At 45.0% G+C, this 58,969-nt stretch overlaps 1 protein-coding gene across 1 annotated transcript; it reads left to right on the top strand.

Moving 5' to 3' along the window:
- The first annotated feature begins 43,935 nt into the window (after window positions 1-43,935).
- FOXI3 (forkhead box I3) lies at window positions 43,936-49,736 on the top strand. The gene is made up of 2 exons (XM_025354860.1): window positions 43,936-44,578; window positions 47,699-49,736. Exons 1-2 carry the CDS (start codon window positions 43,936-43,938, stop codon window positions 48,319-48,321), a joined length of 1,266 nt encoding a protein of 421 aa, XP_025210645.1. The 3' UTR covers window positions 48,322-49,736.
- Window positions 49,737-58,969: the final 9,233 nt, after the last annotated feature.

Below are 58,969 nucleotides of genomic sequence, written 5' to 3'. Positions count from 1 at the left end.
AAAAAAAAAAAAAAAAAAAAAAAAAAAAAAAAAAAAAAAAAAAAAGTTGCTACCTACTCCCATACTTAAAAAAACAAGAACCTGATGAAAGTCATGGACTTTTTCCAGAAATGTGGATATTTACATTAAAAGAAAAAAATCACACCTGTACCTTCAAGGAGTTCCCAGAGTCCCTGAGGCCCATTCATTGACCCCAGTGATAAGAAGTTCTATGGATTTACAATTGGTGAGGTTCTTTGCGAAGCAAATGTTTTTCCTTCAATTTGCATTGTGTAACTCCTGGTGCAGGAGTGCCCTCCTTCTCTCTTTCTACTTCTATAGACACAAATATGATATAGTCTCTCATGTACTGTCATCATCACCTATATTTATCATAAGAATAGATTTTCCTTTTTTATATTCTGTGTTTCAAACTAAGGTCACCACAACAAATCCTTAAGTCTTATAAAACACAAACAAAATTTTAGCTTCATCATTTCACTAAACTGATGCCTCAGCTAATGCACAGACCTTTAATTTTCAAGCCTAAACTTGCCCTTGAACTGATTTGTAGATTTCCTACAGAATATGCTCAGCATCCATGTAGTATTAGAGGCATAAAAACAGGTCCATTTAAAGGAGCAGTTGGGATAGGTTACACCCTTGCTACAAAAGCAGTTCACCTAAGAAAAACACAAATTGTTGACAATATGGTTATCTCTTCTGGTTACTCTTTGCAGGAGATTTTGGATTTAAAAATGCTTCACACACACTTTACTTACAGCATAATATCTAATTGATGGGTCAAAATTTGACCAGAAGTCACAACTCTTATGATCTCAAAAATTTGCTGGACTTGCATGTCAAATTAGAGTGCTCAGTGATGAACGACGATAGAGTATAGTCCCAAGAATTTGCCATTGTTACAAGGCCACTTAAAAAGTGCTCATGCGCTTCCCGCTCCATGTGTATGACCAATAATCCTCACAACAATCCTGCAATGTATCAGAACACAAATTTTACAGATGAGGAAACTGAGAATCAAAGAATTTAACTACCTTATCCAAGGTCACACAGCTGGGAAGTGGCCCATGACTTGTCTGGCTTAAAAACCCACACTTTTTCAGCTACGATGTTGCCTTCCTGGCTTTGGCCTGAATTTGGCTTCAGATCAGTATTTGTAGAGCGTCCCCACTGCAAATGGAAACGTTTACGTCACTTGGGAACAGGGCTGAATTTGCCACAACTCTTTATGTCCTTAAAACTTAAATCTGGCCAGGTGTAGTGGCTCATGCCTGTAATCCCAGCACTTTGGGAAGCTAAGGCAGGAGAATTGCTTGAGGCCAGGAGTTTGAGACCAGCCTGGGCAACATAATGAGACCACCATCTCTACTTGAATCGTTTTTTAAAAACTAAAAAGGTAAAAATAAAAATTAAAACCTGATAAAGAGGATGATCAAGCAGAAGTAGCAGAGAATTTTTTTTTTTTTTAAGACGGAGTCTTGCTCTGTCCCTAGGTTGGAGCGCAGTGGTGCGATCTCAGCTCACTGCAAGCTCTGCCTCCCAGGTTCACGCCATTCTCTGGCCTCAGCCTCCCAAGTAGCTGGGACTACAGGCGTCCACCACCACGCCTGGCGAATTTTTTTTTTTTTTGTATTTTTAGTAGAGACGGGGTTTCACCTTGTTAGCCAGGATGGTCTTGATCTCCTGACCTTGTGATCCACCCGCCTCAGCCTCCCAAAGTGCTGGGATTACAGGCGTGAGCCACGGCGTCTGTCCCTAGCAGTAAATTTTTTAGATTAATGTCTGCAACACAGCCACATAATCTTTTAGAGCAAGTAAGGTATTTATCAATTTAATTGTAGAACTTTATTTTAAAACCTAAGCATGCAGTTAGCATCAGATCCTAAATTGAAAGTGCTGGGCCTACATCCCATATGCCTAACAAAAATGTTTGTGCATAAAAATTATTCTAAAATGGGCAATTAATTACAAGATGCCCTGCCATTGGCTCACTTTTGCTCTGTTAGGTAACATAAACCTGTCCCGGAAAATAACCACCTGCCTATACTGACAGACAGGCAAAGTAAAACCTGGCCTTTCACATAAAGAGATAATTAAACAACTGGACGGTTTCAGTTTGTGTCAAAAGTCACGCTCTCCTTTGATCTGTACTTCAGCTAAGGTGCATCACGAACCTCAGGGGTCATGGGAGAAGAGGAGCAGGGCAAGAGAGAAATTTCAGTCCACCTTGAAGTGCGAAGTGTTTGCTTTTCTCCAGACAGCTCGTCTCACTTCCTCTCTAGTGAAAATCTACCCTCTATATTCCTTAATGAAACTATCTTGGCATTCTTCGGCTGCCTTTCCCAAAACTTCAAGAAGCTCAGAACGAAGTCATTGCTTTCTGAAAGGCTTCTGGTAATAAACACCATGAAATGTGGGAGTTCTGAGGTACACTGCGGGCTTTTTGGAGTCCCCTGTGATTTTTTTTTTCTTAATGGAGTAAAGTTTTAATCTTTTGGTAACAGCATTTAAACGCAACACCTCTACACTACTGAATCATAATAATATTAACTAAAAGTCACAGCATTTTGTTTAGCCCTTCACAATTTTCCCCTTTGTTCCCTACTCAAATGTCATCACAAATTAAAGATCCTGCAGATTACATGTATACAAAAAGAGGGCTTTTATCTGACTTGGGAGGCTGAGAGGAAAGGCTGATGGAGACAATTTCTACTACTTTTTCTAGTCTTAAAGTTTCCTTATTATCTTTTCTCTTGTTTCTCTTCCATGACTTTATATCATTGGCTGTGCACTAAAATGTGAAATTCTCTCTTTGTACATTTTTGTGTCACCCCTAACTGCAAGGCCCTGAGGCCCCATTAATTTCAAAGTGGAGATAAGCCACTGGGAGCAGGAGTCACTATTCAAGGAATCCTTACCCCACCCTTGTTGGCTTGGTTAAGTCAAAAGTACTCTTATCCTAAATCAGAAATCCTAGAAATGAACAGAGATGTCTCTAGTATCCCTTTTAAAGCAGCAGCCCATAACAGCATGGGTTCTCAAAGACTCAAGCCTTCTCACCTTGCACAACCATAAAATAAATCAAATACTTGTCATTATGATTTGAAGGTGACACTGGTTCCAGTGATTAGCTACTCATTGTAGATTTATCTAGCTGACTACGACATGGAAACATGCCCTTTGATTTGCAGATATGGTTTTTGAGGAATCTGATAATGTGATTGATATTTTCTCACGCCCTCCCATTAGCGCAGTGGTTTACTGAGAGTTGAGGCATTTCTCTTTTCAAGAGCAGAAAGGACATGTTTGAATCCTGGCTTCAACACTTACTGAGCTGCAGGGACTTTCGGAGGTTCGTGGACCTCTCTGGACCACAGCTGCCCTAAATAAATGAGGGGGATAGTATTCATGTCCAGGGTAGCTGTGGCAAGAGGTAAAAGAGTAGACAATGGACACGGTTCGCTATTCAGGAGAAGCAGGGTTCCTGGGAAGGAAACTGGCTCCCTGTCAGGCCTGCCTCTGCTGTCCAACCCCCATGGGCCAGAAGCTGGAGGGAGTCAACCTGAAGGGGCTGTGTTTGGTCATGCCCAAAGCCCTTACAACATGTAATCCAGTTATGTCTTTGAGCATTAGCCGTACATTTTTTTCCCCCTGGAAACTGAAAGAAAATATTTCTCTCCATGGTTTCCATTTATCCTCCAGACTTGGTCATTGTCCCTGTCCTTACTCAAATTCTCTGTTAACTGGTAGCTTTGCCTAATGAACGCCCTGCATTCCAGTTCTTACAAGCTTGACTCTGTGTATTCTCTCATTTTCACATTCAGTAAACCTAGAGTATGTGGTGACTGCTAAGTTACCTTGGGCTTAGTTAGCACTTGTAAGCCTCAGAGGAGGGCTCAGTAAATGCTAGCTGAGGAAATAAAAGCTGAAATCCATTTTACTCTAAGGATTTCAGATATCAAAGAATTTCTATGGGTGTATACATCAGGTCAAGAGGATTTTCACTCATTTTAAGAGTCATTCTCGTGGCCGGGCGCGGTGGCTCATGCCTGTAATCCCAGCACTTTGGGAGGCCGAGACGGGTGGATCACGAGGTCAGGAGATTGAGACCATCCTGGCTAACACGGTGAAACCCCGTCTCTACTAAAAAAATACAAAAAAAAACTAGCCAGGCAAGGTGGTGGGCGCCTGTAGTCCCAGCTACTCGGGAGGCTGAGGCCGGAGAATGGCGCGACCCCGGGAGGCGGAGCTTGCAGTGAGCTGAGATTCGGCCACTGTACTCCAGCCTGGGCGACAGAGTGAGACTCCGTCTCAAAAAAAAAAAAAAAAAGAGTCATTCTCAAGATTCCAACTGCTCCTTGACACTTTTTTTTTAAATTATTAAAAAATATATATATAGAGAGAAAGACAGGGTCTCACTGTGTTGGCCAGGCTGGTCTCAAACTCCTGGCCTCAAGTGATCTGCCCCCATCGGCCTACCAAAGTGCTGAGATTACAGGTGTGAGCCACCACACACAGCCTCCTTCATACTTTTAACAGGAATTTGTTTTCTTCTTATTTAAGAAAGATCTCAAAATAATGTGTAGAAAACAAACAAACAAAAAGCCTGAAGGGGAATCACCGAAATGCTAACAGTTGTATTAGATTGGTGGAACTATATAAGTTATTTCTATAATATACACATATTCATTTATACTAGTTTATTGTATAAACTTGATTTTAAAAGAAACACTTCACTAATGATCTGTATCAATGTTAATTAAGTATATAAAATATTCAAGCCTCGGCCAGATGCCATGGCTCACATCTGTAATCCCAGCAGTTTGGGAGGCTAAGGCGGTGGATCACCTGAGGTCAGGGGTTTGAGACCAGCCTAGCCAAAGTGTGAAACCCTGTCTCTACTAAAACTAGAAAAATTAGCTCGGCATGGTGGCACACGCCTATAATCCCAGCTACTTAGAAGGCTGAGGCAGGAGAATCGCTTGAACCTGGGAGGCAGAGGTGGTAGTAAGCCAAGATAGTGCCACTGCACTCCAGCCTGGGCAAAAGAGACTCTCTAAAAAAAAAAAAAAAAAAAAAAAAAAAAAAGCTGGGTGCAGTGGCTCACGCCTGTAATCCCAGCACTTTAGGAGGCCAAGATGGGCAGATCACCTGAGGTCAGGAGTTCGAGACCAGCCTGACCAACATGGAGAAAACTCATCTCTACTAAAAATACAAGATTAGCTGGGTATAGTGACACATGACTGTAGTCCCAGCTACTTGAGAGGCTAAGGCAGGAGGATTGCTTGAACCCAGGAGGCGGAGGTTGTGGTGAGCTGAGATCGTACCATTATACTACAGCCTAGGCAACAAGAGCAAAACTGTCTCAAAAAAAAAAAAACAAGCCTCTGTTCTGTCCAGTTCTTTCTTCCATAGTCTTTCTCATTTTATATTTCGATGAGGAGTATCCTAACATCAGCTGTAGTTTTAAATAACCACCATGAGAAGCCTGATTTTATTGAACATTGAGTGTCTATTCTATTTGTGAGATATACTGAGTTACAAGAGGACTTGCGCATAGTTCTGAACAACAGGCAGAGATGCTACATAGAGGCACACACCAGAAACTCTGATATCCCTATTTCTCTTTCTGGGTTTGTTCCTGGATTTTAAAAGGCCTGGGTTATATTTGGTAGCGCCCAAACATCTGCCCGAAGTGATACCTTGAAATGATCTCTGCATCTGTGTCATTCACACAGAAAACTGAGCAGTTCCAGAGCTGCAGAAACACAAGGAAAAGAACAGATCAGGTTGAGAGAGTTAAGAGAAGCATTGTGATGTGACTGTTGCCTGTTCTACCTGACATTTTACCTGCGTCTCCTTTTCCATCACTGCAAGTTGTCAAGGTGTTTGTGGATAAACAGAGCCCCTTCTCTTAATGATCCATCTTCTCACACTGCTTGATTTATGCACGGATCACTGCCTACCCTTGGTGAAATGGCCAAGAAACCTCAACAGGCTTTAAAAAAAATGAATCAGATGCTGACTGAACTGCTGTGCAATGGAAGATATTGTCTCTGTGTCTCCATATGGCTCCCATAGACCTTGGATGAGTTGACGGAGTCCCACCGCCAACCAGAACGACCCTGGCTCCTTACAACTTTTAGGCCTTCCTAAACTCCTCACCCAACCTCCCACTTTTGCAGCCTCAGCTACCACTCCCATCCCTACAAAAATTTCTTTTTTCTCACTGGCAGTTATCCCTTTTTACCTCCATGCTCTTCATTCTGTTGGAAACTTCCACCCTTCCTTCTTTAGAGGCCACACAGCTCAAATGCTATCTTCCCCAGAAACCTTCTCCAATTGTCCCAGATTTTCAATGCAGAGTCTGCATTCAGGACTGACTAGTGCCCCAAATAGGCTGAGACTATGTTAGAGACCTGCTGGAATGGGAGATGTTGAATGATTCCCTGCTGCTACGATGTTGTATAAAAGCTTATTGAAATTATTTACATATATGTTTAATAGCACAAAGAAATTGAAAAGAAAATCTTCAGTGCTTCTGCATCGGCAGTACTCTTTCCTCATACCTGCTTCACTTTCTCAGTACCTGCTTTGGTAGGTGAGATTTCTCACCCAACCCAGCAGCCAGGGAACCAACACTTGAGAACTGTTTTCCCCTTTATGGTCCCAGGATGTCATTTCTTCTGCTTATTTGACTGACATCTGGCTTCCACGGTTGATTTGTTGTAGTATCATGGAGCCAGCTGGCCAATGGGCTGAAAATCAATTCACCGAATGACCAATTTGCTGGATCAACTCTAACTCCATAGTAAGTCTGAAAAGGTAGGCTGTGGAAAAGGGGGATATTTAGGCTAAGTCTCAAAGAATGGGCAGGATTTGGGTGAACTTTTACAAGAGAGAGGCAGGAAGGGGCATTCCAGGAGAGACAACCAGCAATGGTAAAAAAACAAACAAACAAAAAAGAATTCCTTTTGCTTGGGATTTCTAACACCTCCCCCTCCAAAGAAAGAGAAGTAGTTTCAAAATAAATGATTTGCAAATACAGGATCCTTTTCTGGAGTTACATATGCTCTTACTGCTGCAATTGTATACATTTTGAGAAGATTTTGTCTTCATTTGATTCAGACTTTGGTTGAGTAGCTGCCTTCCTTCTCCCACTTCTTGGTAATATAGGCTCTGCTAAAGAATGGAGATCTAGGCCAGGTGCTGTGCCTCATGCCTGTAATCCCAGCACTTTGGGAGGCCAAAGCAGGTGGATCATCTGAGGTCAGGAGTTGGAGACCAGCCTGGTCAACATGGTGAAGCCCCATCTCTACTAAAAATAAAAAATTAGCCGGGTGTGGTGGCACGCACCTGTAATCCCAGCTACTTGGGAGGCTGAGGCAGGAGAATAGCTTGAACCCAGGAGGTGGAGGCTGCAGTGAGCTGAGACTATGCCACTGCACTCCAGTGTAGGTGACAGAGTGAGATTCCATCCCCCCACCAAAAAAAAAGGAATGGAGATCTAGCCTTGGAGAATACATTTGCCTCCCTAAAGTACCCAATTTATGTCAATGCAAATTGGCTTGAGTTTAACGGAAATTAACTCATGCTGTCAAGCATGTCAAATGGAAGGCAAACTCCAGTATATTCCTTCAGTAATTTTGGTAACCTAAAAATGTTTTTTTAAAAAAAGAAAAGATGACAGTACATCCAGTGGGTCTGCTACTTTCCACCAGTTAGGAAACACCCGTGTTCCTGCTGCTATGATCTTAGAACTTTCTATAGGTGGTGTGACTATGGTGATGATGGAGGGAAGAGTGTGTGTCACAAAACACAGGTTCCAAAACCAGACCTATGAGCACACCTGGAGACCCAGCTACTTGGGAGGCTAAGGCGGGAGCGTCACTTGAGCCCAGGAGTTCAAGGCTGCAGTGAGCCCTATCATGCCACTGCACTCCAGCCTGGGCAACAGAGTGAGCTCATGTCTCTAAAAAGAGAAAAAAGTCTTAAATTAGAATTGTTAGACTTCACATAAAAATACAAGATACCAGCCAGGCATGGTGGCACTCTCCTGTAATCCCAGCATTTTGGGAGGCTGAGGCAGGTGGATCACGAGGTCAGGAGTTTGAGATCAGCCTGGCCAACATGGAAAAACCCCATCTCTACTAAAATAAAAACTGTACATGGTGGCGTGTGCCTGTAATCCCAGCTACACAGGAGGTTGAGGCAGGAGGATCGTTTGAACCCGGGAGGCAGAGGTTGCAGTGAGCTGAGATCGTGCCATTGCACTCCAGCCTGGGCAACATGGCGAGACTCCATCTCAAAAAAAAAAATAAATAAATAAAATACAGGATACCCAGCTGGATTTGAATTTCAGGTAAAATATGATTTTTTAAAGTATGTCTCATGAAATATTTGGGATATACTTATACTAAAAATCATTGTTTTATCTGAAATTAAAATTTAACTAAGCATCCTATATTCTATCAATTTATCTACTACATCAGTGATCGCATCTTCTATCTAAAGAAACTTAAGGCCGGGCACAGTGGCTCACACCTGTAATTGCAACACTTTGGGAGGCCGAAGTGGGTGGATCACCTGAGATCACGAGTTCAAGACCAGCCTGGCCAACATGGTGAAACCCCGTCTCTACTAAAAAAAATACAAAAATTAGCCGGGTGTCATGGCATGTGCCTGTAATCCCAGCCACTCAGCAGGCTGAAGCAGGAGAATCACTTGAACCTGGGAGGCAGAGGTTGCAGTGAGCCGAGATCACACCACTGCATTCCAGCTGGGGCAGCAGAACGAGACTCTGTCTCAAAAAAAAAAAAAAAAAAAAAAAACAGAATAGCATCAAAAAACATCAAATACTTGGGAGGCCAAGGCGGGCAGATCACCTGGGGTCAGGACATCAAAATCAGCGTGGCCAAACATGGCAAAACCCTAAACTACTAAAAATACAAAAATTAGCCAGGCATGGTGGCATGAGCCTGTAATCCCAGCTACTAGGGAGGCTGAGGCAGGAGAATGAACTTGAACCCAGGAGGCGGAGGTTGCAGTGAGCCAGGGTCGCGCCACTGCACTCCAGCCTGGGCAACAAAGCAAGAGTTCATCTCAAAAAAAATAAATAAATAAACAAAAAAAAATCAAATACTTAGAAAAAAATTTTAACAAAAATACATGCAATGTCTGCATGCTGAAAACCACAAAACTCTGATGAAAGAAAACCAGAAAGACCTAAATAAATGGAGATAAACACTGTGTTCATGCATTAGAAGACTTAATATTGTTTGTTTTTGAGACAGGGGCTCACTCTGTCACCCAGGCTGGAGTACAGTGGCATACTCTTGGCTTACTGCAACATCTGCCTCCCAGGCTCAAGCCATCCTCCCACCTTAGCCTCCCAAGTAGCTGGGACTACAGGCATGTGCCCCTCCCCTCCAACACATCAGGCTAATTTTTGTATTTTTTTGTAGAGTTAGGGTTTCGCCATGTTATCCACAATGGTATTAAACTCCTGAGCTCAAGCAGTCTACCTGCCTCAGCCTCCCAAAGTGCTGAGATTACAGGTGTGAGCCACCATGCGTGGCCAACTCAATATTGTTCAGACGCCAATTATCTCTAAATTGACTTATAGCTTTATTGCCACGTCAATCAAAATTGCAGCAAGAGTTTTTGTAAAACTCAATACGCTGATTCTAAAATTTATATGGAAAGGCAAATAAACTAAAATAATCAAAACAATTTTTTAAAATAACAAAATTGAAAGACTCACACTACTTGAGTCTCATTATAAAGCTACAGTAATCAAGACAAATCAATGGAACAAAATAGCAAGTAGAAAAGTAGAGATACATATATACAACTCATTGATTTTCTACAAAGTTGCAAAAGCAATTTAATGAAGAAAAGACATTCCAACAAATGATGCTGAAAGAATTGTACATCTTAATGCAAAAAAAAAGAGAGAGAGAGAAATGAATCTCAATTTATACCTCACATCCTATGCAAAAATTAACTAAGCATGGATCATAAAATCTAACACTATAAAAGTTATAGGAAAAAATGTTTGTGACTTTGGAATAGAAAATGATTTCCTAGATATGACACAAAAGCATGTTCCTTGAAAGAATTTTTTTTTTTTTTTTTGAGATGGAGTCTCACTCTGTCACCCAGGCTGGAGTGCAATGGCGTAATCTCAGCTCACTGCAACCTCCACCTCCCGGGTTGAAGCGATTCTCATGCCTCTTGAGTAGTTGGGATTATAGGCACCTGCCACCATGCCCAGCTAATTTTTTTAGTAGAGATGGTGCTTTACCATGTTGGCCAAGATGGTCTGAAACTCCTGACCTCAAGTGTTCCAACCACCTTGGCCTCCCAAAGTGCTGGGATTACAAGCATGAGCCACCACGCTGGGCATTTTTTTTGTTTTTTTTTTTTTTGAAACAGGGTCTCGCTCTGTCACCAAGGCTGGAGTGCAATGATCACAGCTCATTGCCACTTCAACTTCCCAGGCTCAAGTGATCCTCCCACCTCAGCCTCCCAAGTAGCTGGGACTGCAGGCACATGCCACCACGCCCGGCTAATTTTTGTAGTGTTTGTAGAAACGAAGTCTCACTATGTTGTCTAGGCTGGTCTTGAACTTCTGGGCTCCTTTGCCTGGGCCTCCCAAAGGGCTGGGATTACAGCTTGAGCCACCGCATCCAGCCTATTTTGTATCTTAACCATGACAGTGGTTATACATGTGCTTGTAAAAACTCACGGAAGTGAACATTAAAATGGTGAATTTAATGTATGTAACTTAATATAACTTATTTAATTTTTTTTTTTTTTTGAGATGGAGCTTCACTCTCGTCACCTAGGCTGGAGTGCAGTGGCGCAATGTCGGCTTACTGCAACCTCTGCCCCCACACTCAAGCAATTCTCCTGCTTCAGCCTCCTGAGTAGCTGGGATTACAGGTGCCCACCACCACATCCAGCTAATTTTTTGTATTTTTAGTAGAGAAATGGTTTCACCATGTTGACCACGGCTGGTCTTGAACTCCCGACCTCAGGTGATACACCCGCCTCGGCCTCCCAAAGTGTGATTACGTGCGCCACCACACCCAGCCAATTTATTAAAATTTTTAAAAAGAAGTGAGACATGTAAATACCAGAGCTGTGTAAATGCAAAATTTATTAGATACCGATCATCCGATGGGTGACAAATGGAGTGACAGTGGCTGGGTTTGGAAGCACAGACAACCAGGGAACTGCTGAGAAAAGGTGAAAATAAGGAATCGGCAAGAGACTATTTGGACGAACATCTGGTTGTGAGAAACAGGAAAGAGTCACAGACTTGAGGTGAGAAACTGTGGGGCTGGCCACACCTGGGCCTGAATTGCTCATTGATCAGCATTACAGAACGAGTGCTTTGGTTGGTGGTGATGGTGGAGGACCCGGCCTGAATTGCTCATTGTTCAGCATTACAGAACGAGTGCTTTGGTTGGTGGTGATGGTGGAGGACCCGGCCTGAATTGCTCATTGATCAGCATTACAGAACGAGTGCTTTGGTTGGTGGTGATGGTGGAGGACCCGGGGCAGACCTCAGGAGAGAAGCCCAGTGAATGGCTCATTGTGTGCTGTGTCTAATGCGTTATCCTTATGTAGGGGTGCGACGGAAAGAATGCAGAACCAGGAATCAGGGTATCTGAGTTCCAGGCACAGCCCAGCCAGTGACAAACTGTGTGACCTGTGAAATAAGATGAGCCTCAGAGGCCACATCTGACCCAGAGAGTTTAGAAAGGTGGAATCTCAGCAAGGTGCGGTGGCTCACACCTGTAATACCAGCACTTTGGGAGGCCAAGGTGGGTGGATCACTTGAGGCCAAGAGTTCAAGACCAGCCTGGCCAACATGGTGAGACGCCGTCTCTACTAAAAATACAAAAATTAGCCAGGCGTGGTGGCACACACCTGTAATCTCAATACTTGGGAGGCTGAGGCAGGAGAATCGCTTGAACCTGGGAGGTGGACGTTGCAGTGAGCCAAGATTGCACCACTGCACTCCAGCTGGGGTGACAGAGTGCGACTCTGTCTCAAAAAAGAAAAAAGAAAGAAAGAAAGTTGGGGTCTCAAGAGCCTTCTACTGTGAGCCATCTCTTGGTTACATAATTTATACCCTAAAATGAGTTCACTAGAATATACATTCGCACAGTCCTTTACAGTTTATTAAGCACTCTTAGCACCAACCTTATTCACCCCTGGTGGCAGTGAGGAGTGTGCTATTCCTCTTTTCCATGTGAGGAAGCTGCTCCTCGGAGAGGTTAATTCGTCTTGTGTAAAGTCACTCCACGTCCAGTGCTCTTTCAGTCATCCCACACCAAGGAGCAGGGCAGTGCCTGCATTTTCTAAGACCAGGCTGAGGGATGGCCCACTGGGGAGAAGGCTTTGGGCCCAGAGCCAGACAGGAGAACTAATTCCTGGAAAGAGCTACAGTGAGAACGCTCCAGGTGTGTAAACACTTCCACTGTATCTCAGCCATTGCCTGGTGGCGGCCCCACTTCCAGTTCACAGGTTTTAAATACTTGTGTTAGTAGGCGTGGTAGTTTGAACCATGACCCCTCCAAGATGCTTTCCTCCTAATTCCAGAAGCTATGAATATGCTACCTCTCCATGGTAAAGGGGATTTTGCAGATGGGATAAAGTTAAGGATCTTGCAATGGGAGATTATCCTGGATTATCCGGGTGTGTCCAATGTAATCACAAGGGTCATTCTAAGAGGGAGGGAGGAGGATTAGTTAGGAAAAGCTGAAGACAGAAGAGGTTGGCGTGGTGCACTTTCAAGATGGAGGGAGGGGCCACAAACCTGGAAATGGAGGCAAGGAAATTGATTCTCCCCTGAAACTTCTGAAAGGAATGCAGCACTACTGACACCCTTATTTTAGACTGTTGGCCTCCAGCACTGTAAAAGAGTAAATTTATGTTGCTGAAGCTACCAAATTTGTGGTAACTTATTACAACAGAACTGGGAAACCAACACAGTAGGGAAGAAGAAACATTGACCCTATGGAATTAGGTACATTCAGAAAAGTTAAAGCCAAAGATTCTTTTAATTATTTTCCCACATTTAAAACAAAGCAAAATGTATACACACGCATACACACACACACACACGCATCTATCCTATGACAAAATGGTCATAATTTTGCTGTGTTTAGGAGATACTGTTTAACACTTCAGAACCCCAAGTAAATTGGGAACAAAGACACTTAGAATTCTTTTTTACCCAGAACTGTGCTGAAACTAATGAACTGCAGGGTAGGAGAGTAACTTTTATGAATGCAAATGCATTTCAGGGGAGAAGGCATTGAATTGAGAAAAATACATGATTTAAAATTCAACGGGAAATTTGGATGATTTTGTTCATGATTTCTGACCCAATTTCAAATTTGCCACCCTTATCTCTATAAATATACTTAGACTTTTCACGTGCAGATTTTCATTCAGAAAATCCACTCTTGGTTCTCTGAAAACAAGTATTGAAGTATCTTAGAGCTTTACCAAAAAAAAAAAGTGTATGGGAATCAAGCTTCCTTTTCCTTTTCAAAATGCATATGATATTTGTTTTAACCCAGCTCTGGCTTTGAGAGTGATCTACTGCTCTGTCGCCCTAAGCGTGAGTTTAGTGGTCATTCCAGTATGTGTTAACAGACAGTGACATCATCTGGAAGCAGGAAATGGCTCTCAGGTTACCGTATAAATTGACTTAAGCTTCAGAGAGGATTACAGGGCAGACCTCTGCTAAGTGTGGAGATGCCATTACAGCTAAATCAAAGGTAACTGCGAGGTCTGGCAGGCACCTGTCAACAGGTAAGGGAAGGAGAAGCCCAGAAGGAGCCTTGACTTAGGATTACATTCTCCAAGCTTTATTTTTATTTCAGGTTAAAGGGTCAGACAGAGAAGCCATTCGCAGTGGTCTTTATTTATGGTTCTCAGAGGCCTGGCTGGTGAAGCGTCATGAGGAAGAGGGATGGTCCAGGTGGGATCCCCATCTCCTGGCCCAGCTGATGACAGACGGAGGGCCCTGAGCTTTGTGAAAACCTAGCTCTTTATCCATGTGCGTTAATGTTTGCAGGCAAACATGAGAGCTCATCCTTTGTTACCTTTCTTATGGGGAGAGGCATGTGTTTTCCAAGCCTCCTTAGTCCTTGGCCACCTGAAAAGATTTGTTTCCACTAGCTGTTGTTGGCCTTTGAAGGACAGGTGAGGAGGAAGCTACATCACTGACTGGCAAGCTTGGCTGGAGAGAGTCTCACAGACTATCAGCCAGCTGATCCCTAGCAAGGGATTCTCTGATAACTGATGTGTTAGCAATAAAGTATACCCATTCCAAAAGACATTTCCATTGAGTCAGATGACTCCTGAAAACAAGAGATTTTAGCATCCAAAACAACAAAGCTATAACGGCCAAATGATTCGAAGTAATATTTTGGAACAGTAAACGGATGGTAGAATCCAGTTAAAAACATTGTCATCACACCAAAAAGAAATTCCATGCCCACTGGCAGTCACTAGCCATTTCTTCCTCTGCCCAGTAATCACTAATCCCTTCCAGCAACAACTAATCCATTTTCTGTCTCTATGCATTTGCCCATCCTCAATGTTACATATAAGTTGAATCCTACAGTATGTGATCTTTAGCATCATGTTTACTTTTTCTTTTTTTTTTAAGATGGAGTCTCACTCCGTCGTCCAGGCTAGAGTACAGTGGCCTGATCTCGGCTCACTGCAACCTCTTCCTCCCGGGTTCATGCCATTCTCCTGCCTCAGCCTCCCGAATACGTGGGACTACAGGCACCTGCCACCACGCCCGGCTAATTTTTTTTTTTTTTTGTATTTTAGTAGAGATGGGGTTTCACCATGTTAACCAGGATGATGTCAATTTCCTGACCTCATGATCCACCTGCCTCAGCCTCCCAAAGTGCTGATATTACAGGCATGAGCCACTGCATCTGGCCAGCATCATGTTTTCAAGGTTCATTCATGCTATAGCATGTATCAGCACTTCATTCCCATTTATTGTCAAATAATATTCCTTTGTATAGCTATACCACTTTTATTTATCCAGTCACCAGTTAGTGAACACTTGGGTTATTTTCCTTGGCCAGACATGGTGTCTCACGCCTGTAATCCCAGCACTTTGGGAGGCCGAGGCAGGCAGACTGCTTGAGCCCAGGAGTTTGAGACCAGCCGGGCCAACATACTGAGACCCTGTCTCTAAAACAATACAAAAATCAGCCTGGCATGGCAGTGCACGCCTATAGTCCCAGCTACTCAGGAGCCTAAGGTGGGAGGACTGCTTGAGCCCAGGAAGTCGAGGCTGCAGTGAGCCAAGACTGCCCCACTGAACTCCAGCCCGGGCATTGGAGTAAGACCTGTCTCACCGGGCGCGGTGGCTCACGCCAGTAATCCCAGCACTTTGGGAGGCCAAGGCGGGCGGATCACAAGGTCAGGAGATCGAGATCATCCTGGCTAACACGGTAAAACGCCATCTCTACTAGAAATACAAAAAAATTAGCCAGGCGTGGTGGCGGGTGCCTGTAGTCCCAGCTACTCGGGAGGCTGAGGCAGGAGAATGGCGGGAACCTGGGAGGTGGAGCTTGCAGTGAGCCAAGATCGTGCCACTGTACTCCAGCATGGGCGACAGAGCCGGACTCCGTCTCAAAAAAAAAAAAAAAAAAAAGGCCTGTCTCAAAAAATAAATAAATAAATAAAATTTAAAAACAAAAAAATAAATGAACACTAGAGTTATTTTTCCTTTTGGGCGATCCGTCTGAACTTTAAAGATGCTTCTGTGTTTCTCTGCCTACTATCCATGGTTCTTATTTTAGTCTTCTGTCGTCTTTGATGTGTGACTTTTATTTATTTATTTTTGAGACAGGGTCTCACTCTGTCACCCAGGCTTGAGTGTAGTGGCGCGATCTCAGCTCACTGCAGTCTGGACCCCCCCAGGCTGAAGCCACTTCCCACCTCCACCTCCTGAGTAGCTGGAACCACAGGTATAGTCCATGATTCTGGCTAATTTTTGTAGAAAAGGAATCTCACTATGTTGGCCAGGCTGGTCTCAAACTCCTAGGCTTAAGTGATATGCCCACCTCAGCCTCCCAAAGTGCTGGGATCACAGGCACGAGCCACCATGCCCAACCATAATTACATTAAACTTTTAAAATGTAAGTTTGCATGTGCACAGAAAAAAAAAAGTGATCAACAAAAAAACAGGAGTCAACATTATTAGTCATCAGAGAAATGCAAATTAAAACCACAATGAGATATCCTTACATACGTATTTACAATGGTTAAAATTAACAAGATTGTCCACATCAAATACTGGTGAAGATGTGGAAGAACGAGAACTTACAAATACCCCTGCTAGGAACGTAGACGGCACAATCACTCTGGAAAAAAGTCTGGTAGTGTCTCAAATTTAAGCATATGCCTGCCATTCCATTCCTAGGCATTTACCCAAGAGGAAGGAAAGCATATGTCTATACAAACACCCGTACGCAAATACTCATGGCAGCTTTGTACGCACAGGTTGAGTATTGCTTATCCAAAATCCTTGGGACAAAAAGTGTTTCAGATTTTGACTGTTTCTAATTTTGGAATATTTGCATATACACAATGAGATATCTTGAGGATGGGACCCAAGTCTAAAACATTCATTTCCATTTCATGTACACCTCATACACATAGCCCGAAGGTAATTTTATAAAATATTTTTTAGCAATTTTGTGCATGAGGCCAGGTGTGGTGGCTCACGCCTGTAATCCTAGCACTTTGGGAGGCCGAGGTGGGCGGATCACTTGAGATCAGGAGTTCAAGACCAGCCTAGCCAACGTGGTGAAACCCCATCTCTACTAGAAATACGAAAATTAGTCGGGTGTGTTTGTTCATGCCTGTAATCCCAGCTACTCGGGAGGCTGAGGCAGGAGAATCGCTTGAACCCGGGAGGCAGAGGTTGCAGTGAGCTGAGATCATGCCACTGTACTCCAGCGTGGGCAACAGAGCGAGACTCCTCAGAAAAGGAAAGAAAGAAAACAGGAAAGAAGGAAAGAAAGAAGGAAGGAAGGAAGGAGAAAGAAAAAGAAAGAAAGAAAGAAAGAAAGAAAGAAAGAAAGAAGGAAAGAAAGAAAGAAGGAAAGAAAGAAAGAAAGAAAGAAAGAAAGAAAGAAAGAAAGAAAGAAAGAAAGAAAGAAAGAAAGAAAGAAAGAAAGGGAAAGAAAGAAAGAGGGAGGAAAGAGTCAAAGGATAGAGAGGAACAATGGAAGGCAATGCACCAGAAGCAAGAAAAAAAAAAGCAGATGCAGCATAAACCTCGAGACATCCAAAATCTAGAGTCTAGCCATAAAACAAGAATAAAATCACTTCCTTTCCAGAAACATGGATGCAGCTGGAAGCCATTATCCTAAGAGAATTAATACAGGAACCGAAAACCAAATACTGCAAGTTATCTCTTACAAATGGGAGCTAAACATGAGTACACATGGGAACAACAGACTCTGGGGAGTACTAGAAGAGGAAGGGAGGGAGAGGGGCAACGGTTTGGCAACTGTTGGGTACTATACTCAGTACCTGGGTGAGGGGATCATTTGTACCCCAAACCTCAGCGTCACACAATATACCCAGGTAACAAATCTGCACATTTCCCCTGAATCTAAAAAAAAAAATTTTTTTTTTTTTTTTGAGACAGGGTCTCATTGTAGCCCAGGCTAGAGTGCAGTGGCGTGATCAGGGCTCACTGTAGCCTCAACTTCCTGGGCTGAGGCGATCGTCCTGCCTCAGCCCCCTGAGTAGCTAGGACTACAGGCAATACTGACTAATTTTAGATATTTTTAGTAGAGATGGAGTTTCATCGTGTTGCCCAGGCTGGTCTCGAACTCCTGGACTTAAGCGATCTGCACATCTCAGCCTCCCAAAGTGCTGGGACTACAGGCATGAGCCACTATACCCAGCCAGAAAAAAAGTATCTTTTAAAAAATAAATAAAAATAAATGCAATTCTTTTTTTTTGAAATAAATAAATAAATAAAATCTAGAGTATCCTCTAGGCACAATCCCACTGGTCCTGGCATTGGAAGACGTCATTGTAAGGCTCAGCTCTGCCAGTCACTGGCTCTGATTTTTTAGGCAAATCTCTTCAGAGGTTCTAATGGGATAAATTTTCCTCTTCATGAAACCCCATACAAATGTTTGCAGCAGCAATAAGAACAACAGTGGATACTGTTGACATTTTACTATTGTTGATATTATAATTATGCTCATCAGTGGATTCAAGCTTTCCCCACAGAGCTCTGTGATGACTGAGGATGGGTGTTACCTAGAGTCCCTGTCACCATCTCCATGGAGATCCTGCATGGGCACTTTGCAGAAAACAAACTATTTCCACTTTCTCAGGGCTGCACTGCTGCAATAAGAATCAAGTCATGTTTGGCCAGGTGCAGTGGCTCATGCCTGTAATCCCAGCACTTTGGGAGTCCAGAGTCCAAGGCAGGCAGATCATCTGAGGTGAGGTGTTCGAGACCAGCCTGGCCAACATGGTGAAATCCCGTCTCTACTAAAAATACAAAAACTAGTTGGCATTGTGGCAGTCGCCTGTAATCCCAGCTACTCAGGAGGCTGAGGCAGGAGAATCACTTGAACCCAGGAGGTGGAGGTTGTGGTGAGCTGAGATCAGGCCACTGCACTCCAGCCTAGGTGACAGAGCAAGACTGTATCTCCAAATAAATAAATAAATAAATAAACAAGAATCAAGCCATGTTTTAGCTGGCACCACATGGAAGTGGATCTACTATTGTTTCAGGAGACTTCGTGATACCCTTTTGCCACAAGGTCTCATGGGTGGAAAAAAAAGAAGTAAGTAAAATATGTTTTAGTATTTGACATCCTCCACTCCTGAGATGAGATCAGCACAAAAGTACCAGTTATATTTTTTCATGTTCTGAATTTTGCCTGTAACCCTGCTAGTTTGGTTTACTTTCTGTCATTATTATCTGTAACCTCATAATGAAAGACAAGCCCTTCATCAAGCTTGAGTCTCCTCTCTGTCTATTAACACAGCCCATGAAAACACCATACTCAAATATTGGCTGCATAATTCCTATAGCCTGCTGCAGAAAATATTCCTGTGACCCTTATAAGAGACTTCTCATCAGCATATGTAAGAGATGAATATTTCTACCTAAGGATGATGGCACCTACAACTGTTTCTGCATTATTTTGAATTTTTTTTAGCATTTTCCTGCTGAGGTACCCTCTTGGATATCATCATATCTTAGCTAGTCAAATGCCGTTAATCTCTTTTTGGAAAATAGAGATGGTGCTTCATAAAGTCAATTGCTTTTTAAGATGCCTCTAAAGAAATGCTGTTCTCCTATATTAGTCTGTTCTCACATTGCTAATAAAGGCATACCCAAGACTGGGTAATTTATAAACGAAAGAGGTTTAATGGACTCACAGTTCCACGTGGCTGGGGAGACCTCACAATCATGGTGGAAGGCAAAGGAGATGCAAAGCACATCTTACATAGTGGCAGGCAAGAGAGCTTGTGCAGGAGAACCTCCAGTTTATAAAACCATCAGATCTCATGAGACTTATTCATGACCAGGAGAACAGCGTAGGGTAAACTGCCCCCATGATTCCATTATCTCCACCTGGCCCCACCCTTGACACATGGGGATTATTACAACTCAAGGTGAGATCTGGGTGGGGAAACAGCCAAATCATGTCATCTTTTTACAGAGAAAGCCAGCTCACTTTCCCCACTACTTCTTCCTTGGGTGGTGCACAGTTAGAAATGCCCAATGCTCAGCAGCAGGGCCAAGCTAGAGTTATTGCTCGGGCTTGGCATAAATAGTGAATTAGCTATTATCTGTGATAACTCCTCCCTGAATTTCTCTGCAGTCTGGAGATCCTGGATCAGTTGAGATATGCTCTCAATTGATCTTCTTGGTAAGAGGGATTCATTGGATTGCATGTTCCTAGTTTCCAGATGCTATTCTTTCTAGCAATGGTATCTTCCCTTCTCCACAGAGGGGATGCAAGTAGCGGTTTCTCCAGTTCAATTCATAATTAGATTTCATTCTTCAATCCAACTGCATCCAGCTCGTAGGATTCTAGGAACTCCAAAACTAAACTAGGGCAAAGCCCTGCGGTACTTAGACTTATACGGCTATGCATTTTAAAATGTATTATCTGAGATTTATCTTTTTTTTTTTTTTTTTCAGATGGAGTCTCACTCTGTAGCCCAGGCTAGAGGTGCAATGGCATGATCTCCAGTCACTGCAACCTCTGCCTCCTGGGTTCAAGTGATTCTCCTGCCTCAGCCTCCTGAGTAGCTGGGATTACAGGCCTATGCCATCACAGTCGGCTAAGTTTTGTGTTTTTAGTAGAGATGTGATTTCGCCATGTTGGCCAGGCTGGTCTCGAACTCCTGACCTCAGGTGATCTGCCCACCTTGGCCTCCCAAAATGCTAGGATTACAGGTGTAAGCCATCGTACCCGGCCTATCTGGGATTGATCTTATTTATGCACTGGAATGTTAAAGTACTGAGTTAACAGAATACTGCTTATTCATTTTGTTGAAAGTGTTTATTTAGGAAATTATCTTAAATTTAGAGCCAGGCACGGTAGCTCACACATGTAATCTCGGCACTTTGGGAAGCCAAGGCAGGAGGATCGCTTGAGGCCAGGATTTTGAGACCAACCTTGGCAACATAGTGAGACTCCATCTCTACAAAAAAATTAAAAATTAGCTGGGTGTGGTGATACTCATTTGTAGTCCTAGTTATTCGGGAGGATGAGTAGGGAGGATTATTTGAGCCTAGACATTCGAGGTTACAGTGAGCTATGATCATGCCACCACTCTCCAGCCTAGGCAACAGAGTGAGACCCTGTCTCTGAAAAAGAAAAGAAAGAAAATTATTTTAAATTTAAACCTGGAAAGACTTCAGCAGGAAAACAGCTTCAATATTCCCCCTTTTATATAAAATCTTTTTATTTATTTATTTTATTTTATTTTATTTTATTTTATTTTTTGAAACAGAGTCTCGCTTTGTTGCCCAGGATTCAGTGCAGTGGTGTGCTCTTGGCTCACCACACCTCCGCCTCCCAGGTTCAAGCGATTCTCCTGCCTCAGCCTCCTCAGTAGCTGGGACTACAGGCGTGCACCACAATGCCTGGCTAATTTTTGTATTTTTAGTAGAGATGGGATTTCATTATGTTGGCCACTCTGATCTGGAACTCCTGACCTGGTGATCCACCCACCTTGGACTCCCAAAGTGCTGGGATTACAGGCGTGAGCCACTGTACACATACTTAAAATCTTTACAGTAAGATTACATATTTTACATACTTAAAACCTTGTCAGTAATCTTTACTTAAAATCTTTACAGTAAAGTGATACAGGATTTACATGGGAGGATCGAGAGTAGAGAACAGGTCAAGAATATGCAGTTTTCTCACATCTGAACTTGTCTATTTCCTACAGAAAGCCCATGATCTGCCAAAGAAGGGTGCATCATCAAATAAGCCATCATGTATATTTTGTAGGTGAAAACAGTTGAATAAAAGCAAACTGAAACCTTCAGTGCCATCATCAATTATAGGCTCCTTCAAGCATAAGCTTGAGATTAAAAATAAATACTCCTTACCTTTTACAGAAACAGATTTTTAGGAAGCTAAATGAACATCTGAAGAGGTACACCATCATCAGACCCTCTGATTGATGAACAATAGGATACGGCAACAAGGATTTCACAGCAAGCAATCCCCACTGGCCAATTAGGTGTTAGGTGCAGTGTTAGACTAGGGAACATGGCAGTAACCAACGGTGTAATAGCCCTGGAGCTCCAAGACTTGACCCTGGTGTGGCAGTTAGCATGACAATCATGGAAGAAAGGTTGCCTATGGGCAAACAGGTCATCACCCAGGCCTTGTCGGTGCACTGGACATCTCTTGGCACACAGTTTTCCAAGGCCTCTAAAATGAGGCCCCAAGCACCATTGTCTCTGCACATCGTAGACAGAGCAGAGATGACCATCCAATGTCATCTTGCTTCCTTTTCTTCCTCTCTGAAGCATGACTGATGCTAAGCTTTTACACACTACTTACAGAAATAGTTTTGTTTTTGAGATGTTCAAAAACCCCTTTATTCAGCCTTAAATCTCTGGGCATTCAATGCTATATGTGGAGATTTTAAAAAGTTTTAATCTCTGAGCAGCCTGTTGGCAGCTACCATTTCTCAGGATTAACAGAGAAGCCCAATGCACAAGGAGTTTGAGTGCCTCTCCCAACAACCCCAAATTGAGGAAAAAATTTGCTTGATCCTACTCACTTTTATTTATTTATTTATTTATTTAAATTATTTATTTATTTTAGACGGAGTCTCACTCTGTTGCCTAGACTGGAGGGCAGCGGCGTGATCTCGGTTCACCGCAACCTCCGACCCCCCCGGGTTTAAACGATTCTCCTGCCTCAGCCTCCCAAGTAGCTGGGATTACAGGTACCTGCCACCGCACCCGGCTACTTTTTGTATTTTTAGTAGAGATGGGGTTTCACCATCTTGGCTTGGCTGGTCTTGAACTCCTGACCTCGTGATCCACCTGCTTCGGCCTCCCAAAGTGCTGGGATTACAGGCGTGAGCCACCGCACCCGGCCCCTACTCACTTTTAAAATGTAAAATTATGCATTGTGTTGTGTAATACAGTCACCTCTCTGTGGCTTGCAGGACTTCTGAGACACTAAATTGATCAATGAATGATGCTAGGTACAATTGGAGAAGCAAGTTTCAATTACTTGTATTTCTACAGAACCTTTCCCAAAGGTGCTTCTGAAGAATAACTGTACTGAAGAGATCATAGGCATTGAATTCCCCAGAAGCCTGGGGTCCATATTCACATCAACTGTCTCCATTGCAGGCTAGGCATTGTGGCTCATGCCTGTAATCCCAGCACTTTGGGAGGTCAAGGCAGGTGGACCACAACGTCAAGAGATCGAGACCATCCTGGCCAACATGGTGAAACCCTGTCTCTACTAAAAGTACAAGAATTAGCCTGGTGTGATGGCATGCACCTGCAGTCACAGCTACTTGGGAGGTTGAGGCAGGAGAATCGCTTGAACCCGGGAGGTGGATGTTGCAGTGAGCCGAGATGACGCCACTACATCCCAGCCTGCCGACAGAGCAAGACTTGGTCTCAAAAAAAAAAAAAAAAAAAAAGAGGCCGGGCGCGGTGGCTCAAGCCTGTAAGCCCAGCACTTTGGGAGGCCGAGACGGGCGGATCACAAGGTCAGGAGATCGAGACCATCCTGGCTAACCCCGTGAAACCCCGTCTCTACTAAAAAATACAAAAAACTAGCCGGGCGAGGTGGCGGGCGCCTGTAGTCCCAGCTACTTGGGAGGCTGAGGCAGGAGAATGGCATAAACCCGGGAGGCGGAGCTTGCAGTGAGCTGAGATCTGGCCACTGCACTCCAGCCTGGATGACAGATCGAGACTCCGTCTCAAAAAAAAAAAAAAAGAAAAAAAAATAGAAATGAAAAAAAAACTGTCTCTATTGCAGACCTTGTCAGTTTGACAGGGTAGACATTTCCAAAATCTAACTCCCCCTTGATGGGCACCTCAGTGGTGGGGGTAGGAAGCGGCAGAGCTCTCTCATTTATGTAAATAAAGGTGACTGCATCCCCCTCACAGCTGTGGGCGGTGGAACTCCTTTTATTCCTAAGATTAAAAGAGCAGACTGTAGGGGGCAGAGGAATAACCTTGCAGAAGGGAAGGGGCTGGGGTGGACAGGGGAGCTGGCTTTGAGGAAGCAGAAGTCAGCTGTTTCACAGTATGGATTAGACACACACACTCCAGGTGTTTTGAAACAAGTTTCCCAAAGCACTCAGCAGTCTGCATTCCTTTCCATGACTCTCTAAGAAAAGTATCTCTTCTGGCTTAGGAAGAATCATAAAAAAATTGCCACCCTGACCCCCTCATCTTAATCCTTTGCCATTTGGCGAACAATAGAGAAAATGCACCTGACAAAGGTGCTGGGCTAATGCCACAGCTCCTCGTCTCTTTCTGAAGAGCTGAGCGGGAGGCAAAAGATCAAGCGGAGCCCCTAATTTGAGTGTCTTTTGGAAATGCATAAAGCTACAGACGGAAAGGCGGCCTTCATGTGCAAATCATCTAAGGCTGGCGCTACTAGCCTTGGTCCTCCTGGTCTTTGCCCAATGCTTTCGTTAATCTGGAAGTTACTCCTCTTTTCAGATCTAACGTGTTTGCCAGACAAGATTTGAAAATACAGAGACACTGAGATGCATTTTCCCATGCTCAGTAGGGGGAACAATTTGCCTATTTTGAAGTGGCTGCCATTCAAATATTCTGCCAGAGACTTACTACTGAACAAATAGTACAAAAGCGTCATCAGGTACAACAAATATTTTAAGTCTTCTTTTCAAAAGACTTTCCTCCAAGTACTCTTCGTAAAGAGTGTCAACAATAAAAGTGAACTAATTTCAAGCAATAAAATTTAGCAGGTAGGCCAGGCACGGTGACTTGCACCTGTAATCTCAGCACTTTGGGAGGCCAAGACAGGTAGATCACTTGAGACCAGGAGTTCAAGACCAGACTGGCCAACATGATGAAACACTGTCTTTACTAAAATACAAAAATTATCCAGGTGTGGTGGCACATGCCTGTAATCGCAGCTACTTGGGAGGCTGAAGCAGGAGAATCACTTGAACCTGGGAGGTAGAGGTTGCAGTGAGCCGAGATTGTGCCACTGTACTCCAGCCTGGGCAACAGAGTGAGATTCCGTCTCAAAAATAAAAAAAACTAATAGGTGCATTAATATGGGAAAGTTAGAACCAAACCTTGCTCTCCTATTAATTTTTGCAAAAGTCAACAGTGCATTGGTTATGCAAAGTACTAGACTGAGGATTGGAAGGAAGAACTGTTAGCTCATCCACTCTGTTTTTTTTTTTTTTTTTCTTTCACTTTCTTGAAATTATTTAACAGGAGAAAACCTAAACAGCAAACAGGAAGATGGTCTATTATAAAGTGCTTAAATGTCTCAAGTTGATCAAATGCAAAAATTCTTTATTGGTCAGCAATAGATATAAATGGACACACTAGAAATAATATAGCTCCTATCTGTCCAAAATGAAACAGTGCCTCAGCAGTTTAATTTTGATAGTCAATATGCTATACTTTATTGACTAGAACACCTGACAACACTCAATAATAATGTCAAAGTGTAACGACAATAGGGAAATCAAGGCATCTTAATTACTTTTGTTTTACCACTACTTCTAACTTATATTTTCCTTAAACGTTAGTGTCACTTTTAGATTAATTAATACTAAATTCTCAAAATAAATCTCTGACAGAAGATTTAGCTTTGTTCCAGAAAAATAAATGAAGTCATGGAACCAGTAATTTTATTTCACAGAAAGGCTAGGAAAAGTGTAACATGTAACATTTCATTAATTCAACAATTATTTATTAAGCATCCATGCATTTTCTTTTTTTTTTTTTTTTTTTTTTGAGACGGAGTCTCGCGCTGTGTCACCCAGGCTGGAGTGCAGTGGCCGGATCTCAGCTCACTGCAAGCTCCGCCTCCCGGGTTTACGCCATTCTCCTGCCTCAGCCTCCGAGTAGCTGGGACTACAGGCGCCCGCCACCACGCCCGGCTAGTTTTTTGTATTTTTAGTAGAGACGGGGTTTCACGGGGTTAGCCAGGATGGTCTCGATCTCCTGACCTCGTGATCCGCCCGCCTCGGCCTCCCAAAGTGCTGGGATTACAGGCTTGAGCCACCGCGCCCGGCCGCATCCATGCATTTTCTAAAGGGACAGAGGCCTCTACCCACACAGAGGAGAGTGGAGTACAGTAAACTATAGTACAGTAGATCACAGTAGAGTAGACTACAGTAAAGTACAATAGAGTAGGGGAGAGTAGGATAGAGTACAGTACAGTATAGAGTGAAGTACAGTAGAGTAGGGAAGAGTACAGTAGAGTTAAGTAGACTACAGTACAGTAGAGTAGGGTAGAGTGGAGTACAGTAGAGTACAGTGGAGTAAGTAAAGTAGAAAACAGTAGAAGGTGGTAGGGTAGAGTAGAATACAGTAGAGTAGATTATAGTATAGTAGAGTGGAGTGGAGTATAGCAGAGTAGAGTGGAGTAGAGTAGGATGGAGTAGAGGACAGTAGAGTAGATTAAAGTACAGTGAAGTACAGTAGAACAGAGTGGAGTAAAGTACAGCAGACTGGAGTATAGTCTAGTAAAGTAGAATATAATATAATACAGTATAGTGGAGTAGAGTATGGTACAGTAGAGTGGGGGTGCAGTAAAGTAAAAGACAGATTACAGTAAAGTATAGTAGAATGCAATAGAGCAGAGGGGAGTAGAGTACAGTAGAGGAGAGGAGAGGACAGTAGAGTAGGGTAGAGTGGAACAGAGCAGAGTGGAACAGAGTGGAGTACAGTAAAGTAGAATGGAGTAGAATAGGGTAGAATGGAATAGAGTGCAGTAGAGTGGAACAGAGTAGAGTGGAATACAGTAGAGTGGGCATTTCTTACCAACACCGCTCTGCCCTGAAGTGGTTTTGCCCTGTCTATGGATGGCTGCAGACTGCAGTATTCAGTACATCGGTTTCCACCAGATCTGTCCAGGCTATACCCATCCCACTCCCAATTCTCAGCCCCCAACTCTCAGCCCTGACAGGGTACCCATGGCATCCCAAGACATCAGCTAATTTTGTGGTAGCCTCCTTCATTCTCTCAGGGCTCTCTGCCTTCCTCTCTCACAATTTGTTCATTTGTGGAGGAAATACTTATTGAGTACATACTCTGTGCCCAGGACTGCGTTCTATTCCTAGAAGTGAGCAAAACAGACACAGCCTGTGCCCCGGAAATCCACAGTCCGCAGCCCTCTCAGGCAAGCCTCAACCAAATAGTCACAGAAACACATCCTAGTTACCTACTATGAATGAGCTATGAATAAAGATTAACATGAGACTATTATCAAGCATCCCTCAGCTACTTTGGGGAGGTGAGGAAGAGCCAGAGCTGCCTGAGGATGAGGCTATGAGCCTCTGAGAAGCAGCAGCAACTAACTGGCTGAAAGGCTGGAAAGGTGGTCAGACCAAAGAAGGGGAATGTCCCAAGACCCTCAGTAGGAAAAAAGTATTCTTTCTCTCTCTTTTTTTTCTTTTCTTATTGAGATGGAGTCTTGCTCTGTCTTGCCCAGGCTGGAGTGCAGTGGTGCAATCTCAGTTCACTTCAGCAGCCTCAGCCTCCTGGGTTCAAGCAATTCCCCTGGCCCAGCCTCCCAAGTAGCTGGGACTACAGGCATGCATCACCACACCTGGCTAATTTTGTATTTTTAGTAGAGATGGGGTTTCACCATGTTGGCCAGGCTGGTCTCGAACTCCTGACTTCAGGTGATCCACCTGCCTGGGCCTCCCAAAGTGCTGGGATTACAGGTGTGAGCTACCACACCTGGCCTCTCTTTTCTAACTCTGAATTGTCTCTTATAATTATCCCCAACAAAAAAGCTTGGGGAAAAAACAACAAAAAGCAGAATCTGCATCCACAAGAACTGTAATTCTTGTAGCTGAGGAAAAGATCCAGAAGAAGTTCAGGGAGGGAGTAATTTCACATACACAGGGTTTGGAGAGGTGTGGTACTGATGGTCAGTTGTGGCCTGGTATTCTCTGTTTCCCTGGCATGGCTGCTGCAGTATGCCTTTCAGCAGGGCACAGCATGCCCAGCTTAAGGCTGCACTTCCCAATGTCCTTTGCAACCAGGTGGGGCCACGTGACTAAGCTCCAATGAATTTAAGGAGAAATCCTCGTCACTTTCTTTGAGGGAAGTTATTAATGCTTATTTTCCACTTCCTAATCTTTCACTTTTTTCTTTTTTTTTTTTTGTTTTTGCTTTTGTTTTTGTTTTTGTTTTTGAGACGGAGTCTTGCTCTGTTGCCCAGGATAGAGTGCAGTGGCATGATCTCCATTCACTGCAACCTCTGCCTCCCGTTTCAAGCAATTCTCTTGCTTCAGCCTCCTGAGTAGCTGCGATTACACGACCACGTCCAGCTAATTTTTGTATTTTTAATAGAGATGGGTTTCACCATGTTGGCTAGGTTGGTCTCAAACTCCTGACCTCAAGTGGCTCATCCACCTCAGCCTCCCACATTGCTGGGATTACAGGCATGAGCCACTGTGCCCGGCCCCTATCCCTTCACTTTCCCAGGGGTAGGAGCATACGTGGGGTACTAGGAAGCCAGCTGCTGTGGTGGGGTTAAGGACAGAGGTGAGATAATCTTAACAGAGAAGGTGCCTGGGCTCCTAGGAGCCCAGAGGAGCAGAACCACCTCCCTAGTCTAGACAGTTCCATGAGAGAAGCCCACTGTCATCTCGTATTTTGGGGTCTAAGTTTGCCTGTTCCTTAATTAACACAAGAGAGGTTATCTTATTCAATTATTTTGTCTTTACAATGCCAACCAAAACAAAAGTCGTAACAAAAGTCATAATGGAAAAGATAAAGAAATTTGATTACATAAAAATTGTGTAGGGCTGGGTGCTGTGGCTCATGCCTGTAATCCCAGCACTCTGGGAGGCCAAGGCAGGGAGATCATGAGGTCAGGAGTTCGAGACCGGCCTGGTGAAACCTCGTCTGTACTAAAAATACAAAAAATCAGCCGGGCATGGTGGCACGCATCTGTAATCCCAGCTACTTGGGAGGCTGAGGCAGGATAATCGCTTGAATCCAGGAGGCGGAGGTTGCAGTGAGCCAAGACTGCGCGACTTCACTCCAGCCTGGGTGATAGAGGGAGACTGTGTCTCAAAGAAAAAAAAATTGTGTAGGTTAGCAAACACTACAAGTAAAATCAAATGCCAAATGATGAAAATGGAAAACAATATTTGCAATGCATGACAGACTAAAGGCTAATATCCCATACATTTTATTAAGCATTTACTGCCCATCAGGCACTGTGCTGAGTGCTTCATGAGGACTGTCCTGATTGATACTGACTTCAAACTTCAACCCTGTGTGTAGGTGCCATACAGCACAACAATTAATCATAGGCTCTGAATTTGCCACTAATTTACTGTGTGGTCCTGGAGAAGTGAACTAAAATGAGGATAATAGTCCGTTCTTTATAGAATTGTTTATAAAAATTAAAAGAGCCTGGGCGCGGTGGCTCAAGCCTGTAATCCCAGCACTTTGGGAGGCCGAGACGGGCGGATCACGAGGTCAGGAGATCGAGACCATCCTGGCTAACACGGTGAAACACCGTCTCTACTAAAAAAAATACAAAAAACTAGCCGGGCGAGGTGGCGGGCGCCTGTAGTCCCAGCTACTCGGGAGACTGAGGCAGGAGAATGGCGTAAACCTGGAAGGCGGACCTTGCAGTGAGCTGAGATCCGGCCACTGCACTCCAGCCTGGGTGACAGAGCAAGACTCCGTCTCAAAAAAAAAAAAATTAAAAGAGACAGGACTGCTATGAATGGTTAGGCAGGTTGTGCCTGAAGGAAGGCAAACTACTAAGGGAATAAGTAAGGCTGAAATCCAGTGCTTGCTCTCAAGCCCTGTGCCCCACCACAGGGTGGTACCAGCCCAAGGAAAACGTTCCTCTTTCTTATTTGCTCCAAGGCACCATATGAACTAGCAGCCCTGACATGAGAGAATTGCTTAGAAAAGTACCTGCCATAAGTGGCCAATGTAAGTTACAATTACTATTAGCATTAGCATTATCGTTCTTATTCTCCAGATGAGAAAACCAAAGCTTACAGAAGCCATGTAGTTTGCCCATCACAGGGCTAATGCAAAGATTCTTGCCAATGCATAACAAAAACTCAAACAACCCTGGCTGGGCGCAGTGGTTCACGCCTGTAATCCCAGCACTTTGGGAGGCCCAGGCGGGTGGATCACAAGGTCAGGAGGTCGAGACCAGCCTGGCCAACATGGTGAAACTCCGCCTCTACTAAAAAAATACAAAAATTAGCGGGGCATGACAGCACGCACCTGTAATCTCAGCTACTCAGGAGCCTGAGGCAGGAGAATTGCTTGAACCTGGGAAGCGGAGGTTGCAGTGAGCCGAGATCACACCACTGCACTCCAGCCTAGGCGACAGTGAGACTCTGTCCCCCAAAAAAATAAAAATAAAAAATTCAAACAACCCAACAAGAACATGCAAAGGACACTGATCACAGAAAAAGAATAAATATATGAGGAGATACAGAAACTTAGTCGTAATTAAATAAGAGGAAGTTAAAACAATAAAATATGTTTTTCACCTATAAGTTTAGTAAACTTTGATTATACTCAATATTGAAAAAGTGTGTGCTGCGCATGGTGGCTCATACCTGTAATCCCCAAACTTTGGGAGGCTGAGGCAAGAGGATCGCTTGAATCCAGAAGTTTGAGGCCAGCTTGGGCAACATAGGGAGTCCTTGTCACTACAAAAAATTTTAAAATGAGCCTGGTGTGGTAGCACATACCTGTGGTCCCAGCTACTTGGGAGAATGAGGTGGGAGGATCGCTCGGGTCACGGAAGTCGAGGCTGCAGTGAGCCATGCTTGTGCCACTGCACTCCAGCCTGGGCAACACAGAAAGAACCTATCTCAGACAAAAAAAAAAGACTTTGATTCTGATGTTCCTCTCAGATCTCCCCAACTTGGGAATTACTAGTTTATCATTTACGTCGATAAAGCAACATTTCTTTTCATTTTAAAGGTTTGAAATAGTTAATTATGCTCCCAAACTCGACAGTGTCAGAATCACTGAGGGGGGAGGAAGGAGGAGGTTAAAAAGTACATAGCCTGCAGGCATCCCACCCTACAGATACAGACTCTCTTGAAGACTTGGCATCTTGGGCGGTGCCAAGGAATCTGCATTTTAACAAACTCCCTGAAAGACTCCACACTAGGACTGGGAGGCACTGGTTGGAAAATTAGGTCAGTTCAGCTTCTCCAATCTCAACCCTGGCTAGTGGGGTTGATCCATGTAGATCTAGAATCAGGAAGCAGCCATACAATCAAGGTTGTCACCAATATTATCACGGTCGACAACAGCAGCAGCAGCAGCAGCGGTATCTTAGTTGTTGTCATAGTCATCATCATCATCATCATCATCAAAAACATCTATGGGTTCCTATTATATGAAAGGCAGGCACTAACTTTAAAAAGTAGAAACGAGGCAGAGGGCTGTAGGATACAAAGGCTGTGACAGCTGGGACTAGAAGAATGGGTCTGGATTCAATTGGAAGTTGGTTAAGAAGAGGTATGGTAAGTCAGTAAAATACATCTGTCACTTATACAAAGATATTTTATATATAATGTAGGCCAGCAAACTGATGAAGCCGCTGATTTGATTTGATTTTTTTGAGACAGGGTCTTGCTCTATCACCTATGCTGGTGTGCAATGTCGCAATCACAGCTCACCGTAGCTTCCACCTCCAAGGCTCAAGTGATCCTCCCCACCTTGGCATCCCAAAGTGCTGAGATTACAGACGTGAGCCACCACACCCGGCCCATGGCTTTCTGTAAGAGAGAAGAATTCAGTGTTTCCAGAAGAAAACTTCTATCTTCATAAGGATCATGTGCATGACTGGGTGAGGATTTGCAAATTAGCATATCTTGTAGATAAGTTTTGCTCATTTGAAAGCCTAATTTGGTCTTAAAAGAGAAGCTTATTTCAGTTTTCCCAGGCATGATAAAGTGACCTTCAAAATTGTTAAGCCTGGGCAGGGGGTGGCCGGGGCCACGGAGTCCCTTGGTCCCCTGGGTCATGCAGACTGGGAATCTTGTCTGAAGTTCTGTGGGAGCAGGGATTCATTGTTTACCTTTTTTTGTTTGTTTGTTTGTTTGTTTGTTTCAGATGGAGTCTCATTCTGTCTCCCAGGTTGGAGTGCAGTGGTGCGATCTCGGCTCACTGCAAGCTCTGCCTCCCGCGTTCAAGCAACTCTCTGCCTCAGCCTCTTGAGTCGCTGGGATTACAGGCACCCGCCACCACGCCCTGCTAAGTTTTGTATTTTCAATAGAGACCATCTTGGCCAGGCTGGTCTTGAACTCCTGACCTCGTGATCCACCCACCTTGACCTCCCAAAGTGCTAGGATTACAGGTGTGAGCTACCACGCCCAGCCAGGATTCATTGTTTATCACTTATACCTACAGCTAGAGCCAGGGTCTGGCAAGCTCAATAGATATTTCTGGTATTCATAAATGAACCTGGTCATAAACTCACCTGAAACGCTTACTGAAAACATTTTGCAGGGCATGAAAACTGTTTGACACAGCTGGAAAAAGGTTTACTTCCTTTCCTTCTTTCTTTTTCCTTTCTCTTTCTTTTGTTCTTTCTTTCATGAGACAGTCTCTTTCTTTTCTTTCTTTCGTTCTTTCTTTCTTTTTCTTTCTTTCATGAGTCAGTCTCTTTCTTTCGTGAGACAGTTTCTTTCTTTCTCTTTCCTTCCTTCCTTCTTTTGTGAGGCAGTCTCTTCATTGCTTCCTTCCTTCCGTCCTCCCTCCCTCCCTCCCTTCTTTCCTCTCTCCTTCCTTCCTTCCTTTTCTTTCTTTTCTTTTCTTTCGTGAGGCAGTCTCACTCCGTCGTCGAGGCTGGAGTGCAGTACAATGACCTCAGCTCACTGCAACCTCCACCTCCCAGTTTAAGCTGGTGCCTCAGCCCTCTTGAGTAGCTGGGATTACAGACATGCGCCGTCACGCCCGGCTAATTTTTGTATTTTTAGTAGAGACAGGGTTTCACCATATTCGCCAGGCTGGTAAGTAATCTGCCCACCTCAGCCTCCCAAAGTGCTGGGATTATAGGCGTGAGCCACCGCGCCCAGCCAAGACAAAAGATTTTCATAATTATTGTCCAGTAATGGTAGTCAGGGACAAGAAATCCTTTCTCTATTCCTTTTTGATATTATCTGGGATTATACTTAGGTTGGTGCAAAAGTAATTGCAGTTTTTGCCATTAACAGTAATGGCAAAAAAGTTTTAATGGCAAAAACTGCAATTACTTTTACGCCAACCTAATATCTGCATAAATTCACAACAGATCCCAGGATTACTTAAGATGGCTTTTGGAAGCAAATATTTATTGAATAAAAGGTAGCAAGGCCAGGCACAGTGGCTCATGCCTATACTCCCAGCACTTTGGGAGGCCGAAGTGGGAGTATCGCTTGAGCCCAGGGGTTCGAGATTAGCTTGGGCAACATAGTGAGACCCTGCCTCTACTCAAATACAAAGAAATTAAAAGATTAGCCGGGAGTGGTGGCATGTGCCTGTGGTCCCAGCTACTTGGGAGGCTGAAGTGGGAGGATCACTTGAGCCAGGGAGTTCAAGGCCGCAGTGAGCCAAGATGGCACCACTGCACTCCAGCCTGAGTGACAGAGGGAGACTCTGTCTCAAAATAAAAAATAAAAATAGGCCGGGCGCGGTGGCTCAAGCCTGTCATCCCAGCACTTTGGGAGGCCGAGACGGGCGGATCACGAGGTCAGGAGATCGAGACCATCCTGGCTAACACGGTGAAACCCCATCTCTACTAAAAAATACAAAAAACTGGCCGGGCGAGGTGGCGGGCGCCTGTAGTCCCAGCTACTCGGGAGGCGGAGGCAGGAGAATGGTGTGAACCCGGGAGGCGGAGCTTGCAGTGAGCCGAGATGGCGCCATTCACTCCAGCCTGGGCGACAGAGCCAGACTCCTTCTCAAAAAAAAAAAATAATAATAATAATAAAATAAAAATAAAAATAAAAGTTAGCCAAACCTATCAAATGGGGCAATTAAATACCTTTTTCCATTCCCATATAGACACATGAGAGCTGCAATTCTTCATGCTGGTTTTTTTATTTGTTTTTTGAAACAAAGTCTTGCTCTGTCCCCCAAGCTAGAGTGCAGGGGCGCGTTCTCAGCTCACTGTAACCTCTGCTTCCCGGGTTCAAGCAATTCTTGTGCCTCAGCCTCTCGAGTAGCTGGGACTACAGGCGCATGCCACCACACCCGGCTAATTGTTTTGTATTTTAGTAGAGACGGGGTTTCAGCGTGTTGCCCAGGCTGGTCTCAAACTCCTGAGCTCAGGCAATATGCCTGCCTTGGCCTCCCTAAGGGTTAGGATCACAGGTGTGAGCCACGGTGCCTGGCATGCTGGTTTTAAAAAGTTCATGAAACAGAATTTGTTTTACTAATTTAGAACATACTTTGAAAATAATCCTCATTAAATTTAATATCACTTTGCTTCTATACTGATCATAATGGTTCTATCCTTATTGAAGATCTATTTTTAGGTTTGGATCTTTGGTAATCAATGAAATTAACTTGTATTACAGTATTTATGCTTACATTTTAAAACATTTGAAACATTACATAAGAAAACAAATTTTTTTTTTTTTTTTAGACAGAGTTTCACTCTTGTCGCCCAGACTGGAGTGCAATGGAGCGATCTCGGCTCACTGCAACCTCTGCCTCCTGGGTTCAAGCGATTCTCATGCCTCAGCCTCCCGAGTAGCTGGGATTACAGGCGTGCACCACTACACTCAGCTAATTTTTGTATTTTGAGTAGAGCCAAGGTTTCACCATGCTGGCCAGGCTGGTCTCAAACTCCTTACCTCAAGTGATCTGTCCACCTCCACCTCCCAAAGTGCTGGGATTTCAGGCGGTGAACCACAGTGCCCAGCCAGGAAACAATTTTATCAGTACAATTAATGATCTATTTATATTGTTTACCTTCTGTTTACAGCAAGTGATCTTTCAAATTTTTAATTTATAGTAATGCTGTATGGTTTCTTTTTCAAAAAATAGGGCCAAGTGTGGTGGCTCATGCCTGTAATCCCAGCACTTTGGGAAGCTGTAGTGGGCAGATCGCTTGTGCTCAGGAGTTCAAGACCATCCTGGGCAACATAGCAAAACTCTGTTTCTACCAAAAATACCAAAACTTAGCCAGGTGTAGTGGCACACACCTGTGGTCCCAGCTACTCTGGCAGCTGAGGTGGGAGGATTGCTCGAACTCAGGAGGTGGAGGTTGCAGTGAGCCAAGATTGTGCCACTGCACTCCAGCCTGGGTGACAAGAGACCTCATCTCCAAAAAAAAAAAAAAAAAAGGCGGGGGGGGGGGGGGGAGGAAATGGAATTTAAGTTTAAAAATTGAATCTATTAAAAGAAAAACATTAAGTAATTAATAGCATAAGTGGCATAGAGAATCAGCAAAACTCATGAAGAGGACATCAGAATGACCAGATTTGGGAAAACTGAGCTTTAGAAGAGTGTGAAGCCATCACAGAGTGCGGACAAGGCTGGCTAAATGAGCTGCCTCTGCTAGGTTCACAAGTGTCATGCAATGGGAACCACTGAGAGTTGGAAGCACAGGAGGCTCATGACTGGATCTGCCCTCTTAGCAGATCATTATGAGGGTGGTGTAGAGAGAGGATTGGAAGGCACAAGAGGAGGCAGGGAGGCCAGCAAGGGACCGATAGCAGTAATCCAGGAGGGAATGAAGGTGGGTGAACCTCAATGCTGCCAGTGGGACACAGAGTAAAGTGCTATCATAGCACGACTTGGTCACTGAGGTAGAAGACCCTTAATTCTCTGGCTTAGATAACTAGATCAACAAGAGACCCTCCATAGAGATCAGGAACAAAGGAGGAGAAGCAGGTTTTCAGAGAATTCTGCAGATGGCCAGGCAAGGTGGCTCACTTCTATAATCCCAGCACTTTGGGAGCCCAAGGAAGGAGGCTCAATATATTGAGGCCAGGAGTTTGAGACCAGCCTGGGCAACATAGTGAGACTCCAGCTCTACAAAAAATAAAAATTAAAAATTTGCCAGGCATGGTGGTATGTGCCTGTAGTCCTAGCTACTTGGGAGGCTTAGGTGGGAGGATGGCTTGAGCCCAGGAGTCTGAGAGTACAGTGAGCTATATCTTACCACTGTACTCCAGCCTGGGCAACAGAGCAAGACTCTATCTCTAAGGGAAAAAAAAAAAAAAACAGTAATTAAAATGTTTAAAAGAGAGGAAGGAATGGAAACCCATCTATATAATAGTTTGCTAGGGCTGCCATAACAAAGTATCATATAGACTGGATGGCTTAAAGAACAGAAATGTGGCCAGGCACGGTGGCTCACGCCTGTAATACCAGCACTTTGGGAGGCCGAGGTGGGAGGATCACCAGAGGTCAAGAGGTCAGGAGTTCAGGGCCAGCCTGGCCAACATGGCAAAACCCCGTCTCTATTGAAAATACAAAAATTAGCTGGGTGTTCTGGCGGATGCCTGTAATCCCTGGGATAATACTTGGGAGGCTGAGGCAGGAGAATTGCTTGAAAACCCGGGAGGCAGAGGTTGCAGTGAGCCAAGATCACGCCATTGCACTCCAGCCTGGGTGACAGAGCCAGACTCTATCTCAAAAACAAAAACAAAAACAAAAAAACAACAACAAAAAAAACAGAAATGCATTTCCTCATAGTTCTTGGGGCTAGAAGTCCAAGATCAAGGTGTTGGCAGATTGATTTTCCCTGAGGGCCTCTCCCTTGGCTTGCAGAGGGTTGTCTTCCTGTATCTCCACATGTTCTTCACCCTGCACATATCTGCGTGCAAAAAATTTTTTATATTGTTTTAAAAAATACCATTTAATGCTTTCTAATTTATTCAAGCAACAAACAACAGTTGAAGAGGCATTCAAGTCAAGCAGTGGACTGAGCCTGGGGAAATTATGGGGGAGGCAGTTCCAGCTATGTTCTAATAGCATGTGTTCCCCAGACAGACTGCCTAGGTTTGAACCTCAGCTGCATACTTATAAGTTGGGGGACCCCAGTGAAGTTACTTAATCTCTTTGTGTCTGTTGCTTTTTCTGTAAAATGTGGAATAACAGTTCTTATCCCATAGGATTGCCGTGAGAATTAAATGGGACAATGCACGTAGGGTGCCGAGCACAGTGCCAGCTTTTTAGTACATGTGTCATAACTGTTAGCTCTAAAAATATATGCGCAAAAAGAAGCAGTCCCCATTCTCGGAGAACATCTGGGATAGCGGGTGGCTAACTGCAGAAGTGTTGGTTATTGAAAATGGGGGGCCAGGGAAATCGATGAGTCATCGGGAGAATGCGGGGCCACCCCATCATGATGGAGGGCTTGGGGGAGACTGGAAGAGTGTGGCCAGAGAGTGAAGTTTAATGAAGAAGGAGGGAGAGAAGGCAGAACAGCTAAAAGACTTGAAGGAGTTTTTGGTAAGAGAGAGGAGAAAGAATGTTCAGGCAGGGGCAATAGTGAGCAAAGATGATACCAATCTGCCTTCTGGCCCTGAGGTGGGAGGAGTGGAGAGAAATGCGGCCTTCTGTGCTGTGGAGATGGCTGCAGGGGAGGATTCTGGGGGAACCATGATTCAGTCTGGGCAGGGAAGCGCTGCCAGAAAAGATCTCAGATCTCGGATCTTGGAGGAAAGCTGAAGACTCATTGGGAGGCTGGGGCAAACGCAGAAGGAACAGTGTGAGAAGTTAGCTGAGGAAGCTCAAGAATGGGGTTAACCAGCTGGAGCCAGGGGCCAGGAAGCATTCCAGAGACATGGGAGGAGCGAGACTCACAAGGGGAAGGGGCTTCAGGTTCAAGCAGAGGAAGGGCCAATGAACAACCTTTGCTCAGGCACAGGAATTGCTGGAGCATCAACATTTTGGCTGACCATTTGTTCTCTTATTTTTCTGGACTAAGTATATGGAACTTCTGTGGGATCTTCAGATGCTTAAGCTTCTAGAATGCTCAGGATTCATCCTTTTTGCTAGTCTTCATATGCCTAACGTTTGCAGTGGGAAGAGGGCCATGGGTCTCTGGTGTCGGCTGGTATATGGCTGGGTGGTTCCTGGGCCATACCCCTGCTTCTGCGTGCTCTGGGTTTCATTTTTGTTCACTCTGTATTTGTAGCTCACTCCAGTCTTCCCCAACTCCCAAGTGGATGAGTAGGGTGACAGGCAGGGGGAGTTTGGTTAATGTCAACATAAAGAGCTTGGAAGGGAAAGGGATTCGTGGAACAGAAGATAAATGTCACCTTAGTGGAAAGCTTGCTTTCATGGGGGGAAAGGGCTGCCTCAGTTTCCCACCAACATTAGACTCAGTAAGTAAAATGTAAATATTTGTTAAAAGAGCAAATGAATAGTCCTTCTGAGTTCTGTTTCAGTCTGTAAGTCACAGCCTTTGAGGTATCAAAGGAATGGGAGAGAGGTTGTTCAGTTTGCCCCTCTCTAATGACACTACCAACTTTAAAATGAGAACCAAGTGGTCAGAAGTTGGAAAAAAATAGGCTGGGTGCAGTGGCTCACACCTGTAGTCCCAACACTTTGGGAGGCCGAGGCAGGTGGATCATGAGGTCAGGAGTTCAAGACAAGCCTGACCAACATAGTGACACCCAGTCTTTACTAAAAATACCAAAAATTAGCCGGGCATGGTGGAATCCTAGTTACTCAAGAGGCTGAGGTAGGAGAATGGCTTGAGCCCGGGAAGGCAGAGATTGTGGTGACCTGACATCGCACCATTGCACTCCAGCTTGGGCAACAAAAGCAAAACCTAGTTTCAAAAGAAAAAAAAGAAGTTGGAAAAAAATGACACGAAGCCCGGTACAGAGGCTTACACCTATCTATAATCCCAGCACTTTGGGAGGCTGAGGCAAGCAGATCACCTGAGGTCAGGAGTTAGAGACCAGCCTGGCCAACATGGTGTAGCCCTATCTCTACTAATAATACAAAAATTAGCTGGGCATGGTGGTGGGCGCCTGTAATTCCAGTTACTTGGGAGGCTGAGGCAGGAGAATCGCTTGAACCTGGGAGGCGGAAGTTGCAGTGAGTCAAGATTGTGCCACTGTACTCCAGCTTGAGTGATGGGACGAGACTCTGTCTCAAAAAAAAAAAAAAGAAAAAGACACCAAATAAGGAATCAGGTAGTGGATCCAGCTTCAGTTATCTCAACATCTTTCCTTAAATAAAGCATCCTTTCCTCATCAAAACAATAAATGCACTAATTAACTTTACATATTTTGGTCTCTTACTCTAAAAGCTGTATTCTCCTATCACAATTCAAGTTTTCTTGCATTATTTTCTCACCTCCTTTTTCATCTCTACTTGTACCAAAGTTTGCTTGTTTTTCATCTTATCCTAACGTCTTGTTTCATAAAGGCCAAACTTTCTTACATTATACTGAAAACAAAAGCAGACATTTTCTAAAATCTTCCCACCACTCTAGTAAATTATTTTCAGAGTGGGGCATTTTCTCCAAAATTGGATAATGCTTCTACTCTTTTTTGCTATAGTAATTTTTCCCAGGTCCCATTTTGGGATTTGTTTTGTGGGTGTGTACTTTTACACTTCCTTGAATAGGCTCATTTCTGTTCCAACGAGGCATTTGTAAGTAGCCACTTATTAATTCAACAGATATTGATATTTCAAAAATTGATATTTGCTTATTCTAAAGTGTGCAAGGTGTTTTTAAAGAGTAAATTATAAGGCCGGGTGCAGTGGCTCATGCCTGTAATCCCAGCACTTTGAGAGGCCCAGGCAGGCGGATCGCTTGAGGTCCAGAGTTTGAGACCTGCCCGGGCAATGTGGTAAAATCCCGTCTCTACTAAAAACAATACAAAAACTTAGCCGGGTATGGTGGCCGGCGCCTGTAATCCCAGCTACTCGCGAGGCTGAAGCAAGAGAATCACTTGAACCCCAGAGGCGGAGCTTGCAGTGAGCCGAGCTGCACTCCAGGCCTGGCCGACAGAGACTCCGTCTCAAAAAATATATAATAATAATAATAATAATTACAAAGATTCATCTTCAAAGAGCTGCTGATTTACACACTTGAAGCTGTCGGAGAGGTATACTAACTAGTGCAAAGTAGAAAGCTAGATAGGAGACACAGGTAGATTGCTATTTGTGTTTTGTTTTGTTTTGTTTTTCACCGATATGAGTAAATCACCGTGCTGAGACGGGAAGGACTGATTCTGCACCCAGCATGATGTTGATCTAAGCTGGCAGCCATTCAAAGTTAAGAGCACTGAGGCTATTCTCAATTTATATTACTGTTTTCTTCCTTTGGAAATATGTAAAAATGTTAACAAACACTAATGTGCCAATATTTCTAGGATGCTGGAAATTAATGAGTGTAATACATTTTACATTCCATCACAGTATTTATTAAAAATGACTGCATCCCATTATAATTCACTATTGCCGCTCTGCCATTTCAAAGAAGCAACAAGAATGTTACCAAACAGCAGTGGAAAATAAATGAGATGTTTTCTTTGGGTTGAATAATTTCCCAAAATGTTTTATTTTCCAGTGATGAAAACATGCAACTGTCTACTATTCTTTTTTTTTTTTTTTTCGCGACGGAGTCTCGCTCCCTCGCCCAGGCTGGAGTGCAATGGCGCGACCTCGGCTCACTGCAACCTCAGCCTTCCAGGTTCAAGTGATTCTCCTGCCTCAGCCTCCCCAGTAGCTAGAATTACTGACGCCCACCACCATACCCGGCTAATTTTTGTATTTTTAGTAGAGATAGGTTTCACCATGTTGACCAGGCTGGTCTCTAACTCCTGACCTCAAGTGATCCGTCCGCCTCAGCCTCCCAAAGTGCTGGTATCACAGCCGTGAGCCCCCGCGCCTGGTCTGTAACTGCCTACCCTTTTTTTTTTTTTTTTTTTTTTCCTGAGACGGAGTCTCACTCCGTTGCCCAGGCTGGATTGCAATGGCGCGATCTCGGCTCACTGCAACCTCTGCCTCTCGGGTTCAAGCAATTCTCCTGTCTCAGCCTCCCGAGTAGCTGGGACTACAGGTGCCTGCCACCACGCCCAGCTAATTTTTGTATTTTTAGTAGAGACGGGGTTGCACCTTATTGGTAAGGCTATTCTTATTTTACATTGGCATAGGTGTCTTAATCAATTGCCTTGATTATATTGTAAAAGGCAATTTAACAAAACATTATTACAGAGAACTTACATTTTAAACACAATTTTTTATCTATTTAAGTTCATCAAATGCTTTTCTTGTTTAATTAAAAAAACAGAGACCAAAAATTTTATTTTGATTTTGACATTCAATAATTTAGGCCATGAACAATAAAAATTATATCTAATTAATACGTAACTGAAAATAGATATGAAAATGTAACTTCCAAACCCCTAGAGGGGGCGTCCACCCCACAGATCCCTACAGAGATGTATGCTGTAACAGAAGTGAAGAGTCGCTAGGTGGCTCTATCATTTTTAAATAAAACTAAGGTACACACACACACACACACACACACACACACACACACACTAACCTACAGTTAAGAAACAAAATAACCCACGCAGGTAGAACCTTTCATCAAAACAAGAAAGAATAATGTGACATCGTGGTCTCTCATTCAGAATAATTTGGAGCTATTGGGCTAAGAATTTGACACTAAAGAAAAACTGCAAAGTGTGTATGGGCAAGCAATCTGCTAAAAGAGAAATTATTATATTTTTAAGGACATAAATTACTACAGTGAGATGGTTTCAAGTTTTTCGTAATTTATTGCCATCTAGGTTCCCAGCTTTTCTTTTGGAATATCTCTTTTTAGTTTAGAACTTTACATTTAAGAATAAATATTAAAGTTCGGTATCATAACTTATTTTAAAACGTTTTCCAAGCCAGGCACGGTGGCTCACGCCTGTAATCCCAGCACTTTGGGAAACCGAAGCGGGTGGATCATCGGAGGTCAGGAGTTTGAGACCAGCCTGGCCAAAATGGTGAAACCCTGTCTCTGCTAAAAATACAAAAATTAGCTTGGCGTGGTGGCAGGCGCCTGTAATCCCAGCTACTCTGGAGGCTGAGGCAGGAGAATCATTTGAATTCCGTAGGCGGAAGTTGCGGTGAGCCGGAGATCACGCCATTGCATCCTGGACAACAGAGCAAGACTTCGTCTCAAAACAACAACAACAAAAAAAAGTTTTCCAATTTCCAATTTCCTTTCATAGTTGTCATCCTTATTTAAAAAAAAAATTCATTTCATTTTAGGCCATTTAGGAAGAAAAAAACAAACAACACTGGGCTTATCTAAATTATGAAAACATTTTAGATCCTTAAACCAAAATACAATTAAGATAAACACTATTCTTTTCTACAGCATTTACCTGAAGATTGAATAGAAACAGTGCTTTAAAGGGTTGACAATAATTTCTTTTTTTTTTTTTTTTTTTTTTTGAGACGGAGTCTTGCTCTGTGCCCCAGGCTGGAGTGCAGTGGCGCGATCTCGGCTCACTGCAAGCTCCGCCCCCCCGGGTTCACGCCATTCTCCTGCCTCAGCCTCCCAAGTAGCTGGGACTACAGGCGCCCACCACCTCGCCCGGCTAATTTTCTTGTATTTTTAGTAGAGACGGGGTTTCACCGTGTTAGCCAGGATGGTCTCGATCTCCTGACCTCGTGATCCGCCCGTCTCGGCCTCCCAAAGTGCTGGGATTACAGGCTTGAGCCACCGCGCCCGGCCGACAATAATTTCTTTCTGGTGCCAGAAAAGGCGACTAAATAGTGACATGTGAAGTGTGATTTGCATTTTAGGTATCCAAATTTGCTGATTAAATATTTTTGGATTTCATTTTTAAGAGGTGAGACACCAGAAGAAAAAAAATTCCTCCAAAATACATAACTAGTTTCATCATGAAAATAAATGCCTTGGAGAAGGGAAGTTTCCGAATCATTAAATATTCTGAACTGCCAGTCGGCAACTGGCAAATAGAAAAAAACGTTTTCCCTCTCCCTCTCGTTTAAATGAAAACTTCGGACCTGTCATGTATTAAGAACACATTTAGGAATACTTTTAATAGTAAAAGAAACAATTTTCTTATTGTTGTTTTGAGCCAATCGAGGATGATTACGTGGAATGGGAGATCGCCACAGTATTTTACAAGTTTTATTTGTTTTCTCAGGCAGGGAGATGCATTAAAAAAAATTAGCAAAAGTAGAGGGCAAGTCATAGATTTCCCTGTTAGATGAGACTGTTTTTATAAATGAGCGCTTCTTGCACAGTTTATACTACTTAAAACTTCGAAACTTTCGGGTTTAAAATGCTAATTCCGAAGCTACTTATTTGAATGTCTTTGAAAACATTCACCTTTATGTTTTTGAAGATAATAAATCACAACGAAAGCCCGTACAAACCGCACAGAAAACGAACAAATGCTTCCCGAATGTGAGCGAACCTACAGTTTGGTTAGAAAAACTCAACACTGATTTCCGTTCCTCTGACCACAGAATCCCCGAGAAGGGGACACGCCAAAGGGGCCCGTTAATAATCTCTACCGTATACCCCAAAGCACTGTAAATCACATCGACTATTTTCGACTGGAAGCCGATCGGTTGAGACTGGACGTGAATACCGCAACTCGATGACAAAAGGTTAGGAGGAAAGAGGTAGAAAAGGCAAAGGGCGACTAGGCAGGTGGCCCGAGCGGCCACCCCAAGTTAACTTTTTAGAAATCATTAGTACTGTTCGGGTTGTCTTCTCTTTAATATTCCTGGCTTTGCTTATTATGGTGTTAAGAAACGTGGTCTAGGAACGGGGTGCTGCTTTTTGCCCGAAACCTGGAGGCGCCGGCCTCCCCGAGGCTCCCGGGCCCGGGCAGAGGGGTGGTAGGGGCGGGGCGGGCGGGCTTCGGGTTCGGGCGCGCGGGCAGGTGGGGCGTGGCGGGGGCGTGGAGAGCCCAGGCCCGCGGCCACCGCCCCGCTCCGGGCCAGCCCAGGAGGAGCCGCGGCGGGCTCGGTTATAAGAGGCCAGCTCGCAGGCGCTCCGCGAGCACCCGCCCGACCTCGGCCCGGAGCACCGGGCGCCCAGCGCCGGTGGAGGCGGAGCCGCAGGTTTGGCCCCCAAAGGGATGCTCTCGCCCGAGCGGCGAGACCAGCCCCGCTCGCCCCTCGCCGCGGCCGCGCCGCAGCCGCCCACGGCAGCCGACATGGCCCTCTACTGCGGCGACAACTTCGGAGTGTATTCGCAGCCCGGCCTGCCCCCGCCCGCCGCCACCGCCGCCGCCCCGGGCGCCCCTCCGGCCGCCAGGGCGCCTTACGGGCTGGCCGACTACGCCGCGCCGCCGGCCGCCGCCGCCAACCCCTACCTGTGGCTCAACGGGCCCGGCGTGGGAGGCCCGCCCTCTGCCGCCGCCGCAGCCGCCGCCGCGTACCTGAGCGCCCCGCCGCCGCCGCCGCCGCCCCCAGGGGCCGCGGCCGGGCCCTTCCTGCAGCCGCCACCCGCCGCCGGCACCTTCGGCTGCGCTCAGCGGCCCTTCGCGCAGCCCGCGCCCGCCGCGCCCGCCTCGCCCGCCGCGCCCGCGGGGCCCGGGGAACTGGGCTGGCTGTCCATGGCCAGCCGCGAGGACCTGATGAAGATGGTGCGGCCGCCCTACTCGTATTCGGCGCTTATCGCCATGGCCATTCAGAGCGCGCCCGAGCGCAAGCTCACGCTCAGCCACATTTACCAGTTCGTCGCCGACAGCTTCCCTTTCTACCAGCGCAGCAAGGCCGGCTGGCAGAACTCCATCCGCCACAACCTGTCGCTCAACGACTGCTTCAAGAAGGTGCCCCGCGACGAGGACGACCCAGGTGAGGGCCGCCGGCAGGTGCTTCCCAGCCGGGGAGGGCGGACGCGGGGCGCGAGGGCCGGCGCCGGGGTCGGTGTGCGGCTGGAAGATCTGCCAGGAGTCTTCTTGTCCAGGCTGCGGGTGGGAGCGGGTGGAGGAATAAACCACCCAACCGGAGGACAAAGGGAAGGAGCAGGGGATCATCCGGAGGAAGGCTCGGTGAGAAAGGAGCTTGACCTTTACATCCACTCGCAGAGGCCGGCCAATTAGAGAAACGAAAAAAATCTGTATCCCAGAACAGGCGGCTACCCCTGGGTGGTGTTCATCAGGCCTTTTGAAGGGAGGGTCTACTTACAAGTAAGCTCTCAAATAAGGGATTGTTATAAAGGGATCCACGTGAGCTGGGATTTCCATCATGTTTCGCAGAAGACGCGGTGGGAGAACTGGGGGCCAGCCCGGCTGTCCCTAGGTGCACTTCCTCCTCATCGGGTTCCAAAGAGGCTCACTGTGTCCTGAATAGAGCAAGTACGGTGCCTACCCCTAGAGAGAGTGGCACGGGCATCATCACACGGGGGTCTGGAATGGGAGAACTTTAGCAGGGAGGTCCTGCAAATTGCAGTTTGGGTACCTTAACTAGTTAGAAATTTAGAAATGAATATCCCAAATTTGCTGCGGTTTTGGTCTAAGCCCAGTTGCTCCTGGAGTGAGGAGGTCTGTGTTACAGTGGAGTGAGTGTTACCTGCTCTGAGCGGTGGAGGTGGAGAAATGATTAACAAGAAGAGAGAAACGGAATCCTACTTGAGGTTTTTAGAAGGAACCCAGAACAAGGAAAGGGAAAGGGGTTGTGATAGGAAAAAGAGAAGTGAGGTGAAACCATTTTAGTTGCACATTACAGAGATCCAGGATTTTGTGTAAATTATGTGAATATTCTGGAGCTCAGAATGGGCTCATCCCTGAAGGCACTGTGGAGCACCACTCTCCAGTGGAAATACAATGCAAATTAAATAATCCAAAATATTGTTTCAACATATAACAAATATGAAAATTACTAATGAGATTCTTTGTTATTTTCTCGGTACTAAGTCTTCAAAATCCCATGTGTATTTTACACTACATCTTAATTTGGACTAGCCATACTTCAGGTGCCCAATAATCGTGTGTGGCTAGTGGCTACTGTATTGGGCAGGGTATGCAGTTCTAGAAGATGCATCCTCTTGATTTGGCTTTTGTACCACCCAAGATTATCATGTAAATTGTCATGTAAACTCTTCTGGACTTTATCCTAAAAGTTCAAGGGTCTATGGCTAGTTTTTTTGTCAAAAAAGTTGGTACCAATGTGGCACAATATACATATCCAGATAGGTGGAGATATTATTGAAATTGTAGTTATATATATATATTTTTTTTCCTGTAACTATTTGCAGAACATGGTTCAGTGGAGGCAGCCTAGCCCAGTGGTTAGTTAAGAATGCTGAGGGTTTTTGGTTTTTTTTTTTTTTTGAGACAGTTTCATTCCTGTCATCCAGGCTAGAGTGCAGTGGCACGATCTCACTGCAACCTTTGCCTCACCAGCTCAAACAATTTTGCTGCCTTAGCCTCCCAAGTAGCTGGGACTATGGGCGCATGCCACAGTGCCCGGCTAATTTGTATTTTATGTAGAGATGGGCTTTCCCTGTGTTATCCAGGCTGGTCTCGAACTCCTGAGCTCAAGTGACCCACCCGTTTCGGCCTCCCAGACTGCTAGGATTATAGGCGTGAGCTGCTGTGCCCAGCAAGAATGCTGAGTCTTTTAGCCATTCATAGTGATACACTCCTGTAGTACCAGCTACTCTGGGAGGCTGAGGTGGGAGGATGGCTTGAGGCCAGGAGGTCAAGACTGCAGTGAACCAAGGTTACGCCACTGTACTCCAGTCTGGGTGACAGAGGGAGACCCTATCTCAGAGAATATAAATAAATAAATAATTTTTTTTTTTTTTTTTTAATGCTGAGTCTGGAGCCAGCCTGTTTATATCCTGACTATCATGACTAACTAGGAATATGACAAGTTACTCACCAGTCTGCACCCCAGTTCTCCTATATGAAAAGTGGAAGCAGTAGTATTGCCTATCGCTGTAAAGCTGTGAGGAATAGCTGAGGTTATCCGTGTGAAGCACTTACCACAAGATAAGCATTCTACAGCACTCTCAGACATCGGATTCTTTTTACCAGAAGTGAAAAAAGCTTTTGGGAGATAAAATCCTCCAACATGATAGATCTTTTCTACCTCACTTGTGGTAAATAGAACAAAACTAGCATTACATGCAGAAAAATGAGGCCCTGGTGTCTGAAATGTATTTACCCAATGGGTGAAACATTTGCAGGATTTGTAGCCCACAATGAGGAGGGGATGTAGTTTCCAGGAGCTTCCTCATACTCAAAATTTATGCCATCCAATGCATAGTTAAAACAATTGCTCAGTAGTAATTTTTTTGTCATTTTGAGATTGCCTTTCTCCAGTGGGGCATTTTTCTCAGAGGTGGGGAATGATGCACTTTCAATGAATAATAATTGTAAGTGCTGTTTTTGCACTGCTTACTGTGTGCCAGCTACTGTGCTGATATAGTTAATCCTCACAGTCAATCCACTAAATTAGTACTATCCTTATCTCTATTTTATAAATAAAGAAACTCAATTTACTAAATTAGTACTATCTTTATCTCTATTTTATAAATAAAGAGGCTCAATTTTTTTTTTTTTTTTTTTTTTTTTGTAGACATCTCACTACGTTGGCCCAGTCTAAGGCCCAACTTTAAGTAGCATCAGGATTCCATGACTTCGCACGGTCATACGATTTGGATCTAGAATTAGTGAAGGTGTTACATGATTTAATTATAAGTGTCTCAGAAATGAAATTAGGTCTTCAGATTTAAGTAGTAGACACCACCAGGAGGAGGTAGAGGTGGCCAGAACATCTTTGTTCTGGATTTCTCTCTGAAGCGAAGAGTAACATTTTCCCCAAAAGAGGATTGGTTTGAATATTAGAGTGAATTGAGCATCTTTGTCAGCATCTAATGAGAGTCTGCTCTCCTCCTCCCAGAAATGAAGCTGAGTAAACAAGCATAAAACAGGTCCTTCTCTCACTTGGTTTTTCTCGTCTTCTCAGGAAAGGGTAATTACTGGACTCTGGATCCGAACTGTGAGAAAATGTTTGACAACGGGAACTTCCGTCGGAAGCGAAAGCGCCGCTCTGAGGCCAGCAATGGCTCCACAGTGGCTGCCGGGACATCAAAGTCCGAAGAAGGGCTCTCCTCAGGATTGGGGTCTGGAGTGGGTGGGAAGCCAGAAGAAGAGAGTCCCTCCACTCTGCTGAGGCCTTCCCACTCCCCAGAGCCTCCGGAGGGCACCAAGAGTACTGCCTCATCTCCTGGAGGACCCATGCTCACCTCCACCCCTTGTCTCAACACTTTCTTCAGCAGCCTCAGCTCCTTGAGTGTCAGCAGCAGTGTGAGTACCCAGCGGGCTCTCCCTGGCAGCCGCCACCTAGGGATCCAGGGGGCCCAGCTGCCCTCCAGTAGCATGTTCTCCCCGACCTCCATCTCAGAGGCCTCAGCAGACACCTTGCAACTGAGCAATAGCACCAGCAATAGCACCGGCCAGAGATCTTCCTATTATAGCCCTTTCCCTGCCAGCACCAGCGGGGGCCAAAGCAGCCCCTTCAGCAGCCCTTTCCACAACTTTAGCATGGTCAACAGCCTCATCTACCCCCGAGAGGGCTCTGAGGTGTAGAGCAGGCTCTCAGACTTGAGTATGCACACCTGAGGCGTGCACACATGCTGATGAGAATGCAGATTCCAAGTCGGTAGGTCTGGGGTAGGACCTGAGTTCTGCATTTCTGTCAGGTTCCTGGGTGATCTCGTGGTCCTTTGACCACACTTGGAGTAGCAAGGGTGTAGTAGATAACTCTTTCTACAACCCAGCGAGCTTTTACAGTTTTCTCTGCATGTGGGCCTCTCCAGAGAGAAATCCGTTTCACTCTCTTCTGTGATAGGTAGCCTGTGAGCCCCGTGAGGGCGGGGACCATGTCTATTTTGCTTATCACTGTATGCCAGGATTCCAAGCTCAAGTGTGTACAGATGGCTAAAAAAACATAAGCCAACGAAGTTACTGGGTGAGAAAACTAACATCAGTTGGCAACTGAAGCAGTAGAGGGTAGTTGGGACTGACTAACAGAAGGCTGCTGGGAACAGCTGGTTCTTTCTCTCTCCCATGGCAGCATTCTGATTTTTTATTTTTTTTTTGACAAGAGTCTCGCTCTCTTGCCCAGACTGGAGTGCAGTGGCGCTGAACCTCTGCCTCCCGGGTTCAAGCAGTCCTCCTGCCTCAGTCTCCCGAGTAGCTGGGATTACAGGCGCCCACCGCCACACCCAGCTAAAATTTTGTATTTTTAGTAGAGATAGGGTTTCGCCTTGTTGGCCAGGCTGGTCTCAAACTCCTGACCTCAGGTGATCCACCCGCCTCAGCCTCCCAAAGTGCTGGGATTACAGGCGTGAGCCACTGCGCCCAGCCTACATTCTGATTTTTATAGAAGAGCCAGATATCTCAATTTTTTTATAGGAAACCTCCAACTTTGTGTCCTTTGCCTCTAAAGATTTTTTTTTTTTGGTTGTTTATCATACTGTCCTAGGCAACACCACAAATCCTTGAGCTATGCATAGGCAGCTCACAAATCACCTCTGTCTGGTACATGGTATATTCTAACGGCAATAAAATGGCACAGGCAGCCCCGTGTGCCAGGCACTGTTCTAGGCACTTGTCATGTATTCATTCAATCCTCTCAGCAACCTTGGGTGGTGGCTATTATCACTACCCCCCGTTTTCCATGTAAGGGAAGTGAAACTCCAGGATATCAGGTCATTTTGTCTATTTTGATCATCACTGTATACCAGGATTGCAAGCTCAAATGTGCACAGGGGGCCAAAAAAAACAGTTGTGGCCACTTTCCAAGTGAGACTGATAGTAAACTAGAGGCAGGATCAGACCCAGACAGTCTGGTTCCAGAGCCGGTACTTGTAACCTCTGTGTTCTACTTCCTACAAAACCAAGAAACCAGCCTCCGTAGCCAGTTATAAGTATGAGTATATATGCTAGATGTCATTTGACCAAAGATTCTAGTTGAAAATAAAAGTCATCTGGTGCGTTCCCCCTGGGCAGCACCTCTGAATCCTGCGGTCAGAGTCCAAGATCTGGGGTGACCATTGCCCTATTTTGTAATGGTTAGCCTGGCATCCTCTCCCTTTTAGCTTGTATCCTGGGTGTTTCCTTTTCCAACAAAGTATTATTAGAATTGTATTAAAAATAGCTTTTGTGTGTGTGTGTGTGGGTTTTTGTTGTTGTTGTTTTGTTTTGTTTTGTTTTGTTTTTTGAGACGGTCTCCCTCTCTTAACCAGGCTGAAGTGCAGTGGTGAGATTTTGGCTCATTGCAGCCTCAACCTTCACAGGTTCAAACAGTGGTCCTTTCTCAGCTCCCCCGACCCACCCCAGTAGCTGGGCTCACAGGTGTGCAGCTAATTTTTTAAACTTTTGAATTAATATTTTAACTTTTTAATTTGTAAAATTTTAAATTTAAATTTTTTTACTTTAAAATAATTTTTTAATTAAAAAAATTTTTTTGATGGGGGTCTCAAAAAAAAAAAAAAAAAACGCAGCTCACTGCAGCCTCAATCTCCTGGGTTCAAGCCATCCCCCTACCTCAGCCTCCTGAGTAGCTTGGACTGCAGATGCATGCCACCACACCTAGCTAATTTTTTCGTATTTTGTGTAGAGATGGGGTTTCACTATGTTGTCCAGGCTGATCTTGAACTCCTGGACTCAAGCGATCTGCCCACTTCTGCCTCCCAAAGCACTGGGATTAAAGGTGTGAGCCACCATGCTCAGCCAAAATAAAAACTCTTAAATGGAATTTTAGGCCAGGTGCAATGGTTCACACCTGTAATCCCAACACTTTAGGAGACTGAGGTGGGAGGATCACTTGAGTCCAAGAGTTTGAGACCAGCCTGAGCAACACAGCAAGACTGTGTCTACAAAATATTTTTTAAATAATGAAGAAATGGGATTTTATAGTTTTTGATACAATAAACCATTTGTGGTCAGTTTTTAAAAAGATATATTTAATCTTATTTATTTTAGCACTCTGTTACTTCTCAGAGGTATCATTTGAATAATTTTTAAGGTCAACCTTCTAGTGCCCAGTAGAGTGCCTGGTACACTCATCCACTAGTTGCCGAATGACAGAATTCATTCAGGGCCGGCGCAGTGGCTCAAGCCTGTAACCTCAACACTTTGGGAGGCCTAAGCGGGCAGAGTGCTTTAGCCCAGGAGTTTGAGACCATCCTGGGCAACATGGTGAAACCCCATCTCTACAAAAAATAACAAAAATTAGCTAGATGTGGTGGCATGCACCTGTAGTCCCAGCTACTTGGGGGGCTGAGGTGGGAGGATCACTTGAACCTGGGAGGTCAAGGCTGCAGTGAGCTGAGATCATGCTACTGTATGACAGCCTGGACAGCCTGGGTGACAAAGTGAGACTCTGTCTCAAAAAAACAACCAAATTTTTTATTCAAAAAGCGTTCATTAAAATGCTGATAGTTGTCAAATTTATGGGAACGGTGTTCCACAAAAATGAATTTATCGTCCTGTGAGTTGCCTTTGTACCATGTTTTTGGATGTGAGCGTGGCTAGTTTGGAGTTTTAACTTTTTTAGAAACAGGAACAGAAGCACATTGTAAAAAAAATTTAAAATTCCCTGTGTATTTTTTCACCCCGAGACTCTCACAGCATTACTTTAAAAATGTTTTATTTTGAAATATACATACAGAAAATTATTTTTTTAAACAGCTTATTGAGGTACAAATGACATCACCATTACTTAAACATTATGCAGAAAGACAACCAAAGACTACCTACTCCCATAGTATGTGTTCAAAGAAACGGTTTCTATGGATATTTTTGTATATGAAAATATCATGGACTTATATAAATATTGTTTCTAGCACAACTCTATATTTGTAAATTAATTTATAATGTAAACTGCGGCAGCAAAGAAAAGTTTTTCCTGAGAAAGTTCACTGCATGCTGAGAAGAAGAATCACATGAAATAAACTTAAAAGTGGGATCACTTCTGGCTTCCTGGGCATTACTGCTTTCCTGTCTTCAGCTTCTTTGTCCTAAAGAACGAGAGATGTGAGCAGCGTGGCAACAAACCACTGTGGAAAGAGCAAACGATTGGTTTTCTCATTCCACCTACCCACATCTGAAAAGGCTGGAATGAGACAATTACTCTTCAGGAGGATCTTTAGGCTTATGAACATTTTGGGTTGTTGTTGTTGTTGTTGTTGTTGTTGTTGTTGTTGTTGTTGTTGGAGTCTCACTCTGTTGCCCAGGTTGGAGTGCAGGGGTGCAATCTTGGCTCACTGCATCACTGCAACCTCCGCCTTGTGGGTTCAAGCAATTCTCCCTGGCATCCTGAGTATCAGGGACCACAGGCACATGCCATCACGCCTGGCTAATTTTTGTATTTTTAGTAGAGATGGGTTTTGCCATGTTGGGCAGGGTGGTCTCGAACTCCTGACTGCCTGCGCAGTCACTCCAGAGTGATTCACACGCCTCGGCCTCCCAAAGTGCTGAGATTACAGGCGTGAGCCACCGCACCCGGCTGGTTTATTTCTAATAGATTAATGGTTCTGTTATTTAGATTAAATTGAATTTCAGTGCAGCAAACAATCTCTACTACAGAAAGAAACGGTGCTTTGAGGCCTCATGCCTCAAGGAGAGCTCTGCATCCTGGAGTGTGGTCCTTAGGAGGACTGCATGCAGCCCATCACTTCCAAGGAAATGGCTGGAAACTTGCCTGTAACTAGACCAGGGTTCCTCAGTCATCAGCGGTACTGATATTTGGGGCTGGATAATTCTGTATTGTAGAGGTTGTTCTGTGTATAACAGGACATTTAGCAGCACATTTATAAGTTTGAGTAGCTGCCTTCCAGCCTTTAGGCCCTAGTGAACCATTCAGAGTAAGATGGCAAAGGAGAAGGTGAGGAATTAATAAGCAGGTTTCAGATTTCTTTCTTGACACTTTTAGATTCTTCATCCCATTCTTGAACTTACTGGAAAAACAGCAGCCTGGGAGACCAGAGGCTTCAGAGCTGTGAGCCTTTGTACCCCTCCCCCCTCTACCACCACCCGCTCCAGCCCCTGAGGGCACTCACAAGTCCCAAGTCCCTCCCAGGATAAAAAGGGCCAAGCTTTGCTCGGAACCTCAGAGCAAAGTCCCAAGCTGCTTCTCTTCCCTCCAGAGACTTTCCAGACTTGGAAAGATTCTAAATCCTCAGGGTCTAATGGGTTTTTATTTTCTTGAGCTGCTCTAGTAGTTAAACCTTGAGGTTGTTAATGAACCCTCCCCTCCTTCCCTTGTTTTCCTGAGACTGGAGACTTGCTGGCTTCAGGGCTAGAGACCTGGCGGTCTTGCCTTTGTCATGGAAAGCTGTCAGCTGGGGTGTGTGCCCGGTGCTGGCTCCGCTGAAAAAAAGAAGGAATTTCTTGTGAGATTTTAAAACAAAAAAAGGCCACAGAAGACCAGATACCTACTAAATTCCTCCCTACTTTTTTATTCATGATGTCAGGAGATCATCACCAAAACTGTGGGAGGCATGAATAGCAGTCATCATTTTTAAAAAGACAACATTACAATAATAACTCACCTATCAGGTGCCAGGCACTACCCTACACATATTAAATAGAAACTAGCTGTACTAACATCCCAACAACTCTATGAAATGGATACTGTTATTATCCATCTCATCAACAGAATACTAAGGTCTAGGGAGTTTGTATAACTGGGCCGTGGTCACAGATCTAAGTGGTTGCTGCCGGTAAGTGGTGTAACAGGGATTCAAAATTAGGCTGTGTGAGGTCAGAGTCCTCCTGACCTTAACCTACAATAGTGCCTCTCTGTTTCAAAGTGCAGAAGGGAAAGGCACAGAGGGGTTAAGTAACTTGCCAAAGCTCATACAGTTTGTTGGTTCCAGACTTGGTCCTGGAACCCAGGCTCTTCCCCCCCGCCCCCCATTCAGTAATGTTTCCTTCCAGGCATTTTTTCTGTGTGCTTCCCGAGGTTGGATTTTGGGTCAGGGGCTCCTTTTTGTGAAGACGGGAAGGGAAGTTGCTGTTTCTTGGCATGTCCTCCTCCTCAGGATCAGCTAGCAGCCAGGTCAGTGGCTCAGGTCTCATGCTCTGAAGCTGCCCAGGAAAGCCAGATGATGGGGATGCTGGTAGGGAGCCTGAGCCTCACAGGAAATGTATCCACTGACTCAGCAAATCTCCTTTGGGCACCATTCATCGGCCTGGGCTTTGAGGATACTAAGATGACTAAGACCCATTCTCTGACTTAAGTTGCTCACTACCCAGAAAAAGAGACAGACCCTTAGCAAGCATGGTGAAGGGCAGTAACAGATGTGCCCAGGACAGAGAGGATCCCTGGGGCTGCTCTGAGCTTCCCCACCTAGCTATGAGGCTCTGATGGGGAGACAGAATGGTTTAACCTCCTGGAAGAGAAGAGGACAGCTCCCCAGGCCTGGGCCGAGAGGCTGCAACTTCTGCAGGGACGAGACAGACCAGGATGGTTTCCAGGATGGTTTCGGGTGTACAAAGCCACCGTGCTTCTGTAGAAGCGACTGGGTCAAGTCATGCGGAACTTGCTTCACGGCCTCAGGCCTTTGCACATGCTTAGAGTCAGTTCCCTCAGCCCTTCCAGCCTCCAGGCACATTCTATTCAAGCTAACCAGTCAGCATCAGCATCAGTATCAGTGTCTACACTCCTGGCTCTCAGCTTTCAGCTCCAGTCCTGTGTGGAGAGACTGACTTCTTCGCATTGCACTTCAAAGGAGGTTCAAGGCTACCTCCTTTGTTGGAGTGTGTTGGAGTCTCCCCACTCCCCCCAGCCCCCTTTATTTCCTTGAAACTCATTCAGTAAATCACAATGCAGGGATCCCTCTGTTTTGTACTGGGATTAGAAAGCAGGCCATTAACAAACATGGTGTCCTCTTTTCCCTCCCATCTCTAAGGATTATGTCAACTGACCCTACTCTACCACCGCTCACCTTCAACTCTGCACACCTGAGCCCACTCATAAGCACTGTGGCCATAGCCCAGTTATACAAACTCAGTCCTGGGCCTTAGTCCTACCCTCAGTGAAATGATGATAGCAATATCTACTCCACAGGCTTGATGGGAGGGGTGACATTCATCTGTGTGTTGGCCTAACCGAAACAACAAGAAGGGCCTCTGTGTCTACTCCACTTGTCTCTTCTCAGAAAGTTTGACATCAGTATTATCCATTTTCCATTTTGTTTGTCCAACAACGCTGGGCAGTGAGTATGTTAGCCTTGTATCACAGAAAGGTAAGAACAGAGCAGCAGTCTTGGCAAATAGCCACCAGGATGGAAATCGCATGGGAAAGGGAAGTCCACTCATTCATCAACAACTGCAGTTACCAGGTGAGTCAGTTAATCAACGTCCCAAAAACCTACTAACTCTTATTTTGCTTCCTCTGTTTCTGTCTCACACCCTACATTCAAGCCTGAAACAAGAACTGCTCCATGACGTCTCAGGGATTCAGCCGCCATCACCACCTCTGTTGGCCAGAGGACCACAGCAGCCTCCTCCCTGGGCTCCCAGCCACAACTCTTGGCTCCTTCATGTTCACATTTCGTTCCTTTCTACTATTCCAAGGTCACTCGCCACTTGGAAGCCAGTGTGATATTTATATAGAGAGAGACTATTATACTGGTTTCCTGCTTAAAAGCTTCTTCTGTGGCCCTGCATGAACCATAGCTTCTGCCCCTCCCGCCTCTGCCTTACACACTCCCAACCACTCACCGTCTGTAGCCCCTCAAACATCCCAAACTTGTCTTTTTAAGGGTCTTTGCTGTTCTTCCTTCTGCCACAAGAGCTCAATGCCGCATGTCTTCTCTGGCTTCAACTCTTTTCTTTTCTTTTCTTTTCTTTTTAATAGAGACAGAGTCTCACTATGTTACCCGGGCTGGTCTTGAACTCCTTGGCTCAAGCAATTCACCCACCTTAGTCTCCCAAAGTGTGGGGATTATAGGCATGAGCCGCCGTGCCTGACCTGGCTTCAACTCTAAGGCCCCTTTTCCAGAGCAGCTGTCGCTGAACATCCTAGGCCCTCCCCACCCCCACCAACTCCCTTCAGGCTGCATTTTATAGATTTTTTTTTTCTGCCTTTAACTAAGCCTTTGATTCAAATACAGATATTATAAATAGGATGATTTCTGGAGGTGAGGAGCCAGCAGGGCATGAGGGACCCGTGAGGGCCATGATGTGATTCACCCAGCCACACTCAAGGACGATCCCATCCATGCGTGTCTTAGCCTGTCTCATCTTTTTTTTTTTTTTTTTTTTTGAGACAGGGTCTGGCTCTGTCGCCTAGGCTGGAGTGCAGTGGCGCAATCTTGGCTCACTGCAACCTCTGCGTCCCGGGTTTAAGTGATTCTCTTGCCTCAGCCTCCCAAGTGGCTGGGATTACAGACACCTGCCACCATGCCCAGCTAATTTTTGTATTTTTAATAGAGACAGGGTTTCCCCATGTTGGCCAGTCTGGTCTCAAACTTCCAGCCTCAAGTGGTCTGCCTGCCTTGGCTTCCAAAAATGCTGGGATTACATGCATGAGCCACTGTGCCTAGCCATCATCCTAGTTTGTGAAAAAGCCTCTAAGTGAGATCACTGTTGTATTGATCCTAAGAGAAAGGTACTTAGTTCCTCCTCCCCTTTTGGAGAAACTGATGTTCAGGGCATCCATGTTCCCATGACTTTTGTTTATGATACACCCCACTTGCCAGACTGGCATTCTTGGGTAGAGAAAACAGACAGTTATCTTTCTCCTTTAGTTTTATAAGATGGGTAAAATCTCAAGAATTTTTGCTGTGCTTAGCCTGGATTTAGAACTCAGCCATCTCCATTTCCCCACACACTACTTCCCCCTTCCCATTTTCATACCTACCCTGTGTCCTCCTGTACTTGAGAGCCTCCGCCAAACACCTGGAGTCTTTGATCATCAACCCTTCAGTTGCCCCCCAGCATTTGCTTAGGTAGAAGACTTTCAAGTTCTTCTCTCCCCCTCTACTAGGTTTTGGGAAAGTAAGAAAACATTCACGGCAGCTGTTACAGTGCACCTTTTCCCACAGACTGGTGGTAAGAGCCAAAAGATTGCCACTGAAGTAAAGCTTTTAAAAACCTTTCCTGCAATGGGATTAACTGCCATGCAGCCAACGATGCCAGCCACACATCATGGTAAAGTCAGCCATGGGCTCTTCCATAGCCTGCTCAGATTTTGTGCTGATGTTCCGCTAGATCTACCTTTCTTGATTCAGGAACCAGTGAGAACACATGTGTCCTATCATGACAGGGTTTTGCCATTACTGAAGCAGTAGTGGGGATAGAACTTGTGTGGCAGTAATCCTCCTTTTTAGCATCTTACATGCCAGGATTTCCCTAGAGAGGCAGCATCACGATTCATTCTGATGTTTCTGAATTTAGTATTCCTTCCTTTGCTCAGCGATTTTTACTAAATGCTTACTATACTTACTGGGAGACACAGCCAAAAGCAATGCCCCAGTAAGGATGGCACTTATATTTCAGTGAGAGCAAAGAAGCAAAGAGGGACTGGCAGCAGGGTGACAAGTGCCTTGATCAGGGAAGTGTGGGGGTCAGTGGGACTCTCTGGGAAAGCCCCCACACCCTGACCTGAGCAGGGGTTAGCCAGACAAAGGGTGCTAAGGGGAGGGACTAAGTGTGGGTGGAGGAAGCCATGCAGAGGCTGGGACATGAAAGAACATAGCTCCTGTGGGGAACTGGAAGAAGCTGCCCAGGGAGGCAGGCCAGTCCACAGCAGAGTCTCAGGCAGGGAAGGGAAGTGGAGGCTGGGAGGTGGCTCTATGGCCTGCAAAGCCCATTAAGTAAATAGAATGGGATAGAACAGAATCGAATGGGAATGAGAATCTAATTTTTTTTCGGCCACGTGTGGTGGCTCACGTCTGTAATCCCAGCACTCTGGGAGGTCGAAGCGGGTGGATCATGAGGTCAGGAGATCGAGACTATCCTGGCCAACGTGGTGAAACCCCATCTCCACTAAAAATACAAAAGTTAGCTGGGTGTGTGGCATATGCCTGTAATCCCAGCTACTCAGGAGGCGGAGGCAGGATAATCGCTTGAACTAGGGAGTAGGAGGTTGCAGTGAGCCAAGATCGCACCACTGCATTCCAGTCTGGCGACAGCAAGACTCTGTCTCAAAAAAAAAAAAAATTTTTTTTTCTTTAAAGGGGAGGTAGGGCTGGCACATGGTGGCTCACGCCTATAATCCTAGCACTTTGGGAGGCCAAGGTGGGCAGATCACCTGAGGTCAGGAGTTCAAGGCCAGCCTGGCCAATATGGTGAAACCCCATCTCTACCAAAAATACAAAAATTAGCCGGGCATGGTGGTGCATGCCTGTAGTGCCGTCTACTCAGGAGGTTGAGGCAGGAGAATTGCTTGAACCCAGGAGGCGGAGGTTGCAGTGAACCGAGATCACGCCACTGCACTCCAGCCTGGGTGACAGAGGGAGACTCCGTCTCAAAAACAAAAACAAAAACAAATACAAACAAACAAAAAACAGGGGAGAGGTGGTCTCACTATGTTGCTCAGGCTGGTCTTGAACTGCAGCAACCCAGCAGCCTTGGCCTCCCAAAGTGCTGGGATTACAGGCCACCACACCCAACCACCACAACCAGCCATCCAATTTTAAGAATGAAATTCATTTTAAGCTGGGCACGGTGGCTCACGCCTGTAATCCCAGCACTTTGGGAAGCCAAGGTGGGTGGATCACTTGAGGTCAGGAGTTCGAGACCAGCCTGGACAACATGGTGAAAACCTGTCTCTACCAAAAGAACAAAAAAATTAGCTGGGCGTGGTGGTGTGCGCCTGTAGTCCCAGCTACTCAGGAGGCTGAGGCAGGAGAATCAGTTGAACCCAGGAGGTGGAGGTTGCAGTGAGCTGAGATCGTGCTACTGCACTCCGGCCTCAGCAACAGAACAAGACTCTTTCTCAGAAAAAGAAAAAAAAGAAAAGAAAAGAAATAAATTCATTTTAAGAATGAAATTTGGACTGCATGTGATGGCTCAAGCCTGTAACCCTAGCACTTTGGGAGGCCGAGGCGGACAGATTGCTTGAGCCCAGGACTTTGAGACCTGTCTGGGCAACATGGTGAAACCCCATCTATACCAAAAAAAAATACAAAAAATTAGCCAAGCCTGGTGGCACAGACCTGTAGTCCCAGCTACTGGGGAGGCTGAGGTGGGAGGATCGCTTTAGCCAGGGAGGTTAAGG

Source organism: Theropithecus gelada, chromosome 13 (assembly GCF_003255815.1).
Source record: "Theropithecus gelada isolate Dixy chromosome 13, Tgel_1.0, whole genome shotgun sequence".
Lineage (NCBI taxonomy): Eukaryota > Metazoa > Chordata > Mammalia > Primates > Cercopithecidae > Theropithecus > Theropithecus gelada.
Note: the sequence above shows the minus strand (reverse complement) of the source record. Positions and strands in the feature narration are given on the sequence as shown.

What these genes read in the sequence shown, in the direction of transcription:
- FOXI3 (XM_025354860.1), top strand. Translation starts at nt 43,936, where the DNA reads ATGGCCCTCTACTGCGGCGACAACTTCGGAGTGTATTCGCAGCCCGGC. An exon ending in CCGCGACGAGGACGACCCAG is followed by an intron (nt 44,579 to 47,698) that starts GTGAGGGCCGCC and finishes TCGTCTTCTCAG; the next exon opens with GAAAGGGTAATTACTGGACT.